Below are 72,089 nucleotides of genomic sequence, written 5' to 3'. Positions count from 1 at the left end.
CGCAAACTGGATGTCCGGTCTTGTCGTCGTCAGGTACAGCAGTGACCCGATCATGCTACGGTACTCCTTTTGGTCCACAGCTTCTCCTTCCTCATCTGCATCCAGGGCCGTCGTGGTCGACATGGGTGTCGAGAGAGGCTTGGCCTCGCCCATATCGAATTTCTTGAGTACGTCCTTGGTGCACTTGCCTTGGTGCACAAACGTCCCTTCTCTAGTTTGCTTGTTTTGCAAACCAAGAAAGAACGTCAACTTGCCCATCATGCTCATCTCAAATTCCATGCTCATAGTTTCTACAAACTTGCCAACAAGTGCATGAGAAGAGCCACCGAAAATGATATCATCCACATATATTTGAACCAAAAGAGTGTCAGTGGCTTGCTTGAGGAGAAACAAAGTTTTATCAACAGAACCCATTTTAAAACCCTTTGCAAGCAAGAAGGCTTTCAAATGCTCATACCAGGCTCTCGGGGCTTGTTTTAGACCATACAAGGCTTTGTGGAGTTCAAAAACATGGTTAGGAAACTTATGATTTTCAAAGCCAGGGGGTTGTCTCACATAGACCTCTTCCTCTATATACCCATTCAAGAAAGCACTCTTCACATCCATCTGATACAACTTGAACCCTTTTGAAGCTGCAAAAGCTAAAAGGATCCTGATGGCTTCTAGAAAGGCAACAGGAGCAAAGGTTTCCTGATAGTCTATCCCCTCTTTCTGACAAAAACCCTGAGCTACCAACCTAGCCTTGTTCCTCACTACCACCCCATCTTCACTCTGTTTGTTTTTGAAAACCCACTTGGTACCTATGGGATGGCAATCTGGTGGAAGTGGTACTAAAACCCAAACCTTGTTTCTCTCAAAATTTTCTAGCTCCTCATGCATAGCATTAACCCAATCAGAATTAGATAGTGCGTGTCCAACATCTCGAGGCTCAAAAGAAGCAATAAAAGCAGAATGAGCGAAGTGTGAGATGTGATATGACCTGGACCGCGTGACTCGCTGGTCAATTTCACCAATCATGGTCTGAGGTGGATGGCGACGCTGAATGTGTCGAGGTGCTTCCCTTGAAGAAGTCGCCTCCCCCTCAACTGCAGCTGGGGCCTCCTTAGGGACAGCCGGTGTAGGCCGAGGAGGCTGCTCGATCGGACCCCAAGTAGTGGAAGAAGAAGGATCGGGGCCGTCAGCTGAAGTAGTCGTCGAAGACCCGAGAGGGGCAACCAGTGGTGTCGGCTCGGGATCACCCCAATCAGCATCTTCTGCATCATCCTCAACAAAGATGCTCTCACCAATCTCCTGATCACCTGCACATTCAAAGACAGAAGAAGAACAAGGCATAGTCTCATCGAATGTGACCTCACAGGTCTCCACGACTCGGTTAGTTTCAAGGTTAAGTACACGATATGCATGAGAATGAGAAGCATAACCAAGAAAAATACCGTCGGAGGACCTAGACTCAAATTTGTCCAAATCACCTTGCTTCAGGATGAAACACTTGCAACCAAACACCCTGAAGTGACTTACCTTGGGTAGTCTACCAAATCGCAACTCATAAGAGGTCTTTTTCAAGAAGGCTCAAAGAAAAATGCGATTGGAGACATGACAGGTGGTGTTGATCGCCTCGGCCCAATATCTCCTAGGAGTCCTATGCTCATCGAGCATCGTCCTGGCCATCTCAACAGGGGTCCGATTTTTGCGCTCAACAACACCTTTTTGCTGGGGAACATAAGGAGAGGAAAAGTGGTGCTCGAGACCCAAAGAAGCACAAAAGGTATCAAACTGAGTGTTTTTGAATTATGTGTCATTGTCACTGCGTATAGCTCTCATGACATTCTTAGGCAACTCAGTTTGTAACCGAAGAATCAAATCTCGAACATGAGAAAAAGCCTCATCTTTACCCTCCATGAAAAACACCCAAGAGTAGCGAGAAAATTCATCCACAATCACTAGAACATACCACTTCCCTCCCTCTGACCGAAACCGAGCCGGACCAACTGTGTCTATATGAAGTAGCTCACCGGGTCCCTTGGTCATGACCTGAGTCACAGGAGGGTGAGAAGCGGCAACCATCTTCCCATGACGACAAGGGTGACAAACCAAATCCTTCTCAAATTTCAATTTGGGCAATCCTCGGATTAAGTCAAGTGAGCTCAACCTAGCTAGTAAGTCAAAACTCAAATGACCAAGTCTCCTATGCCACTTCCAGAGATCAGAAGAGGATCCAACCACAAGACAACGAGAAGAGCCAAAAGAGTGAGAAAAATTAGCTCAAAAGACATGACCAAAAGAGACAATCTGGCAAACAAGATTTCCCTGAGAATCAAGAACTCGAGACAAGCCAGTCTTAAAGCGCACCTCAAAACCATCCTGAAGGAGTTGCGAAACTGAAAGCAAATTGAAATGCAAATTTGAAACCAAAGCAACATCCTTCAAGACAAAACTCTCATTGACCCGAATGGTCCCACGAGAAAGCACCTTACCTTTGCTATTATCCCCGAATGTGATGTACTCCTTACATTGCACGGGGTCGAGGCTGGAGAACCATTTTGAACTTTCGGTCATGTGGCGTGAACAACCGGAATCAACAAGCCACGTGTTCTCCAGGCCTCCGATCTGCATCAATAGAAAGACATGGGGTGAGCAAACGGTGCAACACTGGGGTTAGTAAAACTGTGAAGGATACTAGTGTTGGGTCATTTGCCCTGGAAAAGTGTTAGGAAAAACACCAAGCATGCCATGTCCCATTTGAGGAAAGCGTTCACCACGAAAGGGAAAACATGGTCCGCTAGAGATGTGGGACTTAGAAGCAAAGCCACCGCCATGAGGTTCAAAGTCATATTGATCATGACCTGAACCACGTCGAGCACGACCACCACGTGGTCTCGCAACCTGAGGCCTAGCACCTTGAGGCATTGCACCTCTGGGCCTAGCACTGCGCCTCTGAACAGGCGGCACGTGTACCCCATGGGGTGGGCGGTACATGTTCCGGTTGTTCAACTCGTACTCTCGCCGCTCATCTCTCTTCCTCCTAAAGCAAAACTCAACAAGGTGACCATCCCTATGGCAATACACACTGTGATACCTTACCTCTCTCTTGGGTGGTTGTTGGTTCACTCTCTTGTGGGTATGGTTCACTCTTGGTCGCTTTTTGGCTTTAGGAAGGGGATCCTCAGAGATGTTTGGTAGAGTGTCAAGTGGGTTCCTGAGATGGTTAGGTTTTGGAATCCATACTTGTTTCTGAGGTGGAACTTTTGGAGGTTATTCAAACACTCCATCTTTGATAGTGGGTTTGGAAGACTCAGGTGGAGTGAATTTGATCAACTTGGGAGTAGTGGATGGTTTCTCACTCAGGCTCAAACCACTAAACTCACCAACCTTGCCATAAAGATTTTCACCCTTTCCACCTATAGCAAAGCCTACACCCAATGTGCAAGTTCCCCGCCTAAACTGGCTCATCATCATGCCCAACTGTGGCTCACTGCTAGACACCCAGCTCAAGATGGACCGAAGGTATGTGTTGTCTTCCTCGGATCTCATCTTATCATGCCTGCAAAACTCAAGCTCTAGCACCAAGCTCTCACAACGTGCACACTTAGCAGCGGTGCTATCTAAACTGGCCTTCTCAAGATCACGTATCTTGGCATTCTTCTCTGCCAGCTCAGATTGCAAGCCCAAGCAGGACTTGCACGCACCCAACAAGACAGGCCTAGCCTTCAGCTCACCAAACTCATCAAGCAAAGTAGCATACTTAGATTGCAATTTAGAGAAGTTAGACATATGAACAGCACACTCATCGCACTCTACTTCATCTGACACAACCACAGCACACTTCTTAGCAACCTCAAGCTCCTTAAGCGCCAACTCTAGCTTGTCCTTAAACTCTTTCCTCTCACGGGCAGCACACTTAAGCAATTTATCTTGACTAATCAGGGTGACATTCATGCTATCACGCTCAGCGACAAGGTCATCGACAGAAGGAGGTACCTTAGAGGTGTCGTCGTCGAAGGAGACCTCATCCTTGCTGGCCTTCACCTCTTCATCAATCGCCATGGTGCAGAAGCCTCCGTGAGTGGAGTCGGCGACGAAGCAAAGACCGGTCAGCTTCTCCTCCATCTTCCTCTCGGACTCATCGTCACTTGAGGGAGAAGAGGAGCGGTCATCGCCAGAGTTGTTGTCGAGGTCGCTGAGGGAAGCAAGGAAGGCACGCTCTTGCGCCTTGGCTTTCTTGCGGTACATCTTCTTGAGCGCCTCCTTGTCGAAGCCCTTCTTTGACTTGTACTTCTTGGAGGTGTAGTCGCGCTTGTCCTTGCGCTTGCCGGAGTTGTACTTGTCGGAGAAGTGCTTGTTCTTCTTGGGGTAGTGGGCGACGAAGTGGTCGAGATCTCCACGGTTGTAGCAGCCCACCTTTTGATCACCGCCCTGGCGGCGGTTCAAGCGGTTATTGTGGAACCGCGAGAACCGGCTGATGATCAACGCCAGCTCGTCATCCCCAAGGGTCTCCAACTGCTCCTCTGAAATAGACACTAAAGAAGATAAGGCAAACGACATCTGTGAAGGGTTAGCTGAAGAATTTGAACTGTTACCTGAGACTAAAGCCATAGTCGGTGCAGAGGGATTCTTGAGCTTGGCTTGAGTCTAGTAGTCGATCTCGGTGGACTTGAGCTTGCTGAACAGCTCGTCCACAGTGATGGTGTCTATTGATGCCGTTTTTGGACGCGTACCCGGGGATCGGTAAAGTATAGATCGGCAAATGGAGCAACGGTAACTAGTCTGCAGGGAAGTTGCCGATGAAGGTGGTTGCCGATGAAGAGACAATTGAATGTGACTAAGTCTAGAGGTGGTGACGTGCTCGTGCCGATGATCAGTATTGGTGTTTGCCGATAGCCATAACAAGGGGTCTGTCGATGACTCTGAAGGGAAGCGTGGAGATTGTCGGTTGGTCTGCTTTGGTGTCCCGGTCAGTTACAGGGGGATAGTTTTATGTTTTCCTTAGTTGTTTAAATTCATTTTGTATATGGATTCCGTTTAATTTGGAATTTGAGTCCTAGTCATGTCTGATTGTAGCTCTTTGAGTAGGGTATAAATGTAGACCCTAGGGCCTTGTAATAAGGAATCGATCAATCAATCAAACACAAGTTTTTACTCATATTCCAGTATCTACTTTTTCGACGACTTCGTCATATTTCCCCTTTATACTATGAGTTCTTAAGGGTTCGTCGACTTAAGCTCGGCGTATTCTCGAGTTCCGCGTGCGCACCTCTTGGCCGTGACATCCGGGCGCATCGCTGTTGTTGGGACCAAAGTGTTCGAGTCATCACCTTTGCCGATAGTAAGGTCAAATCGGTTGGCACGCCTTAACGTTTGAATCGGGTATTAGCTCTTTGTGTTTGCAGATCAGTTTTGCATCAACACATCTTTTGGCACGCCTGGTGGGACTAGATTCAAGATCAAGATCGATATGGTGACTACCGAGTTCGACTTGGAGAACGTCATCCCCGTGACGGAAGCCAATCTCAGAGATGAGCAGAAGCAAGCTATTGCAAAAGCCATGGAGGATTACAAGCAACAATGTTTGAAATCCTTCAGCATCAACAGGAGTGGCGAAGTAATCCAGAAAGAAGCACTGCCGGCTCCTCGGCAGGTTACTTTTGAAGCCAATCCTAGTAAACTTCAAGACATGGTTGATAATGCTATTAATCGTGCCTTGATCAATCAAGCTGGTGTGTGTTGACACCGTTTTTGGGCACGTGTCTAGGATGGCAGGATAAGGTGGCAGTACGATGTTTACAAAGTGGGTTGCCGATGAGGATGGTTGCCGATGAGGGAGAAGTTGAACGTGACTAAGTCCACAGGCAGTAATATGGTGCCGATGGCTAGATAAGAAAGTCTGCCGATGACTATGGCAAAGGGTCTGCTGATGATGCAAAGAGGGAGTCTGGAAGCTGCCGGTCGTTATGTGGAGGAGTTTCGGTTTGTCACGAGGGATAGTTTTGTTATTTCCTTAATTATTTGCATCGTTTTGTATACGGATTCCGTGTAATTTGGAATTCGAATTCTAATCGTGTCTGGTTGTAGCTCTTTGAGCAGGGTATAAATATAGACCCTAGGGCCTTGTAATAAAAAATCAATCAAGGAATCAAACACACGTTTTTACTCATATTCCAGCATTTACTTTTCGACGACTTCGTCATACTTTTTCCTTTTGTTACGAGTTCTTAGGAATTCGTCGACTTAAGCTCGGCGTGTTCTCAAGTTCCGCGTGAGTACCTCTTAGCCGTGACATCCGGGCACATCGCTGTTGTCAGGACTAAAGTATTCGAGTTATCACCTTTGCCGATAGCAAGGTCAAATCGGCTGGCACGCCTTAACGTTTGAATCGGGTATTAGCCCTTTGTGTTTGCAGATCAGTTTTGCATCAACACATCTTTTGGCACGCCCGGTGGGACAGGATTCAAGATCAAGATCAACATGTCGATCTCTGACCTCGATCAAAAGAACGTCATCCCCGTGACGGAGGCCAACCTCAAGGATGAGCAGAAGCAAGCTATTGCCCAAGCCATGGAAGAGTTCAAGCAGCAATGCCTGAGGTCTTTCAGCATAAACAGGAGAGGCGAAGTGGTCCAGAAAGATGCACTGCCGGCACCACGGCAGGTTACCTTTGACGCCAATCCTGGCAAGCTTCAAGATATGGTTGACAATGCCATCAATCGAGCGTTGATTAACCAAGCTGGTGTACTGTCTAATACGGTTTTCAATGCCGTGGCAAGAACTTTCAAGGAAGGACAAATCCCACCAGATTATGTGGGCCCCTCCCATCATCAGCCAACGGCACCAGAGGTCACGGCTCCATCGGCTGCCTTGACGACTGCAAGTGCACAATCTGCCGTCCCTCCAAGTACATCGGGGACTACTGGTGCACTATCTATGCCGATGACAACCAACCCACAAATTTCAGTTGGGCAGCATAAACTGACAACAGATATGTTGGCATCGGCAATGTCAGGGTTGACTCTTCCTCCCAACTGGTGGGGTTACGGTATGCCTCCAGAGTTGACACCGGGAACATCACAAATAACTGACATGAGGGGCAAAACTCCTATGACATCGGCACCTCCCAATGCGCCGGTGAACCAGAGTCCTCGGTATACCACAACTACTACTGCAAGGCCTCACACTGGAAATCCTCAAGATTCAATGTTCCAGATGCCCAACGCATCGGCAGAGTCAATGCTGATGCAACAGAGGTCTATGGCCCAGTCGGGGTATGTCAATTCAACGACGGTACCCAATTACCAATCATCGGCAGCACCTATGCCGATGAACGCTAATAATGGATGGCTTGGACAGCAAGCCTTTCCACAATCGCCCCAGCAGAGTTACCAGACTACAGGGTTCCAGCAAGGGCAGGTCTATCCCGGGTTCCAAGGTCAGGGGATTCCCAACCAGCCAATGAATTTTGGACAGCAACTCGGAGGACAGCCAATCGGTGGACAGTAGTTTGGTGGTCCGCAGATTGGAGGACAGGTGATCAATACAATGTTCCATGCAGATCACGTCCCGAACAGACACGTGGAGGTTCGCCACCAAGTGCCAGATCCGCAGCCGCCTCATCGCCAAGATGCCGATGCATATTGGGCCGATAAGATTGCTGAAGTAATGAGGGAACAATTTGGGATAAAACCCAAAGTCAACACTTACTCTTATCGGACACCGTATCCTCCCGCGTATGATTTGATCCCGCTTCCACATCGGTACAAGGTACCGGATTTTACAAAGTTTTCCGGGCAGGACGACACGTCAACCATGGAGCATGTCAACAGGTTCATCATTCAATGTGGAGAGGCTGGTAATAGGGACGAATTGAGGGTTCGTCTATTTTCATCATCATTGTCTGGATCGGCCTTTACTTGGTTCATATCATTACCTCCCAACTCAGTAATTACTTGGGCCGATCTAGAGAAGCAATTCCACAAATACTTCTTCTCGGGGGTTCATGAGAAGAAGATCACCGACTTGGTCAAGTTGAGGCAACGTAATGATGAGTCGGTTCAGGGTTTTGTGCAGAGGATACGAGAGGTCAAGAATAAATGCTATAGCTTGGTTCTGCATGATCGGCAGCTAGCCGATTTGGCTTTCCAGGGTTTGTTGCCACATATCAGGGATAAGTATGCCTCTCAGGAGTTCGAAAGTTTAAGTCATTTGGTGCAGAGGATTTCTGATCAAGACATCAAGCCTTTCGAGCCTAAAAGAGCATGGAATAGGAAAGTGTCATTTGTCGATGAAGCAACAAGCTCAGATTCTGATGAAGAACCAGTAATCGGCTTGGCAGAGTGGGTAAAAAACAAGAAGCCGATGTCTTGTCCTTTTGGGCAGAAGGAACCAGAGAAGTTTGCTTTTGACACCGCTAAGGCTGATAGGATATTTGACTTTCTACTTCAGGAAGGTCAGATCAAACTATCACCTAACCATGTGATCCCATCGGCAGAAGAGTTGAAGAGGATGAGATATTTCAAGTGGCATAATGCAACTTCCCATGACACCAACGAGTGCAAAGTATTCAGACAGCAGCTGCAATCGGCTATAGAGTCAGGGAGAATCAAGTTTGACAGTTCCAAAGCCCAGAAGCCGATGAAGATAAACCAACATCCTTTCCCGACAAACACGTTGGATGCTAAGGGGAAGGCTAAGGTCTTAACATCGGAGACAGCTGAGAAGAGTGCATCGGTAGATCCTCAGCATCAAGTTACTACTGCCGATGCAAGAAGTAAGGGCTTGGTCCAGGAAGGAACTAGCTCAGGAAGGCCTCCTCGATCTGGTATCGTCATGACTCATAGAAGGCCTCGAGAAAATTGGCAACAACGGGAAGATCGGTATCGGCGCCAGCAGGAAGATTATCGACGGGAAGAAGAAGGACGCCGACAGGAGTGGAATCGGCACAGGGATCATTGGAATTGTCCATTCTTCATCCATTGTTGGGAGGAAAATATCAAGCTTCCTACTGTCAGAGACTGCCCTGAGTGCAACGGTTATGATCGGTACGATAGGATCGATCGGCATTATCATGATGATGAACGGCGATTTAATGGGCCGATCAGAGGAAGGGTGTCAGTTCATGACCGGCTGGGGGCAGATTTAGTGGGCACGACAGACTTAGTGACCGTGTCCAGTATTTTCCCAGGAACCAAGAAGAGCTCGAGGAAATGGCTGATGCGCGGGTTCCCGATGAATTCATATTTTGCAGGGATACTAACACGCGTCGTATGGAGTCAAGGGAGAACCGACGCCCGATGGCAAGGCAAAGGCCACTTCCTCCATGGTGCCCTGGAGGATTAACCAAGACACAAAAAAGGAGATTGCAACGTGAAAGGCAAGAAGAGCTAAACAAGGGAGAGAACTCTGGAAGTCGGCAGCCGTCAGATACTAAGAGGGAAGGTCCATCGGCAGGCGTCAACATGGTCTTCATGTTGCCGATGGAGTTTCTTGCACCAGCCAGTGATGATGAGTTGGAATTTTCTGAGCAGATAGCTCAGTTGGCTCTGGATCCGATGACGGCTATCTTTGAGAAACCTGCCGATGACGAGAGGCAGCATCTTAAAGCTCTGTTCCTCAAAGGAAGGGTTGATGGGCAGCCAATGACCAAGATCCTAGTTGATGGTGGAGCTGCTATTAATATTATGCCGTATGCAGTATATCGAAAGCTTGGGAAAGGGGATCAAGATTTGACCAAGACCGATATGATGCTCAAAGACTTTGAAGGAAACGTGTCTCCAGTCAAGGGGGCGATATGTGCAGAGTTGACCATCGGCAGCAAAACCTTGCCGACAACTTTTTTCGTGATCAGCGGAAAAGGTGCTTACAACTTATTATTGGGAAGAGATTGGATTCATGCCAATTGTTGTATCCCATCTACAATGCATCAATGCTTGGTTCAGTGGGTAGGTGACAAGATTGAGATTGTCCCAGGAGATTCTTCTTATGTTATCGCATCGGCAGAAGCGGATACTTACGAAAGGACCAGGTGCATTTCAGGAGAAGTTTGGGAGAAAGATTTTCTCAAAGTTGCCGATTATGAGATACCACCGATCCAAGCAGTCGGTTCTGATGACGGTTTTTAATGGATAGATTCGCCGATGATGGAAAATTAGGCCAGGGATTCACATCGGCCGATGATTTGGTAGAAGTAGATATAGGTAGTGGTGATAAGCCTAGGCCTACTTTTATTAGTGCTAAATTAGATCCTGAGAGTAAGCAACAATTGACTAGTTTGTTAAAGGAATATAAAGATTGCTTTGCTTGGGATTATACCGAGATGCCTGGTTTAGACCGATCAATTGTTGAACATCGGTTACCCATCAAGTCTGGATTTCGGCCACATCAGCAACCAGCCCGCCGATGTAATCCTAACATTCTACCTGATATTAAGGCCGAAATCACCAAACTTATTGAAGCTAAGTTTATTCGGCAGTGTCGGTATGCCGAGTGGATTTCCAATGTTGTTCCGGTTTACAAGAAGAACGGGAAGCTTCGGGTGTGCATTGATTTCAGGAATCTCAATAAAGCTACGCCGATGGATGGATACCCAATGCCTGTCGCCGATCTACTGGTTGATGCTGCGGCTGGTCATCGGGTCATCAGCTTCATGGATGGTAATGCCTACATTCTAGAAACCCTCGAAGGAATTGAATTTCCCAAAGCATTAAACGGCAAATATTTAAAGAAGTACTACCCCAGTATATGGGTCGATGCATAGAAGTTTAGGTGCCGATAACACTCCTATCGGCTGGATCCAAATGCTTGGGGACAAGACTTGGTGTTTCAAAAGTTTAGGTGCCGATAACAGTCCTATCGGCTAGACTAAAAGCTGAGGAGGTAGGAAAGCGCAGATATAATGCCGACGGAAACTCTATGTGTTAAGCAGTGTCTGGATTGCCGATATAGCGCGTAGCCGAATTTGGTTGGCTGCTTCTATCTCCTTGATGTCATCATCGGCAGAACCTTCTATCGGCTTCAGCTTCTTCTTCAGTTGAAGTGCCCTGCGACCATGAGCATTTCGCTCATGCTCAAGAAGCCTGATGGTCTCTGGCAATTGGCTCTCTTCCTGTTGGGCTTGGGACAGAGCGTTCTCTACTTCCTTGAGCTCCGCCAACAGGGATTCTTTTCTTGCCGATAGATCGGATATCTTCTGCTTCAGCGCGTCTCCAGAAGATCTCAGGATACCGATGTTCTTGTGCTTCTCATCGGTCAAAAGCTTCTCTTTCCTCATTTCATCAGAGAGTTGAGTCTGAGCGGCTCTATTGGCAAGACGCCGAGAAGCTCTCTGGTACTGCAGCTGGCGACTCTCCAGATGAGCGGCTTGGAACAGGATTTCTTCAACATCGGCTGGGATTTGGCCTCTGAGAGTTCTGAACAGGGTCTTGGTAGGGTCGGAATCATCAACCAATTGCGCTGTGTCCTGGTGAAGGAGAGCTGACAATTCTTCCAGCCTGACCCTGATCTCTGCCGATGTGATGCCGACCGTCTGAGAAGAGCTTGCTTCTTCACCTTCTTCTTCAGAGAGATCGATGGCGAAGGAGAATAGGCTATCGGGAGAATCTTGTTCCTGGGAGGGAAAGCAAAATTAGCTCATACTCAGAGAATCGGCAAATAGTGCTAACGGTAAACGGTGACTTACTTGCTTCAAAGCGATCTCTTGTCTTTGACTGAGAAGTGCTGACGGAGCTGCGGGCTGATCGGCCAAAGATGCCAATGGAGCTACAGGTTGATCGGCTGAGATTGCCGATGGAACGATATCAACTGAAAGAAGACAAAAGGAGTTATGAGATTAAATAAGAATAAGTTCATCGGTAGCGATATTGTTAAAGTATGTTACCTGGAGGAGGGACAACGGTTGTCTGAATCGGGAGAACTGCCGATGGTATAACTGGACCCACCGGGCCAGTTGTTTGTTCACCCATGTCAGCTGATGTATCTTCTGTTTGAGATCCTTCCTGTTGGGGTTCTTCTATCTGTGCTGCTTCCTGCATAGGCGGGGGAGATGGTGCTTGCTGTGGCTGGGCTTCTGGAGAAGAAGGAGAAGACTCCACCGGAATTGGAGATACCGGAGGAGGAGGGGGAGTTGCTACCTTCTGGCGCTTTGTTCCAGTCTTAGCACCCGTGGTGCCCTTTCTCTTGGGTTGGCTAGACTGGGGGGCATCGGTACTCTCACACCTGGCTTTCGCCGATGCGCCAGTTTGCTGCAATAATAAACAAGAGTTTATAAGCGTAAATATAGCCAATATAAAGATAGTCAGCATAAAGGAAAAGATTTGACAAATTGCCTTGAAAGCCCGCGCAAGAGTGGGAGCAGCTACCGTTGGTGATGTCTGGGTTCTTCTGGTGGTGACTTTCCTAAGGCGTACACCCCGATGCACGATGGAAGCTAGAGTGGGAGCATTGTGGCCGATTGAGGAAATCGGGCCTGATGGAAACAAGTCGATCGGCCTGCCACTCCTGCTAACCAATGGAGGAATATTGTCAACCTGCAAAAAGAATACAAGGGTAAGCTGCCGATGGAGGTAATATTGAGAAAATGAAACGTTGGTTTGAGTTACTTACAGTGTCATCGGGAACTTCGTATTCGGAGTCAATCATGCCGCGGTATGAAAGTGCCGATCTGCAGAATAGATGCTCTTTCCATTCTGCCCACCATAACTTGTATGCCTGAGTGATAAAAGCAGCCGGAACCCATTCTGACAGATCTACATCTATATCGGCGTTTGGTGGTAGTTGGGCTGCTCGAGTCCACTCAAGAAGGTTGTTGATAGTTTCTCTGGGTTTTATCACGTCGGCATAAGGAAGTGCAATCGGCAACTGGCCGAAAGCTAACTGGCGAGCTAATGCCGATGGATTGTAAAATTCGTAAGTTTGAGGGGAGGTTTTTGTGCTACCAAAGAAATTCACTGGAATGATTCTGGGAGTCACAATTGCCATCATCGCCTCATTGTCCCTGTCGAGAGCTTCATCAAATGGATTGAAGGTCAGAGGGAGCATGCTATCTGGGTCATCATAAGCCAACCATGGTCGTTCGTCTCTGGTCAAACCCTCATACAGAGTCTGGAAGAATCGGCCGATCTGATCTGGATTACCCCCTGAACCAGGCAGAACTATGACAGCTTCGCCAAAGTTCAAGGGGGCGCGTGTTGCCGATTCCTCTTCACCCAATACATGGTTTTCAGCTATATCTCTTGGGAAACGCTGTGTGAACAGGTTGAAGTTGAGACGCTTGTGCAGATGCAGATTGAGCCACATGTTGACAAACCACCAGGGGCCTCCCAAGTTGCCAGTGGATTGGCCGAGCAGAAGTTTCTGGGCTACTTGATGGAGAAGGTGGTAAGCAGCGCCAAGTAAGTATCGGCCGAGAGGGAATCGGCCACCGTTAGCCAGTCTTTCTGCTGCCGATAAGTAGACAGAAGTCGGTCCTGCCGATCGACCACAGAATACAAACTTGTCCAGCCACATATTCAGAAAGGTGGTTTGTTCCTTTATGGTGACAGATCCTTTCCCACGGTACTTCTGAATGTACCCCGACCAACCGCCGATAGCGCGAGTCTCCACTTTGGCACTAGGGGCAGTATCAAAAAAGTGGGTGCTATCGGCAGAAGATATATCTAGACCAGTAAGCATGGCTACATCGGCAAGAGTAGGAGAAGCAGGGCCGTGGCCAAAGGCAAAAGCATTGAGGGTGTCTGACCAAAAGTAGGATGCAGCTATCAGCAGTGACTCGTTCCTTTGCATATCAGCAATGGACAATCTAATGCATTGGGCTAGATTCCTTTCACCCCACTGAACTTCATTAGAGTTGCTGACCCTCAAGAACCAGTCTTTCCACCCTACAGTTGGGCTGGGCCAAGAGCGGAAGGTGTCCTTCTAGAGATCTAAGGAAAAATTTTCGGCTCTGAAGGGGATCCTGTTGGTTTCTGCGTTGATAAGGTCAGTTGGATCTGGGTCCCCTAGAGGGCCGAGGCATTGAAGGTGTGGTTGATCGGTGGGGATGACAATTTTGTTGGACAATTCCTAGTGATTTTGGGCGTAAAAAGAAATACAAAGAGGAAAGAAAAGGAAGATGTTCAGTAAAATGAATTGCGAGTGAACAGGGATATGAAGAAAAATACAGAAGACGGGGTGGAGATTTGACCTCAGGGACGACGAACCCGACGGCCATCTTGCTGCGAAGGAAGCGTTTGAAGGCGCCGGAGTTGGTGAAGAGGGGTACTTGTCGGAGACCTTGGGAGTTTTTGGTGGCGCCGCCGCTGGAAAAGTAAAGTTGGGTAGTAGAATGGTGTGATGGGGAAGGAGTACCCAAGAAGGAACTATTTATAGGACAAAATGGGCAAGGGCAAATCCGACTTATCTCTTTGCCGCATCCGAGAAATCCGAGGGTACTCAGGTGGATATGGTAACTGTTCGCACGGTAATCCAGGGATTGTGCAGGTGATTTGACGGGAAGCGGTCATTATCTGAAGATATTTTACTGTGCGAGATCTCCTGGTCGGTCCATCGGCAATATTCTATAACGGTCATATTGCCGATGGGCGGATAGAGGGGAAGTAACCGTTTGTGCGAATATCCTGGTCAGAACATCGGCAGATCTTTGTAACGGTATTGTTGCCGATGTACGACTGAGAAAAATGCCCGTTTAGGAAGTTGGGGATTTCGAGAAATCTGCGGAGGAATAGGATCAGAGTTGTTCAGATTGAGGTTGTCGGTTACCAGATTAGGAGCATTAATTGCGGGAAAAGGCATCATTACTGCAGAGAATTTCGGAGCATTAATAGTTTTATACTCCGAAACTGGGGGGCATGTGTTGACACCGTTTTTGGGCACGTGTCTAGGATGGCAGGATAAGGTGGCAGTACGATGTTTACAAAGTGGGTTGCCGATGAGGATGGTTGCCGATGAGGGAGAAGTTGAACGTGACTAAGTCCACAGGCAGTAATATGGTGCCGATGGCTAGATAAGAAAGTCTGCCGATGACTATGGCAAAGGGTCTGCTGATGATGCAAAGAGGGAGTCCGGAAGCTGCCGGTCGTTATGTGGAGGAGTTTCGGTTTGTCACGAGGGATAGTTTTGTTATTTCCTTAATTATTTGCATCGTTTTGTATACGGATTCCGTGTAATTTGGAATTCGAATTCTAATCGTGTCTGGTTGTAGCTCTTTGAGCAGGGTATAAATATAGACCCTAGGGCCTTGTAATAAAAAATCAATCAAGGAATCAAACACACGTTTTTACTCATATTCCAGCATTTACTTTTCGACGACTTCGTCATACTTTTTCCTTTTGTTACGAGTTCTTAGGAATTCGTCGACTTAAGCTCGGCGTGTTCTCAAGTTCCGCGTGAGTACCTCTTAGCCGTGACATCCGGGCGCATCGCTGTTGTCAGGACTAAAGTATTCGAGTTATCACCTTTGCCGATAGCAAGGTCAAATCGGCTGGCACGCCTTAACGTTTGAATCGGGTATTAGCCCTTTGTGTTTGCAGATCAGTTTTGCATCAACAGTGTGTTGTCCAATACGGTTTTTAATGCCATGGCTAGAACTTTCAAAGAAGGACAATTTCCACCCAATTATGTGGGCCCTGTTTATCATCTGCCGGGATCACCAGTGGTCACAGCTCCATCGGCTACAACAGCCGCTGCGGGTGTAGAAGTTACTTCTCCTCCAAGCACGTTAGGAGTCATTAATGCGCAATCTACACCGATGACGACAAATCCATCAACATCTGACGAGCAAATCAAGCTTGCCACAGATCTAGTGGCATCGGCAATGTCAGGATCTGTTCCTCCTAACTGGTGTGGTTATGGCATGCCTCCGGAGATGATGTTGAAGACGCCTGGGACATCTCAAACGGCTGACATGAGAGGCAAGGCTCCTATGACATTGGCACCTCCAAATCTGCCGATGAATTAGAGTCCCCAGTATACTACGACTACTACTGCAAGACCTTACACTGGGAATTCTCAAGCTCCAACGTTCTAGATGCCCAATGCATCGGCAGACTCGATGCCGACGCAGCAGAGGTTCATGACACAACCAAGGTACGTCAATTCAATGATGATGCCCAATTTCTAGCCATCGGCAAGGTCCATGCCGATGAATCCTAATAATGGATGGACAGGGCAGCTGGTCTTTCCACAAATGTGTCAGCAGAATTATCAAACTCCAAGGTTTCAACAAGGCCAAGTCCAACCTGGGTTTCAGAATCAAGTGTTGATTAACCAGCCGATGAATCTCGGTCAGCAGATTGGTGGTTAGATGGTTAACCCAATGTTCCATGCAGATCGTGCACCTCAGAGACACGTGGAAGTATATCAGCAGGTGCCAGATCCACAGCCGCCTCATCCGCAAGACGCTGATGCTTATTGGGCCGATAAGATAGCTAAAGTAATGAGAGACCAATTTGGGATAAAGCCCAAAGTCAACACTTACTCTTATCGGACACCGTATCCTCCTGCATATGATTTAATTCCACTTCCAAATTGGTACAAGGTACCAGATTTCACTAAGTTTTCTGGACAGGATGATACATCAACTATGGAGCATGTCAACAGGTTCATCATCCAATGTGGCGAGGCTGCTAATAGAGACGAATTGAGGGTTCATTTATTCTCATCATCATTGTCTAGATCGGCGTTCACTTGGTTTATATCGTTACCTCCCAACTCAGTGATTACGTGGGCCGATCTGGAGAAGCAATTCCACAAGTACTTCTTCTCTGGAGTTCATGAGAAGAAAATTACCGATTTAGTCAGGTTAAAGCAACGCAATGACGAATCGGTTGAAAGCTTTGTGCAGAGATTCTGAGAAGTTAAGAACAAGTGCTATAGTCTGGTTCTGGACGATCGGCAGCTAGCCGATTTGGCTTTCCAGGGTTTGTTGCCACATATCAGAGACAAGTATGCTTCTCAAGAGTTTGAGAGCTTAAGTCACCTGGTACAGAGGATTTCTGACCAGGATATCAAACCCTTTGAACCCAAGAGGGCTTGGAACAAAAAGGTATCATTTGTTGATGAGGCAGCGAGCTCAGATTCGGATGAAGAGCCAGTCATCGGCTTGGTAGAATGGGTGAAGAATAAGAAGCCGATGTCTTGCCCTTTTGGGCATAAAGAGCCAGAAAAGTTTGCATTTGACATCACCAAGGCCGACAGGATATTTGACTTTCTACTTCAAGAAGGGCAAATCAAATTGTCACCAAATCATGTAATTCCGTCGGTTGAGGAATTAAAGAAGATGAAATATTGCAAGTGGCATAACGCAACCTCCCATGGTACAAATGAGTGTAAAGTTTTCAGACAACAGCTGCAATCGGCTATTGAATCTGGGAGAATCAAGTTTGACAATTCCAAAGCTCACAAGCCGACGAAGATTGATCAACATCCTTTCCCAACAAATATGCTGGATGCCAAGGGAAAAACCAAGGTTTTGACGTCAGAAGCAGCTGAAAGAAGTGCATCGGTGGATCCTCAGCATCAGATCACTGCTGCCGATGCGAAGGGAAAGGGTCTGATCCAAGAAGGAACTAGCTCAGGAAGGCTGCCCCGATCTGGCATTGTGATAACTCATAGGAGGCATCGGGAGACTTGGCAGCAACGCGAAGATCAGTATCGGCGCCAGCAGGAGGACTATCGTCGGGAAGAAGAAAGACGCCGACAGGAGTGGAATCGGCACAAGGACCACTCGAACTGCCCGTTCTTCATTCATTGCTAGGAATAGAATATCAAATTGCCCACTGTTAGGGATTGCCCTGAGTGCAATGGTTATGATCGGTATGATAGATCTAATCGGCAGTATCAGGATGATGATCGGCGATTTAATGGGCCGATTAGGGGGAGAGCATCAGTTCATGATCGGATGGGGGCAGACTCAGTTTACACGATAGGCTTGGTGATCGTGTTCAATATTTTCCTAGGAACCGGGAAGAGCTTGAAGAGATGGCCAACACACGAGTTCCCGATGAGTTCATATTTTGTAGGCATGCTAATACTTATCGGATGGAGTCAAGGGAAAACCGTCGCCCATCGGCAAGGCAGCCACAACTTCCTCCATGGTGTCTAGAGGGATTGACTAGAACTCAGAAAAGGAGGCTGCAGCGTGAAAGATGAGAAGAGCTGAACAAAGGCGAGAATTCTGGCCAATCTGGAGATCAGCAGCAACCGGATCCTAAGGGAAAAGGGCCATTGGCAGATGTAAACATGGTATTTATGTTGCCGATGGAGTTCCTTGCGCCATCCAGTGATGATGAGGAGCTGGATTTTTCTGACCAGATAGCTCAGTTGGCTCTAGATCCGATGACGGCTATCTTTGAAAAGTCTGCCGACAATGGAAGGTAGCATCTTAAAGCTCTGTTCGATAAAGGAAGAGTTGATGGGCAGCCGATGACCAAGATATTAGTCAATGGTGGGGCTGCTATCAATAGTATGCCCTATGCAGTCTATCGGAAACTTGGAAAAGGATATCAAGATTTGACCAAGACCGATATGATGCTAAAAGATTTTTGAAGGGAATGTGTCTCCAGTTAAAGGGGCAATGTGCGACGAGTTGACCATCGACAGCAAAACCTTGCCGACAACTTTCTTTGTGATCAGTGGAAAATGTGCTTATAATCTGCTGCTAGGGAGAGATTGGATTCATGCCTATTGTTGCATCCCATCTACAATGCACCAATGCTTGGTTCAGTGGGTAGGTGACAAGATTGAGATTGTCCCGGGAGATTCTTCTTATGTCATTGCATCGGCAGAGGCAGACACTTATGAAAGGACCAGGTGTATCTCGGGAGAAATTTGGGAGAAGGATTTCCTCAAAGTTGCCGATTATGAAATTCCACTGATCCAAGTAGTCGGTTCTGATGAGAAGTTTTAATGGATAGGTTTGCCGATGATGGAAAATTAGGCCAGGGGTTTACATCGGCAGATGATTTGGTAGAGGTAGATATAGGTAGTGGAGATAAGCCTAGACCTACTTTTATTAGCGCTAAGTTAAATTCTGAGTATAAGCAACAATTGACCGATTTGTTAAAAGAATATAAAGATTGCTTTGCTTGGGATTATACCGAGAGGTCTGGTTTTGACCGATCGATTGTTGAGCATCGGTTACCTATCAAATCTGGATTTCGACCACATCAGCAGCCGGCTCGCCGATGTAATCCTAATATTCTTCCTGATATTAAGGCCGAAATAACCAAACTTATCGAAGCTAAATTTATTCGGCAGTGTCGGTATGCCGAGTGGATTTCTAATGTTGTTCCAGTTTACAAGAAAAATGGGAAGCTTCGAGTTTGCATTGATTTCAGGAATCTCAATAAGGCTACGCCAATGGATGGATACCCGATGCCGATTGCCGATTTGTTAGTTGATGCTGCAGCTGGGCATCGAATCATAAGCTTCATGGATGGTAATGCAGGATATAATCAAATATTCATGGCTGAAGAAGATATTCCAAAGACTGCATTTAGATGTCCTGGTCATATTGGGTTGTTTGAATGGATAGTCATGACCTTTGGATTGAAAAATGCTGGTGCTACTTATCAGAGGGCTATGAATTTTATCTTTCATGAGTTCATCGGCAAGCTGGTGAAAATTTATATTGATGATGTGGTGGTTAAGTCTGGAGGTTTCATAAAGCATCTTGCCGATCTGCGAAAAGTATTGGAATGCACAAGGAAACATGGTTTAAAGATGAATCCTAACAAGTGTGCATTTGGCGTATCGGCAGGGCAATTTCTTGGTTTCATGGTGCATCAAAGGCCAATTGAAATTAGTAGAAGATCAATTGATGCTATCAATAAAATAGTTGCTCCTACCAACAAAACCGAACTCCAATCTCTGATCGGCAAAGTAAATTTTATCAGGCGGTTTATATCTAATTTGTCTGGTAAAATTCGTGCTTTCAGTCCTTTACTTAAATTGAAAGCCGATCAAGAGTTCATATGAGGAAAGAGCAATAGTTGGCTTTAGATAAAATCAAGAATTATTTGGTAAATCCTCCAGTTCCGATTCCACCTTAGCAAGGAAAGCCCTTCAGATTATATTTGTCTACCGATGGGATGGTCATCGGTTCGGCGTTGATTCAAGAATTCGAAGGGAAGGAGCGTGTGATTTACTATTTAAGCAGAAGGTTGATTGATGCTGAGACCAGGTATTCGGCTATTGAAAAATTATGTTTATGCCTATATTTCTCCTGCATTAAGTTGAGGCACTATTTACTATCGGCCGAATGCACTGTTATATGCAAAGATGATGTGGTCCGGTATATGCTATCTATGCCGATCATGAGTGGCAGGATCGGTAAGTGGATTTTGGCACTGTCGGAATTCGATCTGCGTTACGAATCAGCTAAAGCGGTTAAAGGACATATTATGGCCGATTTTGTAACTCAACATTGCGGTGTAGTGGAAACTTTGGAAATTGTGCCTTGAACGCTCTTCTTTGATGGATCCACATGTGACCGGGGGGCAGGAATCGGCATAGTGTTAATTTCCCCTCGAGGAAGGAAGTATGAGTTCTCTTTGCCGAGTGTTGTCACGTCAACAAATAATGAAGCTGAGTATCAAGCTTTAATCAAGGGGTTGGAATTATTAAAGGAAGTTCATGCTGATGCTGTTGAAATCTTTGAGGATTCTATGCTGGTTATAAATCAATTGGTTGGAAGCTACGAATGCTGAAACGAAGTCCTGATAACTTATTACGAAAGGAGTATGCAACTGTTAAGGGAATTCAGAGATTTCCGATTAGAGCATATTCCTCGGTTACATAATGAGGAAGCTAATCGGTTAGCTCAGCATGCCTCGGGATATCAACCCATATTGAACACGTTATCGACAATCAGTGCCGATGATTGGAGAAAAAAAATCATTGATTATTTAAGAGATCCATCTAAGAAGGTTGAGAGGCGTGTTCGGTTTCAAGCCACCAAGTATGTGCTCGTTGAAGATGAACTGTATGATCGAACAATTCATGGAGTTCTTCTCAAGTGCTTAGGCGATGAAGAAGCTAAAAGTTTGATGGGAGAGATCCATGAAGGAGTGTGTGGAGCGCATCAGTCGGCTTTTAAGATGAAATGGATGATTAGGAGGAATGGGTATTATTGGTCGACCATACTTGAAGATTGTTTTAAATATTTCAAGGGATGTCAAGGATGTCAGAAATTTGGCAATGTCCAAAGAGCACCCGCATCGGCAATGAATCCCATTATTAAACCTTGGCCGTTCCGAGGATGGGCTATTGATTTGATCGGCCAGATTTATCCACCTTCTAGCAAAGTACACAGGTTCATTTTGGTTGCTACTGATTATTCCACCAAGTGGGTTGAAGCTATTCCTTTGAAAAAAGTAACATCGGCCGATATGATTGATTTTGTAAAAGAGCATATTATTTACCGATTTGGTATCCCTCAAACGATTACTACCGATCAGGGTACTATGTTTACATCGGGCGAGTTTGACGAATTTGCAATCGGTATGGGGATTAAAGTGTTGAATTCTTCTTCTTATTATGCTCAAGCTAATGGGCAGGCCGAGGCGTCCAACAAAGGGATTATCAAACTTATTAAACGGAAGATTGAAGAGAATCCTAGGAGGTGGCATACGTTGTTAAATTAGGCTTTATGGTCATATCGGATGGCTTGTCATGGGTCGACCAAAGTCTCACCTTATCAGTTGGTGCATGGACACGACGTAGTGCTACCTTGGGAAATTAAGACTGGATCTAGGCGATTATCTTTTCAGGATCAATTGACTGCCGATGACTATGCCACTTTGATGACAGACGAATTGGATGATTTAGCAGAGCATCGGTTGAGGGCTTTGATAAGCATAGAAGAGAATAAAAAGAGAGTTGCCAGATGGTATGATAAGAAAGTAAAGGCTAAGGAGTTTGCTGATGGAGACTTAGTATGGAAACTAATCTTACCGATCGGGACTAAAAGTTCAAAGTTTGGGAAATGGTCTCCCAATTGGGAGGGTCCTTATCGAATAAACCGATCTGCTCCTGGCAATGCCTATATTTTAGAAACTCTCAAAGGAGTTGAATTCCCCAGGGCATTGAATGGCAAATACTTAAAGAAATATTATCCTAGCATATGGCTTGATGCATGAAAGTTTAAGTGCCGATAACATTCCTATCGGCTGGATTAAAGTGTATCTGGGGTCGGACTTAATGTTTTAAGAAGGTACTGATAACAGTCCTATCGGCTAGACCAAAATAATCAGGAGTGTTTAAAAGAAAAAAGCAGGACACGCCACCGATGAAGAGTTTACATGTTTAGCAGAGCCTGGATCGTCGATATGGCGCGCAGACGAATCTGATCGGCTTCTTCTATCTCCTTCATGTCTTCATCGGCAGAACCCTCCACTGGCTGCAGTTTCTTCTTCATCTGCACTGCCTTGCGAGCTTGGATGTTTCGTTCCTGTTCAAGGGTCTTGATTGCTTTGGGCAGCTGGCTTTCTTCCTGTTGAGCTTGAGATAGAGCTTCTTCCACTAGTTTGAGTTCTGCCAACAGGGCTTCTCTCTTTGCCGATAGATCAGAGATCTTTTGCTTCAGCATGTCTCCTGAGGATTTCAGAATGTCGATGCTCTTATGCTTTTCATCGGCAAGGAGCTTTACTTTCATCATCTCTTCTGAGAGCTGGGCGTGAGTAGCTCTATCGGCAAGGCGTTGAACAACCTTTTGATACTGAAGCTGTCGACTCTCCAAGTGAGCAGCCTTGAAGAGGATCTCCTCGGCATCGGCAGGAATTTAGCCTCTGAGAATCTTGAATAGGGCCTTAGCTGGATCAGAGTCATCAACCAATTGGGCCGTATCTTGATGAAGGAGGGCTGACAAATCTTCCAACTTTGCTCTAATCTCTGCCGATGAGATTCCAACCGCTCGAGAAGAACTTGCCGCCTCGCCTTCATCCTCAGAGATTTCGATGGCGAAGGAGAACAAGCTGTCGGGAGAATCCTGTTCCTGAAAAGGAAGATAAAATAAATTATTTGATGATCGAGTACTGGTGATGATAAAATAGAGAACGGGTAACTTACTTATTTCAGAGCTATCTCTCGCCTCTGACTAGTTGAGGCCGATGGAACCACGGGTTGATCGGCTGGAATTGCCGATTGAGCTATGACAGCTGAAAGATTGACACAAGTGATTAATAAAGTGAACAGATGGGTTCATCGGCAGTAATTTTACGGATAGTATTTTACCTTGAGGGGGTGCGGTGCTTGTCTGATTCGAGGAAACTACCGATGCTATGATTAGGCTTGCTGGATCGGTAGTTCGCTCGTGTACATCAGCCGATGCTTCTTCTAGATAAGGTTCTTCTGGCTGAGGTTCTTCTGGCTGGGGCTCTTCTTGTGGTTGAGGGGGAGATGGTACTTGCTGTGTTTGGGCTTCTGGAGAAGAAGGGGATGATTCTACTAGGATTGGAGACCTTGGAGGAGGAGGAGGCGTTGCTATTCTCTGGCGCTTCGCTTGTGATCCGATGCTCTTGGAACCTTTTCTCTTCGGTTGACTGGACTGGGGGGCATCGGCAGTCGTACTTCTGGTCTTTGCCGATGTACCGGTATGCTGATACAACAATGAAAAGTTTATTAGTGCAAGTGTAACGGGGTATCGATGGAGTTCTGATTAAAATGACCGATCTGATTAAAATGACTCCATGCTCGCTGTTCCCTGGTCAGACCTTCATAGAGAGTCTGGAAGAATCGGCTAACGTGGTCTTCATTACCACCAGTGCCAGGTAAGACTATGGCGGCTTCGCCAAAGTTCAGAGGGGAGCGAGTTGCCGATTCTTCTTCATCCAATTCATAATCCTCGGCTATGTCCCTAGGGAAGCGCTGTGCAAAAAGATCGAATTCAAGGCGCTTGTGCATGTGGAGACTGAGCCACATGTTGATGAACCACCAAGGACCCCCTAAATTGCCGATGGGTTGGCCGAGCAGAAGTTTCCTAGCTACCTGGTGGAGGAGGTGATAAACAGAGCCGAGCAGGTATCGGCCAAGAGGGAATCGGCCACCATCGGCTAATCTTTCTACTGCCGATAAGTATACAGAGGTTGGTCCTGCCGATCGGCCACAGAATACAAACTTATCCAGCCACATATTCAGGAAAGTAGTATGTTCCTTTGCATTAACAGGTCCTGTTCTACGGTACTTCTGAATATACCCAGACCAACCGCCGATAGTGCGAGTTTCCACCTTAGCGCTAGGTCGGGTGTCAAATAGATGACTATTATCGGCAGTGGATATATCTAAGCCGGTAAGCATGAGTACATCGACAAGTGTAGGAGAAGCAGGGCCATGGCCAAACACAAAAGCATTGAGCGTGTCTGACCAAAAGTATGAGGCAGCAATTAGGAGTGACTCATTCCTCTCCATATCGGCAAGGGACAACCTAATGCACTCATCCAATTTTCGCTCGCCCCATTGAACCTCATTTGAGTGGCTGACTCTCAAAAATCAATCCTTCCATCCCTTGGTAGGACTGGGCCAGGAACAGAAGGTATCTTTCCATAGATCTAGGGAGAAGTTTTCGGCTCTAAAAGGAACTCTGTTTGTCTCTGCGTTTATCAGATCGGTGGGATCTGGGTTTCCTAGCGGGCCAAGACATTGGAGGTGAGGTTGATCGGTAGGAATAACGATCTTATCGGCCAAATCCTAGAAGTTTTTGAGGGTAAAAAGAAGAACAAAAAGAAAAAGGAATATTCAGTAAGGCAGATTGCGGATGAATAGGAGTACAGTAAAAGTGCAGGCGAAAGGGTGGTAAGCTGACCTCAGGAACGACGAAGTTGATGGCCATCTCCTCGCAGATCGAAGACTTGGAGGTTGGTGAAGAAAGGCCTTTGTTGAAGTTCTTGGAGACCTCGGGTAATGCCGCCGCCGTAAAAGTGGATTTTGGGGTTATATAATGACAAGGTGGAGAAGGAGTACTAGAGAAGGGAGTATTTATAGGACAAAACGGACAAGGGCAAATTTGACTTATCTCTTCGCCGCATCCGTGAAATCCGAGGGTGCTCAGGTGGATATGGTAACTGTTCGCACGGTAATCAAGGGATTGCGCAGGTGATTTGACAGCAAGCGGTCAAGATTTTGGAGATATTTCACTGTACAAGATCTCCTGGTCGTTCCATCGGCAGTTCTCTCTAACGGTAATGTTGCCGATGGGTGCATAAAGTGGAGAGATTCGGTTCGGGAGGTTGAGGAATTCGAGGAATATGCAAGAGAATCAGGCCAAGGTTGTTCGGTTTAACGAACGGTTACCGAATTGAGAGAATTAATTGCGGAAAGGCATCATTACTGTAGAGAATTTTGGAGCATTAATAATTTTATACTCCGAAATTGGGGGGCATGTCTTGTCGCCGTTTTTGGACGCGTACCCGGGGATCCGTAAAGTATAGATCGGCAGATGGAGCAACAGTAACTAGTCTGCAGGGAAGTTACCGATGAAGGTGGTTGCCGATGAAGAGACAATTGAATGTGACTAAGTCCAGAGGTGGTGACGTGCTCGTGCCGATGATCAGTATTGGTGTTTGTCGATAGCCATAACAAGGGGGTCTGCCGATGACTCTGAAGGGAAGCGTGGAGATTGTCGGTTGGTCTGCGGTGGTGTCCCGGTCGGTTACAGGGGGATAGTTTTATATTTTCCTTAGTTGTTTAAATTTGTTTTGTATACGGATTCCGTTTAATTTGGAATTTGAGTCCTAGTCGTGTCTGATTGTAGCTCTTTGAGCAGGGTATAAATGTAGACCCTAGGGCCTTGTAATAAGGAATCGATCAATCAATCAAACACAAATTTTTACTTATATTTCAGTATCTACTTTTTTGACGACTTCATCATATTTTCCCTTTTTACTACGAGTTCTTAAGGGTTCGTCGACTTAAGCTCGGCGTATTCTCGAGTTCCGCGTGAGCACCTCTTGGCCGTGACATCCGGGCGCATCGCTGTTGTCGGGACCAAAGTGTTCGAGTTATCACCTTTGCCGATAGTAAGGTCAAATCGGCTGGCACACCTTAACGTTTGAATCGGGTATTAACCCTTTGTGTTTGCAGATCAGTTTTGCATCAACAGTGTCGTAGTTCGAAGACTCGATAATGGCGGACACCTTCACATCCCATACCTTCCGATCTAGGGCATATAGAAGCTTGACAGCCCTCTCATGATCATCATAAGGTAGCTGTGCCTTGTTTGCTCGCATCTTGTTAATGATCGTCTGAAAACGACAAAACATGGCATCGATGGACTCGCCATCAAGCTGAGTGAAGTTCTCGTACTCTCTCTTGTACGTCTCATAGAGTCTGGTTTTGACATGGGCTGTACCCTCGTGATAGCTCTGAAGCCTCACCCAGATCTCTCGAGCAGTAGCACAATCAGAGACACGCTCGAACTCAGGAAGCGAAAGACTCGAGAAAAGAACAGATCTTGCTCTGCTATTTGTGTTGTGCCGATCTTTTTGATCTTGCGTGGTTCGAGCACGGGCTTCAAGCACAACGAAAGTAGCATCCTCGCAAATTTCCAAAACTAGCCAATCAATCCCCTGAAGATGTGCAGACATGCGGATCTTCCAATAGGGATAATTTGTCCCATCAAAAAACGGTGGTTTTCCGGAACCACGCTCCATGTCACCTTCGTGGATCAGGGACCGATTAAGGTGGAATGATCCTTAACCGACTCTGATACCAATTGAAGGACCGAAAACGGCGACCAGAGGGGGGTGAATGGGAGCCTCAAATTTTCTCTGGTAAAATGTTGAACCAAAAATGCTCAAGCCAACCGGTGACGAGAGTACCTAGATTAACTACTCGCAACGATAGAAAACTAACACGACAGACGAAACAAGATTCGGAGCTCAAACGACCAAACTAGGAGTGAAACATGAAATCAGAGCTAAAGTAAAACACTGGAAAACAACAAGAAAATCACTGGTACTGAACCTGCTGCAACACAAAAATAGCATAGCTGATTGGCCTAGCAGCCTGCTGCTGGAACGATCACAACAGGCACCAAAAAAAAAACTTGTTCTCAGAGCCAGAAACAAACAGAGAGATAAAAACAACAGGAATAGCTAAACACTGATCAAACCTCTAATTTCTTGCTACCTGTGCTCAACGTGAATGCAAATGGACAAGCAATGATTGGGCACTGTAGCTTGAAAATGACACCTTAAAATTTGAGACACAGAACACGGCAACAAAACTCTTGGCATGGACACAAACTGCCTGATGCAATCAATCGGCAAGAGAAAATCCCAAGCAGTACTGCTGATCACGAGTGAATGGCCCAAGTGAAACACTGCTCGATGCTTGGCCAAGCAGAAACACTGTCAGCGCTCCTGTGTTGCTGCTCTGCAATTCTAAAAAGACAGAGAGATCTGAGAACAAATGTAGGCACACAAGAACGAACGGAAGAAATAACAAACTACTGGATGAAACAGCCAACCACAAGCAGCTCGCTTGAAGTCTAAGCACTAGGCGTTGGTAGTGCTGACATTTGACTACAGGACAGCTGCTCCTGCTCAACACAGTCACGCAGAGAAAAACGAACTGAAGAACGGAAAAACGAACGGACAGGAAATCCACAGAAAAACTGACTCAAAACTCCATAAAACGATTCCAGAAAATTTACAAAAGAAATTCAATTTGCTACGAACCTTTTCCCAAAAAATATTATTGCCTGGGATTAACCCAAACTTTGTGAAATATTCAGATTATAGACAAGAACGAGTTTTTCTTCTAAAACGCAAATCTGCTTGGTTCTTGATGCACAAGTGAAATTAGCTCAAATCACTTGGTGATCTTGTTCATCACTCGACAAAGCATCAATCTGACCAAACACATCCCAAAAGAAAACTCAAAACAAGCACGAATCAAGATGGGGAAAAAACTAGTGAACAGTAGCTCGCGAAAATGAACGCAAAACGACTCTGCTCAGATCTCTACGTCGTGAGCAGAAAAGAGGTTAGGGCCTCCATTCCCAACTTCAAAAATCTCAGAAAACAACCATCAATCTTTGTTCAAGTGATCTCTCTCATGAACTAAGGAGAAAGGGGAAAAACTAACCTTAGGTAGAGGTGACACGAATGAGAGAGAGGGGTGGAGAGAGTTGGGGGACTCTCCCAGCTTATTTATCAGGCATATTACATATTTCTCAAACGCCCCTAGATATTTTTGAGCGAACTAGCTAGCCCAGGGGCATTCTAGTCCAACTCGACGTGACCTAAATCCAACGGCCACCGCGCCTTCTCACCGGTAGCCTCGCTCCGAAGCGATCTCACCAATGCCGCCACGTGTCGTCCGTCCGCATCGGGACCTCCGCCCGGATTTTGAGGCCCAAACCCGCAAAACCCGCCGCAAGTAGCGTACTCCATACGCTTCTGCGCCACTCGACACGTGTCACCGCCGTCCTCGACCGGCCGGCCCGCCAAGTCCTTCTGACCGTCGCTCGACTCGAGTCCACCGTCTTGACTTGGTCAACACGGTCACTCCCATGTATACTTGCACTTGTCGATGTCCCAGATGTCAGCCACTACGGCTAGTCACCCGGTCTCCTAGTCCGTCAGTCCAAGCCTCACGTCCGTCCTTCACCGCTCCAGGTCCATCAGCACGGCACGTCTCTACTTGACCTTTACCTCGCCGTTGACCACCGCCTCCGAGCTCCACAGCTGAACACCACAAGCCAAGAGACATGTCGCACACATAGCTTTCGCCATGGTAATGTTAGTCACCAACTCAACCTATTCGTGGATCACGTTGACCTTGTGTTCGCAGATTGTTTGCCTGCTCGTCATCCAAGGTGCACGGCCTTCCTCCTGCATGTTTGGCCGAGGATTCGGTCACGCGGCTGCCAGGGTAGTAGGCGGCAGGTGCCTTTTCTACTACTTCGCCGAGGCGCAGCAGGATGCCACCAAGCTGCTCACGTTGTGGCTCAATGGAGGTTCGTTGCTACTGCTCACGCCTCGTCCATGGCGTGAGGATGCACAGAGCAGCAAGCTGGCAGACTTCATCGTGTCGTGTGGCACCATCGGAAGATTGGGCTACGGCCGGAGCTCCATGGCGGCGCCTGTGCTACCAAGTTGGAGTTCCACGCGGTTGGCCCTCGGCGACTTGAGCGACAACACAATTTGGAGCCGGGATCCAAGCAGACTTGGATACAAATGATGGGTTTCTCTCCAACGCAGATCATGTAGTTTCCTCACGCATCGGTGCTAGTGACAACTTCGTTTCCTTCATAAGAAATGGTTTCTCTATTTTTTTCTTCTCTCTTTTTAATAAACCTACTGTCACATCAATAATTTGCTTAGTTGGCAAGATAATTAATAAAAATAGAAACTACTATCAATACAATGAAACTATGATAATTTCTGTATTGTAGGTGCCCTAACAACATAGATGGTAGGAAAATTAATCTTGACCTTGAAACTGAGACGGAGCATATGCATTTAGTACTGCCGATCTTTATTTGAGCCAGGCTTGTGACTAACTGCTAGGTGTTCCATCAGGCCATGACATTAAGGCTTTGTTAAGTTCGTGAAAAGTTTTAGATTTGGCTACTGTAGCACTTTCGTTTATATGTAACAATTATTGTCCAATTACAGAGTAACTAGGCTCAAAAGTTTCGTCTCGTAAATTATAGACAAACTATGCAATTATGTTTTGTTTTCATCTACATTTAATGCTTCATGCATGCATACAAAAATTTGATGTGATGAGAAATCTTGAAATTTTTTGTAAACTAAAGAAGGCCTAATGGCACTGAGAGATGGCCACAGCCAATCGACTAGAGCTGTATATGGCCTTTCCCGTCCATGGGTCATCCGTATCAACATAAAAGAGCAGCAGCATATTAGAGTAGATCATTTTTAGATAATGGAACAAAACTCTAGCCTCGCTAGGCTAATCACAGCGTCTGGTAATTTTCAAAGATAAGCTAGCTTTTTGGGGCGACCTTGCCTGGCTTGCCCGGAAAAGTATCGCTCCCCGATTCAGCTCGCCTTTGATAGCAAAGTCGGGCTCGTGCGGAAAAAAAAAAAGAGCGCGAAACAAATTTTTGTGCAGCAAACTCCACTTTCCCTTCCTCCATCCATACCGCCGTGTTCTTCTGCATCCCGTCCAATTTTTACTCAGTTATTAGCCAATACTTCGTCTATTACCGGCCAAATCGAGCCAGATTGAAGGTTCCACACACCACAATCTCCATGACGTAGTGGATCCATTCGTCCTCTTTGGCCTGACTGCGGCGAGGTCAACGAATCGACTGCTGAGTCTGTTCTTCAGCTGGGACGAGCAGCAGGTTCCTTCTCTTGCGGTTGCAAGGTCTGCGGCACCCAATCCCTAGTCCCTATTTTATTTCGTCCACAAATCGATGGGGATCAGAGTGCCCTTGAGTGTGCTTGAGATTGGGGATTGATTCCATAAGATTTAGGGTGTGCTAAGATTCAGGATCTGATCCACTTGCTCTGTTTACATTGCAGCCTAAAGATTTTTTTTTTAAGTAGTACTACTCTATGCAGCACGGATACGGATACGCGTATCAGTATCGGAAGGATACGGATACGGCAATTTTCTAAAAAATATGATACGCGGATACATTTTACTATTTTAAAAATTAAAAAGATAATAATGCATATTAAAACTAATAATAATAGAACATTGCAGTCTACTTGACTACTTAAGTTCTATTATTATGTTTTACTATTAATAAACGGCATTTAGCCTCTCATCAACTCCCTGTTTCCTCAATTGTTTCACTCTCATCCAAAACAGCAAGCTGCAGAGTAGATCGAGTAGATTGAGAATGGAAAAAAGAGACGCCATCTACTCATATTTGAAGACACGTCAGACACCATCCACTGCATACAAAGAAAATCAGGCAACAAGAAATTAAGAAATGCAAAAACAGAGTAGATGAATGGACAGAGGAAGAGGAAGTGCGGACCAAAGAAATCAAGCAACAATAAGTCATGAACTACAGAAATATAGTAGATCGAGAATAGGGAAGGGGATGAACTCACGGGATGGGAGATCGCTGGACACCTGGGTCCAATTTGCAGGGCAGAGACTTTGCCGGCGGCCGGGCGGAGCTCATCGCCGGCGAGCGGGGGCGGAGCTTGTCGCCGGCGAGCAGGGGCGGAGACTCGTCGCCAGCGGCCGACGGCCGGCGAGCAGGACAAGGCATCTCCCCGCATGTTCGCTGGAGGCGGCACGAAGTGCGCGAGTGCGGGCGTCGGGGCCTGGCGTTGGGGATAGAGGAAGGGAGTGCACGTGTGTTTGTTGGGCTGGGCCGTATCGAATGGGCAGATACGTATCGGCCGACGTACTCAATATTCACGAAATTAACAAAAATTTGGATACTCTTCCGATACGTATCCATCACGTATCCGACACGTATCCGTATCGGATATGTATCCGATACGGGATACGACACCTCCCTGGCGTATCCGTGTTACATAGGTACTACTGATTCCCTTCCCAGTTTTTTTTGAAAAGCTATTTAGCGCACTTTATTGATCTTGGATAATAGTTACATTATTCACCAAGGCTCATAGAATAAAACTAAGGGGTTCATTGACCCAATTACAAGATAATTTGCTTTGCATTGCTACTTTAGCTAATTCATGTGCTACACAATTTGCTTCTTGATTGCAGTGATCAATGCTTATAGAGATGAAATCTTGCCAAATCATGCAGCACTCATCATAAATTGGAACACATAATGTTACTGAAACACCATCAAGCTTCATTGTTTCTACTACTTCGAAGAAATCTGACTGGATCATTATTCTGTTGCAGCCCATCATCTGAGCCAATACCAATCCTTCTTTGAGTGCATTCGCCTCAGCCATAGCAGCATCTGCCAAATTTTCACGATAGCATATCCTTGCTCCTATAAATGATTGAGTTGAATCTCTTATGATCGCTCCTGTACTTCCCGTGCTCGATTCAGCCTTGTAGCTTACATCAACATTCAGCAATAGCTTGCCATCTGGAGGCTTTTTCCATCCCTCTTCTTTCTTCACCTTCTTTGTCTTCACTGGTCTCTGAAAATTAGTCGTCAGTGTTGCTATTGAAAAACTCGATCTTGTCGGATTTTGGACAGGCTCTCCGTGTACAAACTTACGGCGTTCCCATCAAATATACCACCCACCAGTTAAGATCAACTCAGCTAAGCCAACATGATTTAACTCCTCAACAGTTCTTGGCGCCATGATCATCTCAGCCACTGCTATTGATCCTGATCGGTGAACAGCTAAGATTGCATTTATTTGATCAGACACTCCTAGGATACGCTAGATGTCCTTTGCTCGATGGCATGTGTATAGAACATGTTTGATATCATCACAGCTTTCATGACAATTAGGACAACTGCTATTATTCTCAATGTGCCGATTTGCAAGAATCCCTCAGCAGGGGATCAAGCCATGCAATACCCTCCATCTGAAAATCATTATCTTAGCAGGCTTGTTTAGGTTCCAGAGTTTGGACCATATCTATTCATCACCCACTCCATAAGCATGATCATTAACATTATTAGCTCAAAACTTATGCATCCATTGCAAATAGTAGGCTGATCCTATTGAGAAGTAACCATTCTTGTTATAATGCCACGCCACGACATCATTTGTTCCCTGTCTCAGTGGAATATGAAGAATTCTGTTCACATCAATATCTCAGAACAATGCCTTTATTAGTTCTTCATTCCATGTACCTATTATAGGCTGTCTCCAACAGGAGACTCATTTGGGAACCCAAACCTAAAATGGCTCTCCAACACAATACCTATAGCCTCCAACAGAGTACCCATACAGAAGACACATTTTGGGTATCAGAAGAGGCATAACCCAAATTTGGGTATCCTCTCTCCTCGAGACCCATTTGCAGAGAGTGTTGTCTTTTAGGTCTTGTTGTTGGAGAAGACTAAAAATAGGTATGGAACCTTTTACCTGTAGCGCTACCTAAAGGACAAATGGGTCTTGTATTTTGGGTGATGATTGTTGGAGATAGTGAGCTCATCCACCATGGTGATCAGATTATTACCCCTTGGCATTTGTATTTTCATGTTATGGCTAGATGGAATCGAGTGATCCTCCCATATGTTGATCTTTGTTCTGTCCCCAACTCACCAAATATATCCTCTTCTATAACAATCCAATCCTGCTAAAATACTTTGCCAAGTGTACAAGCTCCCGCTCTTCAATCTTGCATTCAATGGTTTCCCATCTAGATAATATCTTGCTCTTAGTGCTCTAGCGCATAAAGAGTTTGGTTCTAATAACAATCTCCAAACTTGCTTTGCCAAAAGAGCCTTGTTAAACGCTTCAATATCTCTGAATCCCATGCCACCCATATTCTTTGGAATACAGAGCTTCCACCAAGCTTTCCAGTGGATCCTTTTGTGGTCCTCGTCATCACCCCACCAAAATTGAGATATGGCGTCAAATATCCCTTTGCAAATGTTTTTTGGGATTTTAAACACCATCATTGCAAATACAGGCACGACTTGAGCAATATATTTTATTAGGATTTCTTTACCTCCCATACTTAGCAGCTTCTCCTTCCAACCTTTTGTTTTGCCCTGGACCTTATCAACCAAATACTGGAAGCAGTCACTACGATCTGCTCCAACTAAGGCAGGAAGCCCAGGTACTTATCATTTAGTGACTCGGTCAGAATGTTCAGTGCCTCACATACCTCCACTTTAACTTCAACATCTGTATTAGCACTAAAGAAAATGCTAGATTTTGCATCACTGATTTTTTGCCCCGAATTTGTGCAGTATCTATCAAGTAAATTCTTTAAAACATCTGCATTTTCCTTGTCACCTTTCATCAGTATCAGGGAGTCATCTGCAAACAAGTGTGAGACCACTGGTGCATCCCTACAAATCCGAACTCCCTGCAGTTCCCCTCTACTTTCTGCACCCCTCAGTAAGCTTGATAAACCTACAGTAACCATTAGGAACAGATAGGGAGACAACAGATCCCCTTGCCTCAATCCTCTTGTTGGGCAGAAAGTTTCTGTCTCCATTGAATTTACTCTGACCTTATATTACATAGATTTTACACAGGCCATAATTAACTTTACCCACCTTCTATCAAATCCCATTTTCAGCATGATCTTCTCCAAGAAACCGCATTCCACTCTATCATTTGCCTTATGCATATCCAGCTTCACCGCGCATAACCACTTTTTGCCTTTTTTCTTTTTGATAGTATGAATACTTTCATAAGCTAGAAGGATGTTGTCAGTTATGAGTCTCCCTGGCATGAATGCACTTTGATGATCAGTGATAACATCTGACCGAATAAATCTAAGCCAGTTTGAGAGCATTTTTTGTATAACTTTGTATAGCACATTGCACTGGCTTATTGGTCGAAATTGGGAGGTCATTGTTGGGTTGTTTACCTTAGGGATCAGAACAATTGTAGTATCATTCCACCCCTCTGGTATCTTTGCCAAGTTCACCGCTTCTAGCACCTCCTTCACCAAATCATCTCCCAAGAGCTCCCAAAAAATTTTATAAAATACGGCATGCATACCATCTGGCCCTGGCGCCTTAAAATTGCCTATATGGAGCAAAGCTTTTTTGACCTCCTCGTAGGTGAATGGTGCCAACAGTCCACTGTTCATATCTTGTGTGACAGATCGTTGGACATCTGCTAGGACAATAGGATCCAGATCGCCCACTTCTGAGGTAAACAAATTCACAAAATAATTTTGCACTATATTACACATAGCTTCTCCATCTTCCTGCCTTGTCCCATTGTCATCCATTAGACCCTTAATTGTGTTTGTCTTTCTCCTTTTTGTTGCAAAAATTATGAAAGAAACTTGTGTTCCTGTCACCTTGCTTTAGCCAATTTGCTCTAGCTCTTTGGAACCAATGGATTTCCTTCTATTCTAACATAAGTTCCAATTTAACCATAATCTCTTTCTAGGATTCTGTATTAGCATCAGTCATTGGTCCCCTTTTAAGTCTTTCTAATTCCCTCTTCAATTTTGATATTCTCTTTGCAGGCACTTTTAGTACTTCTCTCTCCCATTTATGTAGCTCCTCATGGACATCATTCACCTTCTCCAAAAAAGATGGCCCTTCACCCTGGGCCTTCACCCTCGCCCATGCAGTTTTAATCATCTCCACTGTATCCTCCTGCAACCATCTTGCCTCAAAATGTTTCTTGCTTCTACCTCCTTGGGTTGGTGCAAGATAATGAGTATCCATAATAATCGGTCTATGATCCGATCTCGTACTCTCGCTATTTATAAGAGTGGACTGGTGGAACATATCTGACCACTGCAGATTTGCAACAGCTCTGTCCAGTCTTTCTATTATTGGACCTCTTTTCCAAGTATACATATCACCAATGAGTCCCATGTCATTAAACCCACACTCAGACAACACATCATGAAAAGCTTGTAGCTGTCATTCTGTTATTGGCCTTCCTCCTTCTTTCTCTGAATTATATAGGATATCATTAAAATTACCCATTAGTAGCCATGGTACTGGAGTATCCCCTTTAATTGCCCGTTACTTCTTTTTGATTCCACTCTGGTTCACCATATATACTAGTGAACCTCCACCCTCCATCTTCCTCTACAACTACATCAATGTAGTTTTTTTTGTCACTCCTTGCACTCTGATACTAGTCTCATTATTCCACATTAGTAATAGGCGCCCCTTCTTCCATCACTTCCATAAACAATCATTTGATCAAAACCAGCATGCCTTCTCACCTTTTTCTACCTTTGCATTGTCCAGATGTGTTTCAGACAGAAACAACACATCCGGATTTATTCACCTCCGAACCTCCAAAAGTGAGCGAACTGCTCGAGAGCCCCTAGCAGTTCCAAGGTAAGAGTTTCATTGTGCCCGGCCACTCTCCTCAAAGGAGAGTGCCGATCTCACATTGGGGTTTTCTAGTTCAACTTTCTTTCCTTGTTCTAACGTTCTTGGCCTCTTCTTTTCTTGCTCTTGCAATGGGCTTACGTTAGTTGCATGCCCTCACCTCCTTCAATTTCTAGAGCAGCGTGCATATTTTGATCGCCATCTTGATCTTGTACATCCTCATCCATAGGAACATCCATTGTAAAAGAATCATCCTCAAAGCCATCTCCGTGGCCTGCACCTCTACCATGGCCTCTTCCTCTCCCTCTACCACTCCTCCTCAATCATCTATTCCAAGAATAAGGGCAGTAAATGGTACTCGTAGCCAATCCCCGCATTCGTAGCTTTCTTTAGGATGGACACCATCTCCACATTCAACAACTTCATGTCCCATGCAACCACAGAAAAAGCAGAAACTAGGAACCTTCTCATATTGCACCAAATATTTCATTCTCTCTTTTAACATGATAGGAACCATCAGCACCAAAGGTTTTTTAAGTTCTAACAAAACTCTAACTCTGAGATACAGAGTAGAGTTTATCTTGCCATCAATCACAACAACCGTGATTAGGTCTCCTACCTTTTTTGCCACCTTTTCAGCCAACTCCTTCTTCATTAGGCCTTCTAGCATACCTTGGATTTGTGCCCAGACAGGGATTCTATCTAGCTTGAATGCCTTGACATCGGAAATTCATCATATTCCTCCATGACAACAGCAGCACCTCTGAACAACCATGGCCTCCCCTCCATTACTCTTGACCAATCCCCTAAGCAATGGAATTGAACCACAAATAGATTCGGCTCTCGAGCCTTGAAAGTCACTTCTTTTGCCGCTGTCCAAGCGTTCCTCATTGCATTAAAAAGAGCCGTGTAACTGAAAAGCTTTGTTGTGTAAACCCTAAATAGGGCTAACCAATGTGTCCCCTTCACTAAATTCTTGAGCTCACTAGAGAATCAAGATTCTCCTCTTCTTCCCCTTGTAGGTTCGTATCTTCTAGATGTTTTTTCCAGCCCCACGACAACATTTTGTTCGCCAGGAACTTCATTACCCTTTGCTTTCTCCTCATGGTTCGCCATGTAGGACTTTGCTTAGGGTTCCTAGCCATGTCCCGAGGGATCAGCAGTCTAGGAACCATGGATGGATGCAAGGATCATGTCAGTATCGACGTGAGATTGTTTGGCCTACGGCAGCACTGCTATAGGAAGAGAAACCCTAATTTATGGGAGGAAGATTCCCTTCCCACTTCCCACAACTTGTTCAAGGGAATACCATTGGAGTGTTTAGAAAGGTTTATTAAAAGTTATCCATCTCCGATAAGAGTTTAGTTTAGATGATTGTGCTTGAGTATATTTTCCCTGCAACATCTTGTGGAGCTAGGAAATTACTTGAGGTTTACTCTAATATGTATACAAACATAAGGTTGATATATGATCTTGTGGTTCGATTTGTGATGAGTGATTGTCAATGTGATTTATGACCTAGGTTAAGTATGTTACTTGCCTTGACGTGAGTCAGGTGTGCGACATGTCTCTTGACTTGTGGTGTACAAGGTGGAGCTCAGAGTCGGTGGTCGGTGAAGAGGAGAAAGTCAATTAGATACGTATTGTACCAATGGACCTAGAGCGGTGAAGGGTGGATGTGAGACTTGGACTGAGGGATCAGGAGGCTAAGTAACCAGCACTAGTGGTGACATCTAGGACATTGACAAGTGTAAGTGTACATGGGAGTGACCATGTTTACCGAATCACGACGGTGGACGTGTGAGTCGAGCGAGGCTCACGAGGACTTGGTGGCTAGCCAATCAAGGATGGTTGTGACACACGTCGAGTGGCGAGGGACGTGTACAGAGTATGCTACTTGCAGATGGTTTGGTGGTTTGGGCCTCAAAACCATTGGTGGCCGGTTTTATGGATTTGGGTCTCAGAACTTGGGTGGAGGTTTCAAGGAGGAACGGATAGCACATGGCGGCATCGAGGAGTTTGCGTCGAGGCGAAGCTAGCTCATGAAGGACATGGTGGCCATCAGATTACGATTTCCTAGGATTGGACCATTACACCCTCAGGTTAGGTGGGACTCAAAATATCTAGGGGCAAAACCAGGAATGTGTAATAGCCCAATAGGATGAGGAAGCACCCATCTCCCACACCTCTCCCATTTTTTCATTTTCTGTCATCCTCCTTAGCCCTCTTAGGGTTCTTGAGTGAAAGAAGTCCACAATTTAAGAATTATGTAAAACTCGTTCTAAGCAGTGGGAAAGGTCGCCCTAACCAACTTGTGTCTATCAAGACTCGACTTTAGAAGATAAGTCTTGTGTTCTTCATGTTCTTCGTGAGTTCCTCTTTGCCCCTTTCTTGTGTGGCCTGCTTTGTCGTTTTGAGACCATTTTGATTAGTTTCATTTGCTTTGGCTTGATCTATGATGTGAGTTGATCTTCTCTACTAGAAGAATTTGATTGAATCCTTGTGAACCAATAGATTAGGACAAATCATGGTCTAGGGTAAGAACACTGTTATTTTCATGTTTTTGAGATTTTCTATTGATTGGATTAAAATTGGGCGATCATCTTCTTGGAGTACCCTACCAAATATGTCGTAAACCTCTTTGCAAAGTTTCAAGTCAATCCGACTTGATTTGGTCGAGTTTTGGGCATGAAATTGATTTTTTCTAAAATCTGCTCATGCATACTGGACATGTTCGATGTGAATACCGGACGTGTCTGATATTTCAAAATTTCGTGTTTGGAGCTGAAAATTGGTGGATATATTCATATTAGACATGTCCGATATTCATATCACACGTGTTTGGTATTGAATGACTGCACTCAGTTTAGCAGCTCATTTTTGGTCGTTTGACCTCCATTTCGCGTTTCATCTTTTGCGATGGTTTCAACTATTCCAAGAAACTTATCTAGGTACTCTGTCATGAGTTGGCTTGGGAATTTTAGATTTAGGAACTTGCTTCTTCTCAACAGGAGTTGAGTATCTTATTTTTCTTCCTTCGATTCAAGAAATGTTTGTGGTGTCCCACTATGTTCCTAGGGAACATCCATCCTATATTTTTGGTCGAGGACTATTGACATTTCTTAGCGCAATCATCAAAGATAGAGTAGAACTATATCCTGAACAATAGTGCCAACAAATGCATATGGTATATGATAAGTGTAACTAAAATAAGAAGGATTTTGCAAGCGCACAAAAAATACCATCCTAGCATTTTAATCGGGAGTAATCCACGTATTGTTATTTATATTTTTACCACTGGAAAGGGAATGTGTGGGATAATGAGCAATAAGCACTGCATGTCATAATTTAGAGCTTAACCATGTCTTTATCTATCTTCTCATATAGGGTAAGTGTCACATAATAAATAACATATATAAATGAATGGTAAGTGACAAATGATAAATGAGAGCACATAGCTACATAAAATAATGATAATCATCTCATTAGAGTACTCTAAGTTTAAAACACTAGCATGGAACTAGGATGATCTACAAGAAAAAATCCTAAGTTATTCTAACTATAAGGTCAAAGCATACAATGACTAGTGCAATTACACCTAGCAATCATGGCAGAAAAAGGTTACATCTATGCATAGTGATATTACCAAGGAAGATGAAGAACAAAGCAATCTCTTCCCTATATTAGTGGTGTTCTACTAGTCCTATACCTGGGAGGTGGACTATGAAGGACTCAACAGGACTGTCACTTCCGTGATCTACCTCACAATCTAGAATATAGGGTGTAATTGCAGAGGAATAAGGACTAGGCACCATGCCTACACAATATTTACCGCTTACCCATCAATCTAATGAGCAAGTGTTTTACGATCCTATGCATTAACATAATTCTAGTCCAACTATGCTAAGCATATAATCATAGTAAACTAAGAACAATATAATTGAGCACATAATCAAATAGAGCAAAGTCATTTTTGATATAGTAGAATAGAATAAAGTACTATTCATAGTAATAAGAACAATGATGAATATTACAATGAAGTAGAAAAAAATTACCAAGAACTCTGACAGATTCGAACTTTCCAAGGTAAGCTTGACTCCCTCTATATCTAATTCTATGTAGCTATGCTACTAAACTATAGAGCTCTAATTGAGGTGGCTCTAGGGCTTCTTTGGAGTTGAAGATGATTTCTCTAAATGAATTAGGATGAATTAGGGTTTCTCCAAAGGCTAGGGGCCCTAAATATATAGCCCCCTAGGATACACCATAGCCCTCGAACCAAACCGACCTAAATGGATGATTATTATTGATCCTCAAGATCAGTGGAGGTAGGATCCACGAGGTTGATCCTCATTCGCTGAGGGGGAGGGCGGGCGCCACTGCCCTATGGGCGGGCGCCACTGGCTGGCTGCCAGGTGGCCCCAACTTCATAGGGTCACCTCATTGAGTCTTCTAGAGTATTCTTTTATGTTGGATGTGGTATTCTTTATGCAAATCTGATATATGGACCTCATTTGGTTCTTTTTCTGATAACCCCCTACAGAAATAGATAATCACCAAAACTCATGGAATTCTATCAGTGTAACCCCTATATCTAGATGGTAATCATATTTTAGTACTTTCTCATGTTATGTTGACGGTTTAAAAATGATACTTATCTAGCATCAACAAGGACTTCACGGTGTTTGTTTCCTGTGTGGCGGTGATTTTAAGACAACGATCGAAAGTTTCGAAAGAAATTTGAGGCTCCCATTCACCCTCCTCTAGTTGTCGTTTTTGGTCCTTCAATTGGTATTAGAGCCGGTTAAGGATCATTCCACCTTAATCAGTCCATGATCCACGAAGACGACATGGAGCGTGGTTTCCGAAAACCACCGTTTTTATGGGATCAACTATCCCTGTTGGAAGATTCTCATATCCGCACATCTTTAGGGGATTATTGGCTCATCTGGGAAACTTGTGAGGAAGCTACCTGTTGGTATAAATTAAATGTATATCACTAAATATAGTAGCCACCTTTTATTAACCTATACCTCTTAGCATTATACTAGACTATTATCCCTAGCAACTGAGCTAGAAGCAATATGGGTATTAATCTATCATTTTATGTGACTAGGTAGAATTATATACATGAACACACACACACACATAGATATATATCTGCCTCGTTCTCCAGTTACCAGTCTGCCATAACACTAGTCACACGGACACATCCAGACTCCATTTTTGAGGATCCATAATTGGTTGGAAAGCTAATTTGATAAGGAAGACAATACAACTGGTCTCATGTCAAAGGACTTTTGGAATCAATAGAAATTGTCAAAAAAATCAGTGTCCAGAATCTATCTCGGTGTTGTGTCACTGTTTTTGGTTGAATGGGCCGTGTATCGTCTTTGAGCCCATTAGGTGGACGCATCCAAGGTAGGTGATGACCCTAAGACCTTTATAATCATACTCTGCCACCATCATTGAGTTTTAGGGTTTTGATTAGATCATTCTGTTCATTGACAGTTGTCGTTCATCTGTTCATGAGACCCCACTTTGAGAACTTAATCATTCATCTACAGTTGTCTCAACTATTGGGCTACATTCTTCTGAGTTCTTGCTTTCATTCTTTGTTTTGTAGGTAAGGATTAGCCTTCGTGGGAAGGTCAACCAATTGGTGACACAATTGAGAACTAGAAGAGTTGTGGTGATAAGATTGCAGGGTTCAGGTCTTTCAATTTAAAGCCGGATTGGTGTGTCATGCTCTGATTAAAACCATAATTATCATCTACCTGATAGAAGATTAGGAATCATGGCCCCATCAGATCTGCTCCACCAGTTTTCTGCCCCCAGATTCACAAAAATGAGCACTTCAAGGGGTGCTCCACCAAATCTAGGTTTAGTGGAGTTGAGGGAAATTTCTCACTACTGCCACTGATTACAAAAATAACATTTTGATGAGTTCTGTTTCGCGTCTTCATCCCGTCCTTTTCTACATCCCTCACGCCTAGCCACTAGAATCCTTCTTGCAGCAGTCACGCTCGTAGAAGCCCGACTCGTGGCCATCACGCCCATCAGAGCACTGCCCACGACTGTCACCCACTAAAGCCCCATCCATGACCATCGCGCTCGTCGGAGCCCTAGCCATGTTCTCTAGTCCCGTCCCAACACTGGGAGGCCCGAACGCCAACCACGAGCACCACCGCGACCCTGCCCCTCCCCAATGCTGCTTCGATCACGCACAACACCGGTGCTACTCTGATCGTGAGCTTAGGCGGCGAGCCCCGACCACGACGAGCATGTGCAGTACCAAAATTGCCTATAGTCTCGGCAGTTTTGGTCCCTAGGACTAAAGAAACCTTTAGTCCCGTTCCGTAACACGGCCCAGGACTATAGGGTCCCGCCCAACGGCTACTGCGCAGAGCTATCGGGGCAGGGGCCCTCTAGTCTCGGCTCATGTTATGGGCCAGGACTAAATGGGGGACTTTAGTCCTGGTTGGTCCCACCAGGTGGGACTAAAACTTTAGGCCCGGTTGGTGGCTTGCTCCAGGACTAAATGGTCTCTTTTTAGTCCCCGATTTACTTCCAGTCGAGACTAAAGGTGCACAGGTTATATCTTTCTCCCTTCTTTCTCCTCATGACCGAGCCCATTCCAAATTTAGTGAGTTTTATTCCCTCTCTTCTTGCTTGCCATTGCTTGTTCTTGCTTCTTCTTTGTCTCCGGCTCCCGTTGGTGATCTTCTTCGACTCCGTCATCAACTCTTCATATTTAGAGGTAACAAGCTTCATCCTCCCATGTCATTTTAATGTTGTTTTTGTCCTTGTGATTTTGTCCACCACTTTGAGCTAAAATTTACTTGTTATTTTGAATTCATGGCTTAAATTAGTATCCATAGCTTAATTTAGCAACCATATATATAATATTTCATGGTTTGCTATAAATTAAATAATTATAGTGTCTTTTTAATCTTTCTTCTATATATAATTGAGATCATAAAAGGAATTTAATTAATAGGGTTCATCAAATCGACTTGATTGCTAGACTTGTTAGTTTGAGCATGTATAAAGATTTTGAGCACAGAGTTCGTCAAATTGACTTGATATTTTTTTATTGCTAGATTGTATCCATTATATTTTTCATGGTTAAAACAAGACAAGTATAGAATTTTATTATTAGTGTCTTTTTAATTACTCTTCTTTAGAAAATATTGTGTTTATAATAGTTTGCAACAATGAATATAGAGAATAGACAAAAATTAAAATAAAATCATGCATAGTTTAAAGAAATGAGTATGGATATAGTAGATGGCAACTGTGATCGCATCCTCAATCTCTCATCACCGGGATCCAAAGCGTCTACGGCCAGATCTTCCTCTCATTGCTTACGGCAAGTGTAAGCAGAAGATTGTAAAGGAGTACCGAGTAAAAAAAGAGGGAATCAACAAGGATCGTATATTCTACGAGTAACCAGACCGCGAGGCACCGGGTTATTATTTCCCCGCATTTGATTAATATGGTTAATTTGTACCGGTTTTGCTTGATGATGTTGTTTAAATTCCTTATTCTTTGTTCTAATTGCAGTGGGAGGACACCGGTGGATGTAAAGGTTGGTACTAGGAGGAAGAGTACATTCAACACGTACGAAATTATGTTGCACAGGAGGTTGCCGCTCAAGGTGATGAGGTAGTGAGCCAGCGGAAGAAGTCCATCGATGTTGATCCAGCAGATGTGCAACTATCTGTTTTAGTTGGGATAGAACGAGAACTAATTATGCTGCTTAAGTGAATTTTAGTTCTACTTTTTTATTGCTAGCTGCGGTTGTCTTTGTTGTAGTTAGACTTGCTTGAATTAATCAATCATGTGATATCATGCGTGTTGTGCAATAACATGAGGAACAACCACATGGTTGTAATATTTAATATAGATGTCGTCATGCCAAGAGAGTGTGAAAGTGATAAGGAGAAGGCCAAGTTCAAGCGCGTGCTAGAGGATCATAGGAAATTTCTTTATCCGTCCGCTAAAGATGGAAAAAAGCTGGGTGCAACACTGGAACTATTGCAATAGAAGGCAAAGAATGGTACATCCGACAAGGCATTTGGACAGTTATTGAAGATCATGAAAAAGATGCTTCCGAGAGCAAATGAATTACCCACCACTACATTTGAAGCAAAGCAGGTTGCCTGCCCTTTGAGATTAGAAATTTAGAAGATACAGGCATGTCCTAATGACTACATCCTGTACCGTGAGAAGGAATACAAGAATTTGGATGCATGCCCGGTATGCAAAGCATCACGGTATGAACGCCAACTACTAAATGCGCGAAGCTCGAAAGCCTCCACCAAAGATGAACGCCAACTACTGAAAGCTATAGAAGCTCAACCCACCAAGAAGAAAGCAGGAAAGGGTGTTCCACAACTCGGGGACACATCAAGACCTTTGTCCCATTAATTGTGGCAGATTTGTATGGTTCAAATGTGGGCATAGTATAGAGGAAATCTGGAGAGCCCACTTTGTCTGAGATGGACTCACTTGAAAATTATTTCATTGAGAGCGGTCTCCCGTACTCCATGATTGAAACTATTGCTGTTGGGCTGGAGTTTCCACGAGTGGAAGTAGTTGATGAATGGAGGAGAAATTTTGCACCGGCCAGGCGTCTAATGAACCCCAAGCACCTACATGTATTCGGTACATAGATGTTTGCAATCAACAATTGGTGCATGGAGGCTTCTAAAGGCAGAGTCGATTGGATTTCTGTTCAAATTCGAAACCATCACTACTTCCATGGCGATGACCTTATCTTAGTCCAAATGGCCGAATTACACCAGCTATGCCACATGGACGCTCTGGACAAATCACACATTAGCTACTTTTGTTTATAAGTATTTCTTTGTTTTTATTAAACTCTCCAGCATGTCTATATAGTAGTAATCTTTACACACATACTTGTTGAATGACTCACTATATGCAGGCTCTAAATGACCGAGCTTATATCCAAAAACGACAATACTATTGGATTTGTTGATCCTTACGTCATTTTTAAGGAGCCTAACCCTTCGTCGACTTGGATCAATGATATGTGTACGAATCTTATGAGGTTCTTCATGAACCAAAAATACAAAAGAAGAATACTCTTCCCCTACAACTTCAACTGAGTTATATATACAGTTAACATGCAAGTGTGCACCTTTAATTTTACTTAACCCTAATCTATGACTCATACCTCTACGAACAGCTTTCACTGGATAGTCATAGTCATCGATCTTGCTGAAAGTAAGTTGGTAATCTATGACTCAATGAAGAAACTGTAACAAGATTATCAAGATATAATAGACATCATCCAAAGGTAATTTTGATCCATTGCATGCGTAAAGTAGACTAAGCTTGTATATATGTATACTTAATGATCCAACTCTCTTGTTTCATATATATCATTGGTTTATGGTTTGGGAAAGATTCATTGTTCAGGAACATCTAACTCAATGTAGGGCGCCACTAAAGATAATACAACTACAAGTAAGTTTATCCTTCGTCAATGTACGTGGTGTATCTTTATTATATCATATGTCATATATCTTATCTTTTTTACGAGATGAATCTTTACATCCTACAGTGGATCTTGAGATAAGAACCGGGTAACAACTTATGTGGATACTACGTTTATGAATATATTATGGTAGAAACAAATAGATTTCCTAAAGAATACCTCATAGTATGTAATACATGTCTCTTTTTATTTTCTCTCAAATTACTATTGATAATCTTGATATAACTAATATTTTTTTTTTAATTCAAATTGAAGACTGAATGGTTGAAGCAAAAACTCAAGCAACATGAACAACTCCAAGTAATACAAGAGGCAATAGCAGGATTTCTTTGGAAACAAGCCATAAGTCCAAGCGGTGAGTTCCACTATAATCCTAACGAGACGATAATTCCAAACAATGATGATCATTTGTATACCATGTAGATCTTTGGATGATGAAGTACAACTTGTAGTAGGTTTAGAGTACTAACTTTGGAGTACAACTTATGCATTAATAGATTTGGAGAACAACTTATATATATTTATGTGCATATATTTATATATATAGTTATATAATTCAATTATATATGCATAAAATAAGCTTATTATCATATGCTGCTAATATTATATATATAAATATAAATATATGCACATAAATATATAGAAGTTGTTCTCCAAATCTATTACTTATATATATATATATATATATAAGGGAAATTTCTTTCTACACGTACGTGTAGTTACTCTCATCTTCAATAAACTACATTGTGTATATATTCATACTTGTTTATCGATTTGAGTATGCTTATATACTCATATTAAGATACTCTAGATTTTACCACGCGAAAATTTTTCAAAAAAATTATATTTTAAATATATTACTAAAATACCACTACTATATTATATACAATAAGTATAACCATATACTCTATGTATGTATGCATACTTAACATACATATCACTCTAGATGGTCTAGTATGATCATATACTTTGTCTATATACATTTCGTCCGGTCATATACACATTAAATCTAGAGATATATAGATGAGAGTAACTACACGCACGTGTACAACAAACACGCCCTATATATATATATTAGCAGCAAAGAATACATATTGGAAACCTATTAAATGAATAAACAAAACTAAAAACAGAACTGAAAAGAAAAGAAAAACCGAGACTAAAAGGTGCTGCTGCGTGGCACCGCTGGCAGCACTCTTTAGTCTCGTATGGTAATACCAACCGGGACTAAAGGCGGGGCTTTAGCCCCGGTACCTTGTGGTGGGACTAAAGGGGGGACTTTAGTCCTGACTCGGGATCCGAGGCTAAAGGCCCTTTCCGGCTGGCAGTAAAGAGCGATCGTGTAGCCGTGTATGCTCTGCTCCATAAAAATCAGTAGATAGAGGGGATGAAGAGCTAATGTGTGGGGCCCATGTGGAGGTGAAATAGAGATGGAGGTAGAGCTGTGCCAACCACCCTCAGGGTGTGCCAACCACCCTGAGGGAGAGGAGTCCTATGTTGGGGAGGCGTCAAGGGAGAGGGGGAGACATGCGCAAGGTGGGCGTGGACCTGGACCATTGGATTAAAAAAAGAAGAAGCTAGAGTAGATCTCGTACGTTTGTTTTTTAAAGGTGCGCTGATTCTAGATGCAGTTGGTTTGGTGCATCTAAGAGAGATCTTAAGTATAGGATCATTTATTTGTAGAAAAGTTTACAACAGCTGTATTATTATTATTATTATTATTATTATTATTATTATTATTATTATTATTACTACTACTACTACTACTACTACTACTACTACTACTACTACTACTACTACTATTGTTGTTGTTGTTGATTTATAAATAATATAATATAATAATATATTGGTAGAGATAGCGATGAGGTAATGGTGGGTGTACCGTAGCAAAGCCTAAGAGAGAATCAGTCAGCACTAAACTCTCACGTGTTTGTCGTGAACACATACAAAACACCATATATATTTATTGTGTATTTCATGAAGTAGTCCTTGCAAGATTTATTGTGCATAGATAGATGTTGGTAGTTGCTTTCCACATTAATTAGCAAAAGAATTGAAGTTCTACATAAACTATCTCCTGCAGCTAGCTTACCTATTCGTTTCACTTGAGCACATACAGGCATCGCACATACACAGTGGTTAGACATTAGAAACTATGGCGTTGTCCATCTTCCTATATCTATTCATCTCCACAATAGTTCTAATTGTATCATTCTACTTGCACATAAAGTCAAGAGGATCCAAGAACCCCTTGCTCCCCATAGATTGGCCAATATTAGGAATACTCCCTTCATTCGTAGCCAATCTCCGCAACTTCCATGACTACCTCACTGCCGTCCTTGCTGCGTCAGGGTGCAACTTCAAGGTGCAAGCTGGTCCAAGCAGCACGCGATTCTTCATGACAAGTGACCCAACAAATGTTCAGCACATCTTCACCACAAACCATGCCAACTACCTAAAGGGAGAGTCGTTCGCTGAAGTCTTCGACATCGTGAGCGACACACTCTTGACTGTAGATGGTGAGGCCTGCCGCCAGCAGAGAGCCAAGACCCAGAGCATCCTGAGCAACCCAGAGATCATTTCGGTGATGGCTTCTTGTTGCCACGGTAAAGTGGCGAAGGGCCTCCTCCCGTTCTTGGCCCGTATGGCGAGCACAGGGACTCCATTCGACATGCAGGAATTGATCGGGAGGTTGGTGTTCGACCAGACTGCCACACCTGTCTTCGGCGTGGACCCTGGCTGCTTGTCCCCTGACATGCCATCCATGCAAGTCGCGGATGCCATGAACACGGTGATGGAGGTTGCCTTCTTCCGTCAAACCGTGTCGTCTTCGTTCTGGAAAATGACGAGATGGTTAAACGTCGGTCCGGAGAAGAAGCTCGCGGCCGCACATGCAGTGCTACATGAATTTGTCACGGAGATGATGGAGAAGAGGAATACTGCAAGGCAGCTCGGTGATCATGGGCATGTACATGACAAGGTGAGCTCCATCGACATCCTTTCTTACTACATCACTGATCCTGGATGCAGCGATGTCATGCTGCGCAAGACGCTTCTCAACTACATGATCGGTGGGCGGGACACCATCGGCACAGCGCTTCCATGGCTGTTGTACAGCCTCGCAAACAACCCAGGCGTCGTCTCTAGCATTCGCAAGGAACTAGCGCCAATCGCCTCTCGCATCTCGACCACTGATCCTGGCAAGATGGTTGTGTTTGAACCAGCAGAGACAAAACCACTGGTTTACCTTCAAGCAGCCTTGTTTGAGTCCCTGAGGTTGTACCCGCCAGGCCCAATCGAGTGCAAGAATGCCATGGGCGATGACATTCTGCCAAGCGGTCACCGGGTGCGCCGTGGTGAAGTCATCCTGGTCTCCATCTATGCTATTGGTAGAATGGAGAGTGTGTGGGGCAAGGATTGCCATGAGTTCAGACCCGAGAGGTGGATCTCCGAGGATGGAACCAGGCTACAGTATGTGCCATCTTGCAAATTTTTGGCTTTTAACTCAGGGCCCAGGATGTGTCTGGGCAAGGACATCGCGATCATGGAGATGAAGACTATTGTTGCCGCAGTTTTGTGGAACTTTGATGTGGAGGTCTTGGAAGGGCAGAGCATCAGGCCCAAGTTATCGATCCTTCTGCAGATGGAGAACGGACTCATGGTTACTGTCAAAAAGAGAACATAACGCAATATGCTATAGATAAAGCTATCTGCTATGCGTTCTCAGTAAAATAAGGCAGCTGTTCATTGCAATCCTCATATATTTTAAATCATGCCGTATCTTATACTTATGTATGTTTTGCCACATATATATTGTAATAAGGGTATCATGTATTACTGTTGAAATGACAAGCACTAATCTTGAGTCTTAGCATTATTACTATAGACCCAACATATTCGTCCTTTGGGTAGCGCTACAGGCAAAATGTTTAATACGTATTTTTAGTCTTCTTCAACAACAAAATCTAAAAGATAACACTTTCTACAAATGGGTCTCGAGGAGAGAGGATACGCAAAATTAAATTATGCCTCTCCTGATACCCAAATTTGAATTATGCCTCTCTTGATACCCAAATTTGAATTATGTGTCTCCTGATATTCAAAACGGAGAATCTTAAAAATTTTTGGGAACTAAACAAGGCCTTAGTACTGGTAGAGATACCAACAATGTTTAGCTCCACGTCTCCTGTGTGACTTGGATCCATGGTTAGAGCAACTTATGTCTAATGTTGTAACGTTGGTCTCACTCAAGATGTATTAGGAACCTGTTTTTAAAATTATTAAGCTGCCCTTGCATCTTTGTATTGAGGATCCATTTTTTACATCTCAAACTGCCATCGCATTTTAGACATGTTGTATGTGATACGATATAAACTTTATAACCCGTACAAGTTATAAACAACTCGCTTCTAAAACATATTAAATTTTGTTGCAACGTATGAACATATTTTTCTAGTTTGACTAAAATATAATTGACATAGATCAAATAAGGAGCTTAAGGGCAACTGGGCAAATTATTATTACCGTACAAACCTGAACTGTTGAACACCGCATCTAGTGGTCATTGCCCTTCTGCCTTTGCCGTGATGTTCGTTGATCATCAAACACCATAATATATGAAACATAACAAAGCAGACATATATCTCATAACAGCGATAAACATAAGACAACATATGAAACGACGAAACATAACTACTGAAACATATAGGCAACAACACAAAACGACTTGACTGAACCAACAAAACAAGCAGACAGAGCATATATCTTAGCAGAAACATACACAAGATATAAACAGAATCAACATAATTGAACATGTGAAACATACTCAGGGCAGTACGCGAAACAACATGGATATACTACTGAAACATGTACGATGTTGAAAACGAAACATAACAGGAAGTTGATCTGAATAGATCATACCCTCCCCTGTGCTCCGAGGATCCCGATCCTTGTCCAACTTCCATAATATAGAGGATGAAGATGATCTCTCCATCGGGAAGGAGAAATCCGCCTGTGCTTGCGTGAGGAAGACGGTGAGGCGCTCGAAGACAACCACAAACAGCGGCGACAGTTTGGACAGTCGCGTAGATGCTCCCCAAAAACCTAATTGCCGATCTCTCATGCAAGGTCTCGAATTGCAAGGGCTTCGGAGGCACCTGGCCTCTCACTCCTCCATACGCACGGAGTTACAAGATGGGGATTCCTTCTTTGCTGCGAAATTGTGTCCTGAGTTGTTCTCTCTCGTTGTACCAAAGAGATCAAAGACTCCTATTTATCCTTGTGGCTGGAGAGGAAAGGAGGAGGGGAAGGGTCTCCCAGTTGGCGGTTGAGGACACGGGCATCTGAAGGGTTTAACTCAGAGTTGAAACTCCTGCAATAGTGAGTTGAAACACCCACATGAGTTGAAACTCTCGAAGAAGTGAGTTGAAACTCCCATAGTTAACACATCCACATGACGCCTCATCCGCTCGCTGCCTGCCTGCCTGCTTGCCACGCCACACGCCACCTTTGTTCTTTTCGTAACTTCTTGATTTAAGTGGAATAACTCCCACCATATAAGTCAAGTCAAGGACTCTTGGAATTCCAATCTGGTATAACTCATATTGTCCATAATTACACATCATAGAGTTTATTGATTTATTAGATCTAAATGGGCCTAGCCCATAATAAATCCAACAATCCCCACCAAACTCTAGGGTTTGTAATGATGAAGCATCAGAACCACAATCCTTTGATATACCAGTGTTTTGATGGAGACTGCTAAGTTGAACATCCATCTAGAACAAGAGTTTCACTCATTCACAACTAAACAATGGACTAAGCCTTGAATTGACAGTTTTGTGCTAGATGAAATCCGCTTAAGTCCTTAGATAGTACTAGGTTGCACAAGGCATCCTCGCTATTTGAAGCATATAAGTCACACTTCAGTGCCTTTCATAAGTATTTAGGGATTACCCAAGTCCCATAGACAGCCAGTAGTCTAACTCATAGGTGTACTCCTCAAAAGATGTTCTATAGGACAACATCTCACCTTTGTAACACTCTTGACATATATTAAGGTAAATACCATCCTGCCTTACAGATAGGAAAGATGTGCATCAGAAAATGAGTCAAGAAAGGGATCTTTCCTCCCAATCTACTCCTAGCTTGTTTCACCACTCTGCTTCACAGGATCTCCAATCACATAGAGCAGGTTACCACTATAGTAGATTTCACGTGGGACTCATACCCATATCTCTTGATGCACTTTCTATCACATTGTGTGAGAGACCCTTAGTGAATTGATCTGCCAGATTATTCGACATGTGGATAGAATCCACTGTTATAACTTTGGAGGTTTTTAGCTTTCTGACATATTTTAATCTTCTTTTTACATGCCTTGTAGACTTCATGTTATTCCTGGGACTGTTGACCTTTGTAATCATAGTCTGGTTGTCACAGTTCATGGAGATAGTCGGTATCAGTTTTTTAACTATTGGTAAATCCATTAGAAGATCACAAAGCCACTCGGCCTCAACCCAGCAGTGTCTAATGCTACGAGTTCTGCTTCCATTATAGACTTCATTATGATAGTCTGCTTGCAAGACTTTTAGGAAACACCTCCAAGCAAGAACACATATCCGATTGTGGCATAAAGCTCATCAGCATCAGAAATCTAGTTAGCATCACAATAGCCTTCTAGCACTCTTGAGTTTCCAGTATAATGAATACCATATGTCATAGTACCTTTCAAATAGTGCAACACTCTCTCAAGAGCACGCCAGTGATCATCCCCTAATTTTGAAACAAACTGACTCAGCTTGCACACATCATATGAGATGTCAGACCTTGTTGTACTCGCAAGAAAAATAAGTGAACAAATGATCTGGTAGTATGTCAATTGATCCCATGCAATTCTCTGATTCTACCTCAATAACATGCTAGGGTCATAAGGTGTGGAGCGGAATCTCAGTCACTAAAACCAAAGTGACTCAATACCTTTTCCAAATAATGAGATTGTAACAAAGTTTATTAATCATAGAAATTAGGTTTCAACACAACACACAACATAAAAACAAAACCTCTAATAGAAAAATGCCTATAATTAGGTTTTTGGATTGTTAGATAAATATGCAATTTTAATGTCATTTTAATTCCATAAATTAACATTATGATGATGAAATATAAAAGATTATTAATCATAGAAATTATGATATCAAATATGTTCATAGCAATATGGAATATGTGATCAATTAATAGGTGAAACATGTCATTATTAAAAGCATGAAAGCATAATATGTGAAACATAACAACAAGACAAGACATATATCTTATAACAATGATAAAAATGAGACAACATGTGAAACAACCAAACATAACTACTAAAACATATAGGCTACGGGATACAAAATGACTTGATTGAACCAATAAAACAAGAAGACAAGATATATCTTATAGTAGAAACAGACATAAGATATAAATAGAAACAACATGATTGAACATATGAAACATACTCAGGGTAGTATGTGAAACAACATGGATATACTACTGAAATAGGTACAATCTGGAAAACGAAACACAACATACCCTCTCCTACGCTTTGAGGACCCCGATCCTTGTCCAACTTCCATGATGTAGAGGATGAAGATGATCTCTCCATCGGGAAGGAGAAATCCAGGCGCACCTACATGAGGAAGACGGTGACGGTGCTCGAAGACGACCATGAACAGCTACGGTGGTTTGGACAGTTGTTGATGGTCAATAACATCAACTTTTATTATAACTTGAGACCCGAAGGAAAACATGAAAACACACTAGTCTAGGGTTTTATCTGACAATTTCCACAAGTTTGGAAAATTCTGTATTTTCTAGGGTGAATTTTAGGAAAGCCAAAAAGAGGGATTCTAGTGCAAAATAAACATGAAACTTATCCGCCACGACAACATCACAAACAGGATATGGGAAGACTCTGGAAGGCACCCGAAGAGTCAGGGGGCCAGAGGCCGCCAGGTGGGGCTGGCCGGCCCCACCCTAGCGCTGGCCGACGCCCCCCTGCTAGGGTTTTGGTCCCCCTTCTGGAAAGCTTCCTCCACCACCTACGAGTTGTCATCTTGGCCTTTGGTTAAGTCTGTTTGATCCTACGATGCATGTCGATCCCACCGGGCTATAAATTAAGAGGCAGACCCCCTCCCTAAGGGCACCACATTATGGAGATGTAGAGGCGTCCCTCGAATGGATGACCTCTCACCTCTAGAGAATTAGGGCTAGACTTTCCAATGTAGTAGCTTAGTTCTAGTTGAGAGTTAGGGAGAGCGGCGCTACGCCTGGGTTCTAGAGGAGTCTTCAGAGGAGTCGTCAGAGTTCTGGTAAAACTTTGTATCTTTTCTTGTAAGACTTATGCTTTAATATATTTTATCTTCTCTATTTACTTTTATGCATTACATTTGATTGATTAGTATAGTTGTTATACTTTAGCATAGGATCTCCGCTTGCATCAGGTGCTCTAGTTATTAATTGTGACTAGAGTAGTAATTTATAGTAGAGACATGGTGTCTAGACTATAGGTCACCTGAAAATGCACCCAGTTCTACGGATAGTTGTGGTAGCCCCAGGTGGTGATAGCCCTGATGACCGACGTATTCCACCATGTTTGGATTGGTGTTGTTGGACCGTAGTTAGACCGTCCTAGCCCCCTTCTCATGTGTCTGTGGCTAAGTGCTCTAATGTCCCGAAGTGTTATTGTGTGATTGCTTTACCTACCATGAATTAGTTATTATAGAACCCTAGTAATAGAGAAGTATTTAGGAACCTCAAACTCTCCCGTTGTCCTCTCAGTTTAGCTATCTACTCTCTTATTATAGAATTCTCCAATGTGTGTCATATATGCATAATTCCTATCATCGATTATTTACCCCTACTTTGGTCTAGTTGGTGTATTAGTTAGTAGATACATGATGGTGAACTACTAATATCTTTATCCATTGTTTCGTAGTGGTAAAATATAAATAATGTTACCTGGAATACTCCCAGTAAAATGCAACAATTGTTTTCTGTGTGCTTGCGGAATCCTTCATATTTTAACTGTGCATAATAAATACCAACAAGCATTTTTGGTGCCGTTGCCGGGGAAACAATTGGCGTAAAGATTTTGATAATGATCTTGATATATGCTAATCTAGTATTCCTCTAGCTTTAGTAGGATTACCCCTATTTTGTTGAGTTACAGAATAAGCAGGATATCAACCATTTTAATCTTCTGGTGAAATTCTACAAGAACAAGACATTGGAGATATTAAAGAACCCAAGGTGTATAAACATTCAAGATCCATCATTCTGGAACCCTGCCATCTCATAGGTTTGTGTGTACACATATATATTATTTATTCTAACCATGTGTAGATTGGAGAAAAGGTTATCGTTACAAGAATAAAACCCCCATCACATGTGACGGATATATACGCTACGCCATTCATCCTAGTTGTGCATCATGGTAAGTGTGATCAAGGTGAGATAGCCTTACTCATGGGTTTTAAACCTTATGGGTAGTTATATTTTTATTTTCTTTCATACCACTGCATGTTTACTTTGAATCATCCATGCATCCACTTCATTTAGTTTTCTCATCCACATCATGTTTAGTTCCTTGCATGAATACAATTCATCTGCATCTAAAAATTTAATAATATTTCTCACTGCGATCATACTCTATCATCACTATTGAGTAAATCCCTATAATGCTCTCATGCTACCTTTGTTTGCTATAGTATATGCTTAGGTTTGGGGTAGTTTCATACATCTCTTAAATAAAGCATGGTGCCTAGTTTAGGAGCAGTGATCTTACTCTCAAAGGCTTTTAATTACACGTGGTTAAAAGGCCTTCTTGAATCAAATTAGACATGGTGTCTAGGTTTATTTTTGAGCTGATAGTGTGCTATAGTAGATATTGGAATATTTTTGTTGGACTAACCCCTGTAGGAAAATCTCAAATATAAATTGGGACAGTCCTAAGATGAACTCATACTGAAGATGAAGGGAGACACAACTCACGCGTAGCCAAGTAGAAAGAAGGGTGCCACAAAACATGATCCATGATCAAAGCACTCACTCCATGGAGTTGCATTCTCTTGTCAACCACTAATTATCAAGAATCAAGAAAAGATTGACAAGAGAAAAGCATGCACCGTTCTGCACTCTCACCTCTGAGGTCGAGAAGCTGAGACATGAGGAAGAAGGTCAACTCCTCTAGATGATCCAACCAAGTTCTTCCTCATTGCTCCACACGCTGGTTTGCAATATCTAAATTTACTATTACATTATTTCTATGAGTTTGAGTTGATTCACAATGCCTATATTTAAGAGTCAAATCATAAGATGGAAAAATAAAATCAATCCTTTAGAAAGAAGTAATTGTGAATAATAAATATGCTATGCTATGTATGTTAAAACAATTTCTTTTGTAGCATAGGAAGTGACCCTTAGCTTTGTGTTACAACAATGCCATTGTCAGTACTTGTATACTCCTTTGGGTATGTGTTGTCCACTAATGATTTGTAGGGATAAAATAATAAGAAGATCTAAAGGTCCAAGCACAAATAAGACAGAGAACAAATAATGGCAAAAAAGGAGTACAACAAAGGAGACAAGATAGCCAAGCAAGGAAAGTTTTCACAAGATGTTACGACATCAACATGCTTCAATACTAAAGGTAACATCTCTTGGTAAGTGATCATTACTTCCAAAATATCCTCCTTGATTTTGGCATTCACAGAAGTAGTGAGTCAAACAAGCTTTGAGTTACAATCTCATTTGATCCAATCTAATTAGCTCATCATGTTTAGTCTTTATGCTTGTTCCTAAGAATCACTTTTTTGATCTTGTAGTTTTTAATTCAATGATCTGAAATATTTCACATCCTATCTTTGGAAGACGATAGTCATAATTATGAAGTTAAATGCATAGATAGACCATCCTTCCATAATGTTGAATAATCTGATCAGCCAAGTGTTTTAATGCTACAAGCTTGCTAATCATTTGTTCCTATCACCCATGTTTAAATTGAACAAAACACATAAACATGAACTTTATCTCGTTCAATGTGCCAAAGGCTAGAGTTTAATGAATAAACCTTTTGGTTCTGTTGGTGTTTTCTCACCAACAGAGTGTAACATCCCAAAATTTGCAATTTTCCAAAATAGGATAAATTGTTAAATTGTGTATTTTTGTGCCCATGAAATATAGGAAAAATAATATTTTCTTTAAGCTAAAACTTACTATAGGGGTTAACAACTTGTTTGAGCATGCATGTCTTTGCATTTGATTTTTGGTGATGAGTGGTTTTGGCTAAAGCACAAAAATATATTTCAAACAGATTTTAAAATAAATTTGAAATTGGCTTTGAATAAAAACAAAAGAAAAGATTTATCTTTTCCCCTCCCTCTCCCTGGAAATCGGCCCGAAGGCCCATAACCTTCCCCCCAGTCCTTCCCCTCGGCCCAGCGCGCGTAGGAGCCGTGGCCCAGTTCCCCCCCCCCCCGCGCCCAGCATCCCTCCCCCTCTCTTCTTCCACTGACATGCAGGTCCCGCGACCTTGAGTCACAGATAGGTGGGGCCCACCGGTCAGATCTTCCTTCCACCTCGTGCCCGCATTGGACTCCACCGTATCGCACCGGCCGCGCGCGTAATCCCTTCCGAACTCCTTGTTCGGCACGGCGTGCCCTTTTAAATAGTCGCCCCGACCCTCGCTAAGCCCTATTCCAATCCAAGCGCAAGCCGTCGCTTAGTTCTCGACGAAAAAGCTCCGCCAAGATCCACGCCGAGCTCGATTCTCCGCTGCGTCGTGTTTTTGCCCCGTGAGCTTCATGCCGGGGCTCGTTTCTCGCTTGTGAAGTCGCCAAGACTCTTTGCTCGCGATTTCGTGCTCTCTGTGCACGGCTAACCCTCGCCGAACCTTGCAGGGGCTCGCCGTCCGCCTTCCTCCGTCGCGAGCACGCTCGAGCCGCTCCTCGACTTCGTTTTGGCCCTGGGTAAGTTCGCCTTGAGCTCCACTATGTCCCAGTGCTCTTGGTTTATCCTCTAGTGCCCTAGAACGCCTGCTTGGACGACTTCGTCCATCACCAGCCTTGGCGCCGCCGTAACCCCCTCCAACTCCGGCCGGCCATCTCTCTTCCCCAACCCCGATCTAATCTCACTCATTCAATCGCGATCCAACGGTCTAAATCGAAGGATACCCCTTCGGCCACGTCCTTTTGCAAAATAGCCCCCAATGTTTTTAAAGAGTCAACCTGCGGTCCTTAGCAGATTTCCAGAATATGTTTTCTAACTTCGAAAGCGTATTCCCGCTTACTCAGTTCAAAATACGCTTTCTCAAATTACAGTTTTGCCATTAATCCTATTTTGCTCATAAAATCTTTATTTTATCTCCGATTTGATCCATTCAAATTGCGTTAGATTCTTAATCACAAGATCTACATGTTAGTCTCACTGTTTTACAAGTTTACAACTTTTTATTTTCGTGATCTTATTCAATTAATTATTTTATTAAAGGAAATATTAGAAAATTCATATCTTTTTCGTTATGTCTCCGATTTTCGTGATCTTTATGTCTGTGTGATCGTAGTGCAACGTAGATTAATTTTATAAACTTTTCATCTTTATTTTCTACTGTTGGTGTATTGTTCTAATTATAGGTTTGTTTGCTTTGTATGATTGCCTCTAGATGATTGTTGTTGATGTGATGACTAAGTTTAGACGGTGAGCTTTTACGTGGTGATCAAGAAGCAGTTTGTGGAAGGTTTGGAACTAAAAGAAGGATCTGAGTTTTAAGGCAAGTATAGCATGGGATCATCCTTGTTTCCTAATAACTTTAATCACACAATTCATATTGCATGTGTCTCATTGTTAAGGATTTCCTATTATTGATCTTATACATTATCACCTATGGTTATGCATTGGGTAGCTTATGCTAGTGCTCCACTAAACCATGATCTTGTAATTTGATTAATGGAATATGCAATAAACATTAAAAGAGGACTTTTTAGCAACTTTGGTAAAGAGGACTGGAGCATTGGGCTATCCTATGGTGCTCTAGTTTCTCTCCATAAGGACTTATCTGTATCTGACCATCCGGGACATACAGTACAACTGTGAGGGCTACATGGCTCTGGCTTTAGCTCAGTATGAGGACCTTTTCTAGCTTGTTAGAGGTTACCCTTGTGGCGCAAATGGGGAATAGCAGACCGTGGATTCCTGCGGGTGAATCACATGGACTGACTAATGAAACCAAGCGGCACTAACTTGTTAGACGAACCTTTGAAAGGCTTCATAGTGAACCCTGCCAGCCTCCCTAGGAAGGGGGTTAATAGATTAGCTACCTCGGGTGAAAGGGTAAATCATGACTCATAGTGAAAGTGTACAACCTCTGCAGAGTGTAAAACTGACATATCAGCCGTGCTCACGGTCACGAGCGGCCTTGGACCAATACAGAATAAGTGATCACTAATGGCAAATCATTATTATTGTTAATATGTTATTTATGCAATTCTTTATTCACTTTACTTGATCATGAGTTTATTATGGGACTTGACGACTTGATGCTACTCATATGCTAAAATTGTGACAACTAAAAGCTACATGCAGTTAGACACCAGTGTCTAGCCTTTGAGCCTCATGAACCCTATGTTATTCTTGCTGAGTACGAGATGCACTTACGCTCGCCTTTACATTTTATTTGGATAAAAATCCCAGATGGGTACCAGATTGCTAGTTTGGAGAAGAGTTTAGGCTTATGCTCAACCAGTCAGTTGTCCCTGTAGATTTGGAGCTTTCGCCTGAAGAACGGAGAGTCTTTCCGCTGTTTGCTATCTAAGGTTATGTCTTTTATACTAAGTTCGTTATATATAAGCATTGTCTATTGATATTACCCCTAATTGTGGCTATATGTGAGATTAGACTTCCTGGGCTCACATATGGTGTGTATCTGGTTTTGTTCTTAAAACCGAGTGCTACAAAGTGGTATCGGAGCAATGCTGACTGTAAGACGCAAGCATAGATAGTAATGGTCGTTTTAGTCATCCTTGCTTCACTACATTCATGGTTACTATCTCACCCTTGCTAATTGCTAAAATTCTTATGCTTCTACCACCTAATTCTATTATAAAATTATTGCTTCTATTCTAAATTCCTCTCGTTCTAATTCCATAGATGGTTCGTAACGAGAAGATTGCTCGCAGCAACTCTGGAAGACCATGCTTAACTCGGGGTATCTATGGCTTAACGGCTGTTGGGTATTTTAAACGCAAACAGAAAAATCCGCAAGCGCACGGATACCGATGTAGCCTTCACCCGGGAGTATTCCAGAGTATCGATTTTCCTCAGGGAACGTGAGTGTACTAATTAAGATCCAAGATCGCCCAAGGATAACTATATAAGTATTTTTGGTGGGAAGAAAGGAAGTTTCCTGAGAGTTCTCTAGTTGATCTAAGAATCAAGAATTACTTCAAGATTATCTACATCGGGACATCAGAACACTAACCACAGAAAGAGATGAGAAGGGGGCTTGGAAGCTCCGACTACGGTCCTACAAACACCGATCCGAACGAGGTGGAATACGTCGACCGTTAGGGCTGTCACTACCCTAAGGCTACCACAACAATCCGCAGGATTGGGTGCAATTCTAGGTAATTGCAAGACTAAACACCACGTCTAATCTATTAATTACTACTCTAGCGTTATAAAGACTAGAGCACTTGATGCAAGCGGGAATCCAATAAATAACTTGAATGTAAATAAAAGTAATTAAAGAACTCAGGATTATGAATTGAAGAACCTGGAGAACGATGAAGAACAAACCAGATGCTGCAAAAGTATAATGTCGAGGAAGATCCGACAGATCCGGCTCCTCCTCCGCTCTCCTCTTCTCTCTCCCTATTTTCTAGATTAAAACTAGAACTAACTAGAACTAGAACTAGAGGAACTAGAACTAGAACTAGATGAACTAGAACTAGAACTAGATGAACTAGAGGTAGAACTAGAAGAACTAGAGGGATCCTCTCTACTTGGATGAAGAATTGAAACCCTAGCTTTGATTCTGTAGAAGAGGTATGATCTCCAGGGGCCAGGGGGCCTTGCTTATATAGTCTTTTCAGATGAATCTGGGCCGTCGGATCAAACCGACATTGATCGCATGGTTTTCCTTGATCCTTTAGGTCGGTGGAGCATAATCCGCGAAACGTGTCCTGATTGGGCACTGTAGCTGGGCGGGCGCCCAGGAGAGTTGGGCGGGCGCCCTGCCTCCGAGCCCGATTTCCTTCCCGTTCGTTCCCGTGGCTTCTGGAGTCTTCTAGATGATAGAAAATTGCGCGACACGTTAATATCTCTATGTAAACCCGACGTGTGGGCCTTTCTTCCGTATTTCCTGATAACCCCCTGCAGAAATACACAAACACCAAAACTCGTGGAATTCTGTCAGCTAAAACCCTAAGTCTAGGTGTTGGTTGCATTTGGATCCTTTTCCATGATTAATTGATGGTTAAATATGAGCATTAAGGACCGTCAACAACGGCACCAGAGTATGAAGAAGCTCGCCCTGTCCCATCAAGACATACTTGTTGGTGGAAGGAGTACTTTACCACATCCTTTAGTGGCGAAGATTTCTTTCACCCTCGGCTTGTGCGTATACTACAAGACCACTATCCTAAACAGCAAGCCATGGTGGAATATAAGTGCACTAAGTGGACTCATCCTAAGTATGAGAGCCACTGGAGCACGAAAGCACACATCACAAGGTGGAATGAGTTTACTGGTTCAAGCGTGGTGGAATCTATTCACTCATCTCTCAGTGACCGCTTCAGTAAGCATGCTAGCATATCTGATGCTGCCCATCAAGCTCTTCTGGCATATCATGGAAAGCACTACGAAGAGAGGAAGAATGGCAAACAAAAGTATCTTCCTCGTCGTCCACCAGGCACTTTGCAATGTGTGATGGCTGACCCCTACATGGAGCAGAATGAACAACTAAAGGAGATGGCTTTGACTATCCAAGTCATGCATCAAAAGCTAGAAGACAGTCAACTAGAATTGGCAGAAGTAAGGCAACACTATGAGGAAGCCCTTGATGAGATTGATGAGTGGAGAAGTCGTGGTGGATTACCTAAGATCAATGAGGTGGAGGACATACCTCGCTTAACCCCACGCAAGAGATGCTACCCTGGATGCCGCTGCAGTCACACCGTGTTTAAGAAGTAGGAAGTCCTCCTTTGTAATAAACGATAGTAGCAAAAGTTGAGTTTAGTCTTATATGTGTGCTTTGTGAACCTTTAATGTTTGATTGGTTTATCTTCGTGCTTATGTTTGAGTTGGATTTTGTAATGAGTGCAATGATCTTGTGGGTTTCTCCATAATTTCATTTAGTTTATAGGTCTAAGGTATAAGGATTAATGAAATAAATAGTTGGGTTTTAGTTACTCTTGTCTCTCTGTCCTTGTCTTTTGTGAGCAACTTATCTTCTTCAGTTCAAATCCCTATTCTCGAAGGACCATAAAATCATGTGAAAATTCTGAGAGATAGTAGACTACAAGATCTTTCTCTGACCTCAAGAATTACCCTCATAGCTGTTGTGGTTTGGGAATTACGAAAATCACAAGTTGGCACCATTGAGCTGTCAGGAATCTGGACCAGTTTAGTTGCCTACTGATTTGGGCAAACGTAACTCCGGAATTTGGGAAAAGGTTTTATAATAAAGTTTTAGGTCATTTGATAAGATTTCCAACGATGCAAGCTGCAACTTTATCAGATAAATAGAACTTGAGTTATGACATCTACAATTTGCTGTTGCTGCACAGTTCAAAATCTGGACAGTTCTAGTTAGCTCCTACCTTTCAGCCAACTTATCATCAGAATCTGGAAAAGTGTGATATACAGAAGTTGTGGAGGACTTCATAAGCTTTTCGACCATGTAAGACTCGTCCCCGTATGATCTAAGTAGCTCGAGATATGACTTCTCTAAGTTGCTGCATCGATGCTGAGACATTGTCGAGATGGATATTATGTTGGGCTGTTTTACCTAGGTTTAATGACAGAAACTTAGCAAGCCTTCTATATGAAAGTTGTAGAGAATTTGATAAGGTTTCTAACGGTATAAGCTAAGATCTTATTGGATTGACAGAAGAGGAGTTATGCCTATTTTACTGCACTGGTGTTTTCATATCGTAAGGAATTTCAGATTACTTGTACATATCAGTACACATGAGTTTCTCTTCGGTATTAGAAGATCTGATGATAAGAAACCCACTTGAAAGATGGACTAAACTACCCATTTAAGCCCTAGTTTACTTTTTCTAAGGGGGTTAGTCTTATCAAAGGAGTTACAGGGAGAAGTATTGGTTAATATTGGATCATCGATAAGGACCTCAAGTGTTTGGTAAATTTGGTTGTTGATACAAGAAATAGTTCCATTGAAGTGTGCTAATATGGATGGAGATATAGGTCATTGCTGGTACCCATAGCTTGGAAGTGGTGCTTGTGAGAAGCAGGTGACACCAAAGTCTACAAAGATATACATGGGATGTGAGAGCGAAGCAAATCAACTATGATAGAGGTACCAATAGTTGGGACTTAGTGATGAAACCAACTCCGGATCATGAGACTTGGTATAGTGAATTTAAAAGACTATATGCTGATTAGTATCTAAAACGGAATATGAGAGCTAGTCCATACTTTCCCCTGACCTATCTCATTTTAAGGGGGGTAGTACCTTGATATGATAGATTAATGCCCTTTCAATTTACCATGAAGAGAGAAGTTGTCTCTGGAGATATCCCATGATTATAATCATCTACCCTGGCTCAAGTTAGTGAAATTGGTCACTTGACAACTTAGGAAGTGGATATGCTACATCTACTGTTGATTCTACGGAGACCCAAAAGGCTTCATTGCTAAATGGAGCATGACCAGTATGTTCTAGTCGATGGAAGTTCTCATCTAGGAGATGTCATCCTTAATGATGGACTTAAGGAAGTTAAAGATGCAAGAGTTGGAAACCACCAAAGGAAAGTGAATGAGACTTAGAGTTTTATAGATATGGCAAGAGGCTATCATAGGTTTGCTGGAACCAATGTGATCTTGACATAAGAGTGACTAAGAGATTGACTTGGAATGATAAGATTCTATCAGAGGATCACTGAAGGTGTTATAAAGATCAACATATAGGATTCTTCTATTCCATCAAGACCTTAGATGTGCTCCATACAAGAAAAGTAGTGGCTTGTGCATAAGTCAACTAAGTGGGTTGGATTAACTCACATGTGATGTGGAGGTATCCGTAATAGAGCATGGAGATACTGCCTTCTTAGGTCTAAGGAGTGATATCTGTGTAGAACGTATGAATCTAAAGGGCATCTTTAGGAAGTTGGATTTGAGCTGGTCACATTGACGATGGAGTTGAGTGAATCAAGAGTTATGACTCGGAGAAATGCTATCACTGGAAGGAGAAAAAGCCTTTGCGTCAAAGCATAAAGAGTGTGCTAGTGGAGTTCAAATGACACCAAAGTTTGAGGAGTTGAGTGTTGAGCTAGAGTGATGTCGCTAGCACTGTCAGATGAGCTCTACTAATTACTCATTTGGGAACCACATGAACTAAAAAGATATGTTGTGAGCTTGTGTATTACAATATGGAACAAGTTGGGATAAGGGTTTGCCATATGCAGAGTTTTCATACAACAACAGCTACCAGAAAAGTCTCCAGATGGCACCAATTGAAGCCTGGTATGGATGTAAGTGTAGAACCCTGTTGATTTGGAATCAAATGGGAGAACACAAGTGTTTGGGCTAGAAGTTCTAAGTGATGTAGAACAGCAATTGAGAGTGATCAGAGAAAATCTGAAGGTGGCACAGTCTCGACATAAGAGTTGTGTTGACATCTAAGAAGAGAATTAATCTAAAGTTGGAAACTATGTGTATTTGAAAGTGCCACCTAAGAGAAGTGTGTGGGGGTTTATTATGAAAGGGAAGTTAGCACCAAGGTATGTCAGGCCTTTCAAGATGTAGGAAATATGGAACGAAGTGGCTTACCAAATAGAGCTACCTGGATGTTTAGGAGGAGTGTATGATGTCTTCCATGTGTCTCAACTTAAAGAGTACTTGCGTGTACCATAAGAGCGGATGTCGTTAGAAGAATTTACTGTTAAATCAGATTTCACATACAAGAGTACCTGGTAAGAATTTTGGAACCAACAGAAAGGGTGACCAGGAGTTGGATTTTCAGGATGTACAAAGTCCAGTGGAATCAGTGCACCAAAGCGGAGGTTATTTGTAAAAGAGAAGAGGATCTAAGAAAAACATACCCGCAGTGGTTTGAGTAAGCATCAACTAAATCTCAAGGACGAGATTCATTTTAAGAGGGGTAGAATTGTAACACCCCAAAATTTGCAATTTTCTAAAAATACGATAAATTGTTAAATTGTGTATTTTTGTGCCCATGAAATATAGGAGAAATAATATTTTCTTTAAATTAAAACTTACTATAGGGGTTAACAACTTGTTTGAGCATGCATGTCTTTGCATTTGATTTTTGGTGATGAGTGGTTTTGGCTAAAGCTCAAAAATATATTTCAAACAGATTTTAAAATAAATTTGAAATTGGCTTTGAATAAAAACAAAAGAAAAGATTTATCTTTTCCCCTCCCTCTACCTGGAAATCGGCCCGAAGGCCCATAACCTTCCCCCAGTCCTTCCCCTCGGCCCAGCGCGCGCAGGAGCCGTGGCCCAGTTTTTCCCCTCGCACCCAGCATCCCTCCCCCTCACTTCTTCCACTGACAAGCAGGTCCCGCGACCTTGAGTCATAGACAGGTGGGGCCCACCGGTCAGATCTTCCCTCCACCTCGTGCCCGCATTGGACTCCACCGTATCGCACCGGCCGCGCGCGTAATCCCTTCCGAACTCCTTGTTCGGCACGGCTTGCCCCTTTAAATAGTCGCCCCGACCCTCGCTGAGCCCTATTCCAATCCAAGCGCAAGCCATCGCTTAGTTCTCGCCGAAAAAGCTCCGCCAAGATCCACGCCGAGCTCGATTCTCCGCTGCGTCGTGTTTTTGCCCCGTGAGCTTTATGTCAGGCCTCGTTTCTCGCTTGCGAAGTCGCCGAGACACTTTGCTCGCGATTTCGTGCTCTCTGTGCACGGCTAACCCTCGCCGAACCTTGCAGGGGCTCGCTGTCCGCCTTCCTCCGTCGCGAGCACGCCCGAGCCGTCGTTTTGGCCCCGGGTAAGTTCGCCTTGAGCTCCACTATGTCCCCGTGCTCTTGGTTTATCCTCTAGTGCCCTAGAACGCTCGCTTGCCATCACCGGCCATGGCGCCGACGTAACCCCCTCCAACTCCGGCTGGCCATCTCTCTTCCCCAACCCCGATCTAATCTCACTCGTTCAATCGCGATCCAACGGTCTAAATCGAAGGATACCCCTTCGGCCACGTCCTTTTGCAAAATAGCCCCCAATGTTTTTAAAGAGTCAACCCGCGGTCCCTAGCGGATTTCCAGAATATGTTTTCTAACTTTGAAAGCGTATTCCTGCTTACTCAGTTCAAAATACGCTTTCTCAAAATTACAGTTTTGCCATTAATCCTATTTTGCTCATAAAATGTTTATTTTAACTCCGATTTGATCCTTTGAAATTGCGTTAGATTCATAATCACAAGATCTACATGTTAGTCTCACTGTTTTACAACTTTACAACTTTTTATTTTCGTGATCCTATTTAATTAATTATTTTATTAAAGGAAATCTTAGAAAATTCATATCTTTTTCGTTATGTCTCCGATTTTCATGATCTTTATGTCTGTGTGATCGTAGTGCAACGTAGATTCATTTTATAAACTTTTCATCTTTATTTTCTACTGTTGGTGTATTGATCTAATTATAGGTTTGTTTGCTTTGTATGATTGCCTCTAGATGGTTGTTGTTGATGTGATGACTGAGTTTAGATGGTGAGCTTTTACGTGGTGATCAAGAAGCAGTTTGTGGAAGGTTTGGAACTAAAAGAAGGATCTGAGTTTTAAGGCATGTATAGCATGGGATCATCCTTATTTCCTAATAATTTTAATCACACAATTCACATTGCATGTGTCTCCTTGTTAAGGATTTCCTAGTATTGATCTTATACCTTGTCACCTATGGTTATGCATTGGGTAGCTTATGCTAGTGCTCCACTAAACCATCAACCTTGTAATTTGATTAATGGAATATGCAATAAACATTAAAAGAGGACTTTTTAGCAACTTTGGTAAAGAGGGCTGGAGCATTGGGCTATCCTATGCTGCTCTAGTTTCTCTCCATAAGGACTTATCTGTATCTGACCATCCGGGACATACAGTACAACTGTGAGGGCTACATGGTTCTGGCTTTAGCTCAGTATGAGGACCTTTTCTAGCTTGTTAGAGGTTACCCGTGTGGCGCAAATGGGGAATAACAGACCGTGGATTCCTGCGGGTGAATCACATGGACTGACTAATGAAACCAAGCGGCCCTAACTTGTTAGACGAACCTTTGAAAGGCTTCATTGTGAACCTTGCCGGCCTCCCTAGGAAGGGGGTTAAGAGATTAGCTACCTCGGGCGAAAGGGTAAATCACGACTCACAGTGAAAGTGTACAACCTCTGCAGAGTGTAAAACTGATATATCAGCCGTGCTCACAGTCACGAGCGGCCTTGGACCAATACAGAATAAATGATCACTAATGGCAAATCATTGATGTTATTATTGTTAATATGTTGTTTATGCTATTCTTTATTCACTTTACTTGATCATGATTTTACTATGGGACTTGACGACTTGATGCTACTCATATGCTAAAATTATGACAACTAAAAGCTACATGCAATTAAACCAATGTCTAGCCTTTGAGCCTCATGAACCCTATGTTATTCTTGCTGAGTACGAGATGTACTTACGCTTGCCTTTACATTTTATTTGGATAAAAATCCCGGATGGGTACCAGATTGCTAGTTTGGAGAAGAGTTTAGGGTTGTGCTCAACCAGTCTGTTGTCCCTGTGGATTTGGAGCTTTCGCCTGAAGAACAGAGAGTCTTTCCGCTGTTTGCTATCTAAGGTTATGTCTTTTATACTAAGTTCGTTATACATAAGCATTGTCTATTGATATTACCCCTAATTGTGGCTATATGTGAGATTTGACTTCCTGGGCTCACATATGGTGTGTATCTGGTTTTGTTCTTAAAACCGGGTGCTACACAGAGCCCATGCACTTGATCTCTGCCTTGTCTCTATGAGCAGGACACACTTTAGTCAACTCTCTGAGAATCCTACAAGTGAAGATCCTAGACCTAAGAACATGCACATTGAGCGAAGATGTTGCTAGCTCCCAGAACTAGTGCTTGAGTCCAAACCATTGGAGAAGCAATAAACATAGTTGACACCATCTCAAGAGGTGCATCTATCGTGGTCTCCACCTTTGGAACCAGATAAAGCACCTAAGAATTAACATGGTAAGAGGTCCTGTTCGGAGGACTTAAAATCACCGGACGCCACGCCAAGAGGTAACTTGGTATTTATCTGCATTTTCCTTTAAGCATATTTATTTTTCTTAACAACATTAGTAGTTGCATCTTTATTGTTTATGGATTAGAAAAGAAAATAAAAATGTATTGCATTGCATTTAGAAAACTACTAAGCCCCATGTATTTAATATGTGATGCACCAGCTTACATACTTATCTACTGTGGTGGCACAAAAATAAGTTTTAGCATATTTATTTTCCTGTCTGCATACTATAAATATGAAAAGTATAAAAAAATATTGATCCTACTAAAAGATAAATGGGTATAAGAAAGTTCTAGACTCTCAAAGCTTAGAGGTTTATTACTAACGCTTAATCAGTTCCACAAGCTTTGTTGTCTATTTGAGCTTCATAGGTTTTAAAGGATCAAAAAGAACTAACAGGTAGAAGGTCGTCTTGTGCCCTGTTGGAGTACTATTCACACGAGGCAAGTGCTGTTGCTAACAGCAAGTACCTACGATACTCCAGAAGAATCAGTACGTCTTCACTGCCCGTTAGCAATCTCAACGGACTATGTCAACATCCAGCTTGGGAGAGAACAACCCCCGTACACCGAGCTAAGTATCCCTTACTCACTTATCTATTTATTCCTAGTGCATTATGACAAGATAAAAAGATGAATAATCTTAGAAACCCAATAAATGTTTTATCTTTCATAATTAATCTTGCTAGGAGAGCTTCTAATGAATCTATTAAGATAAACCTCTAGAATTAACTCTTATATGGAGATGATGAATAGTTGCTCTGTCGTAATTCCTTGCAAGTACCTAGTTTTCAACCTTGTACTCTCTTGAGTTTTAGGCACAACTGTTTAGACTTAAGATTTGCTCTGAGCCTAAAACTTGTGGGTAGCAAATGCTTGATCTAAGTCTAGGTAGTTGACGATATGATATGGGAAGATTTTGAGCTGCTATCAATCTTGCTCCTAGAGATGCTAGAATTCTAAAGAATTTGATTTTGAAAATCTTAAATTGCTACATGATGAGTTCCTTTATGACGAGAGTTTTAAAATTCCTACCACAACCAATTACACATGCTTACTCGATTAGAAAAACCTCCACTTATATTTCAACCTATAAGCATTGAGAGTAGTTAAGCTGTGTAGACCCTATGGAACTAGTCATGCAGTTAAAGTCAATATTATGTGCTCTCCATCTATTGATCTTAGCTACTTCTATCCTCAGAAGTATGCAACAACTTTCATCCACCACATTCACTATGTGCTACTTCTGTTCCTAGAAGTACCACCCACATATACGCACTACACACTGTGTTGTTTCTTTCCTGGAGACACGCACCTATGCTGCTCCTACCCTAGGAGTACGCATTCCTTCATTCACCCACCCACATTCTACGTCCACTTAGAAAATGTTCTACTCCTACACTGGGAGAAGACACCCAAAAATATTCAATGTCATATTCTACTTATCCAATAAAGCCCTAGTTATCCCAGTTGATACGCCCTACTGTTGTCATTGAATTAAAAGGGATGGCTGATCTCTAAAAAAAGAGAGAAAAAGAAAGAAAGAGGACAAAAGTCCCAATGCAAAAGAAAAGAAAGACAAATCCTTGTTCTTAGATTAGGGAGGTATGTTATCCCCAAGGAGCAAATATAGAATTAGATATTCACCATCAGTTATCACCCCTCATAACCCCTTTCATTCTTATCACTTCATTTCACTTAACTCACATGCACATATGACTTGATTGTATAATTAGTTTCTCTGGATCCATGGTTTAACTATGCAATACATGCAAGTAGGTTTGAATTATCTTTCCCACCTATCAGTTACACATAAGCCAATTAGAAGTAGGGTGAGAGAGATAAGGCAACTATGTCTTAGTGATACATATACCACATACTCTGAGAGCAGAGAGAAGGCATACTCACATGAGGATCCAAAAATACCACATATGAGAAACTGGAAAGTGTCATACAAGGAAACTCTAAGTTTTATTTGAAAATCTTGCAAAATTCTGAGATAATAGTTGATCAAAGAGCAAGTAGCATAGTGCTCAACTTGACTGTTCTGTCTTTCAACTGCCCAAGACCTAACTAATACCTATAAGCCCCAAGGTGTAAGGTAAAATGGGTGAGTCTTGAGTTAGGATAGTTCACTCTAATCCAGAGGGTTGTTTGAATACTTGTGTACTTGTGAGGCATGAAAGCATTGTAGTGTTGACGGGAAATAAGACCAAGTTCTATATACTCAAAAGCCCGTCAACAGTCCTCGACTGAAGGAAGATAAGCATCACATGAACATATTTATCAATAATAAAGTTCCACTTGTACTCTTAGCTTGTTCAATGCAGTGAAGAAGGAAATGATCCCTGTGGGCCCCATAACCTAGGTCAACCGACCGGGGTTTGGGCCCACCAGGGGCTTCCTTCCATGGCATGAGCCATGTTATACTCCAAGGAGTCAATCCCAACACTTGGATCCAAGTTTGCTTGCCCTCAACGGTTCAAACACTTAGCACATGGATCCTTGGGCCCACATGGAAGTAAGCAAGTGTGCAACTAGACTCAATTTTGGACAACACTTCACATGACAAGTGGGGACGCCACTAGGAGGCTAGTGGTGGGTAGGGGCCCCAAAGGTCGGTCGGCTGACCGACCGACCATTTGGGTGATGCCACCTAGCCAAGCATCCAACCGACCTAAGGACCTTCCAGATGGTCAGTGGGACCCACAGTCAGCCAAAGGGCAGGTCGACCGACCTACAAGTGGGCCCCATCTGGAGTCGGTTCACTCCCACCGACCTACCTCATGTGTGGCAATGCTCCAACCGTCCATCTAAGGCGGTTGGGAGGTCGGTGCATCCAAGGATGGAGAAGAAAGGAGCACGCGGATCGCTGACGTGGCACCCCCTCTCTCATCCCTATATAAGGAGGGGTCCTCCATCTCCCAAGATATCTCCCATCTTCCATCTATCATTTCATTTCCAAATCCCACTTGGGAGATCAAGTGTTGTGTAATGTAGTCTAGAGTGGGAGATAGAGTCGAGTCGAGCACAGCTCGGGCCTCCGGAGCTATCTTCTAGAGAGTCTGGTATAGCTCTTGTACCTTTTCTCTTGTATTACATTCTTTATATTAATATAGTCTTTCTTTACTTTACTAAGTATTTACTTCAAGTCTTTACTTTGAGTATTGCTTGGTGCATACTATAGTTGTAGTAGTGTTGTGTCTTAGTCTTATTAGTGTAGCTGCCTTAGTTAGATTAGTGTCTTCAACACCTTGTGTGTGTTCCACTACCATTAGGGGCTTTGGCTATTTACGTGATAGTTGAAGTTATAAGAATAGTGTAAGCGAGGTGCTTAGGCTAGCTCTTATTAGTGGATGCCACCGTATCAAACGTGTTAGTGGGCGACGGCGAAGCGTGACAGGCCTCTGCTTCACAGTAGGTTCTATTCACGTCGGGTACGGTCTCTAGGTGCCCATAAGACAAAGGTCCGCTTGGATAGGAGTTTTGTCCTCCTATTGCAGTCGACTTCCCACCGCACAAGACTGTCTGGATACTAGTCTAGTTGAGTCATTTACATTGATTAGGATTAGAACATAGAAGTAGAGTTAGATACATAGGAGTCCTTAGTCACTCGTTGTCCTCCCACCTAGCTAGCTCACTACTAGTTATCTTTACTTACCTTTATCTGACTTATCTATTATTCTATCTTGCTATTCTTACTGGTGAGGTCATTGTCCCGATCTTCACGACGTAGGATAACTAGCTGAAGATCAGCCGATAACTTGCTGCAAGTAGCGAGGATAACTAGTGCAACCTGACGACACGCACAAGGAGCCAACCACCGTCTCTATACGGCAGCCTGAACCAAGGATTCGCCCAACCACACTCTCAAAGAACCAACCTACGCAACCTGAACTCGAGGATCAGGAGCACGGATTGGGTGCCGATGACGCGGCCGCTTCTGTAATCTCCACGAAGGAAAACACAAGAGCAAAGGGGTAGAGATCTCTCTCTGAATTTGTTAGCACACAGCTGAACAAAGTGGTTTGTATTCTCAATATCATAAGTCTTGGATTACAATGAGTCTTAGGGGGTATTTATACTAGCAACAGCCCTGCTAGATAGGTATGAAAACGAAATAGAGTTTCTGAGGGAAGGCAATGTGAAAGGTCCCCTCGAAATGGATTTCCGAAGTGGCTTCGCGTGACTGTTG

General features: G+C 43.3%; 1 protein-coding gene across 1 annotated transcript; it reads left to right on the top strand.

The window, feature by feature from the left end:
* Nucleotides 47,485-49,254, top strand: LOC8067958 (noroxomaritidine synthase). Its single transcript, XM_002445280.2, has one exon. It carries the CDS (start codon nucleotides 47,533-47,535, stop codon nucleotides 49,060-49,062), a length of 1,530 nt encoding a protein of 509 aa, XP_002445325.1. The 5' UTR covers nucleotides 47,485-47,532; the 3' UTR covers nucleotides 49,063-49,254.

The sequence above is a fragment of the Sorghum bicolor genome, chromosome 7, assembly GCF_000003195.3.
Source record: "Sorghum bicolor cultivar BTx623 chromosome 7, Sorghum_bicolor_NCBIv3, whole genome shotgun sequence".
In the NCBI taxonomy this organism is placed as follows: domain Eukaryota; kingdom Viridiplantae; phylum Streptophyta; class Magnoliopsida; order Poales; family Poaceae; genus Sorghum; species Sorghum bicolor.
This window is presented reverse-complemented; position numbering and strand designations above follow the sequence as displayed.

Bases quoted from the DNA above. Each gene is read 5' to 3' on its own strand.
- LOC8067958 (XM_002445280.2), top strand. From the start codon at position 47,533: ATGGCGTTGTCCATCTTCCTATATCTATTCATCTCCACAATAGTTCTA.